The sequence below is a fragment of the Sciurus vulgaris genome, assembly GCF_902686455.1.
Source record: "Sciurus vulgaris genome assembly, chromosome: 2".
Classification (NCBI taxonomy): Eukaryota; Metazoa; Chordata; class Mammalia; order Rodentia; family Sciuridae; genus Sciurus; species Sciurus vulgaris.
Window position 1 is genome coordinate 48469939 of NC_136462.1, and position 72089 is coordinate 48542027.

Sequence of the window (72089 nt, forward strand, 5' to 3'; positions counted from 1 at the left end):
TACACATTGGAAGATTGTTAAACCTGATGGACCTGAGGGCTGGGGCTGTAGCTCAGTGGTACAATGCTTGCCTATCAAGGCACTGGGTTTGATTCTCAGCACCATATATAAATAAATAAATAAAATAAAGGTCCATTAACAACTAAAAACCTATTAAAAAAAATCCAACCTAACAGCTACAAATTCCAACAGACTAACAATTTCCTGAGGTCTGGGTCAAGGAAACCAAGCAGTCTTGATACACATTGGTCTTATCAGTCCCCTTCTACCTATGTCCCCTTTCTCACTATATACCCTTTCTTGCTATATACTTTCTCAACTCAAAAGAGGGAACCTTTCATCTCACTTGGCTCCCAGCTGTAGAATCCAAAAAGTCTGCCAGGCATTCTGCTTCCCTATTAGTGGGAAGAGCTAAAAATTTCAATAATTTTTCTAGATTATTTGGGTTCTTAAAAATATTACTGATATGCCAGCCTCCTGAATATTGATAAGATTTATCTCTCACCCTCTGAAGGATATGTGCCATACCAAGTCCTCCAACATATTTGTCATTTCAAGATCATCCAATCCAATCAACATGATGTCAATAGTATCAAAGATAAATTTGATCTTGATTTATCTTGATTGAAATTAATACATATTTCAGGTATGAATACACCTTTTCTGGCCAGATGACCTCATCCAGCTCCATCATTTCATGGCTTACTGAGTGTGTGATGGATAAACATGGAATCTGGCCTAACATATTAAACCAAGGGCCAAATTTATACCAAAGGAAGTAGGACAGTGGCAATAAGGCTGTCATGATCCACTGGTCCCATCACATATCACCCAGAAGGTGCTGATCAGACAGAGGCACAAAACCATCTTTTGAAGGTGTAGTTGAGGTGCTAGATTTGGGATGATGCCTTACAAGGGTGAGGTATCACCTTCTAGGATGCAGCATATATCCTAAGTCAATGATCACTAGATGGTACTGTGCTCTTAATAGGTGTGATACACGGGTCCAGGAACGTTGGGATGGTCTCACAAACCATCATCCATTGCCTCTTAGAGAATCTGTACTTTCAATTCCCACAATTCTGGATGCCTTTTTCTAGAGGGTGGGGGATGCTTCTACAAAAGTCCACAGGAACAATACAATTAACTTAAATTATCGTTGTTGCCTGGTCACTACTACTAGAAACAATCAGTCAAAGAAAGGCATCACCAATAGCAGGGCTAATGACCCTAGTCTTTAGGTGGAATAGGTGCAGGAAAAAATACCTTTGGACCCTATGAGTTGTCTATTGGTAGTCCCTTGACCAATTTTGTTAGTTGGTGCATAAATTAAACCATCATGGCCTGGAAGGGCATGGGGACTAGGTCTCTAGGAATGAGGATAGGACTCCCACCCACGCAAGTAAAATACTCAGTCTTCAGAGATGCTACAAGTGAGGGGGATCTAAACTGGGAAATAAAGGAGGACAACAATGAATTTCAATTAACTAGCTGCAATAGATAGGGTTGTTTGTCTTATTAACCTACAGATTGCAAGTTTCCACAGGAAAATAAAGGAGTTATTCCACAGACTGGGGATGTGGCTCTGTAGTAGAGCACTTGCCTGGCATATGTGAGACCCCTGGGTTTGATTCTCAGCATGGTCAAAATAACAAATAAATAAATAAAAGGGAGTAGGAGAGAAGGAGTGACCCCAGATGGAGAGTGAATCTGAGGTAGCACAAGGATACATAGAAAATGCTCTATATGCTGCCCATTCCAACATCCACCTGAAGATTTAGGCATTCATTTGCCCAGTTGGTCCAGTCACTGTCAATAGCACAACGAAGCATTGCCCTCAGCTGTTCAGAACTGCCTTTCAGACTACACTCCTCCCTGGGGCACCCTGCACTCAACGGCTTGGAGAACAGGGGTACAAAATCACGGCTTCTGGTCTCAATTTAGGACAGCTCTGAAGGGTCACCAAAGTTTCAGAACTCCCTATGGAATCTGTTGATCAACCCCCGCCAACCCTGAACCTACTCTTCTTTCCTCACTCCTCATAACTGTTGTTTCTGAGAGCATTCCGTATGACTCCTGCTACTAAGAGAATTAAATCTCCATCTGAGAGACTCTTTCCCAAGGGAACCCAATTTGAGACGATGATCATGGGAAAGACAGGAAATCACAGATAAAAGAAGAAAAGCTTCCATCATCTTATCACCCATTTATTATTACCTTGAGTCCCTTTCCTATGAATATGTTTTGTCTTGCATACTGTTTTTATCTTACTGTTGAAATTTTAATATATTGTGAATATCATAGGTCGTTCTTTTTTAACATCACTCTTAGTTGCTGCATAATTTGTAGTATGAACATACCAATATGTTATTGTGTGGTTTCTATTTTTTTTTTAACTATTATAAACAAGGCTGTAATGGCCTATATGAGTGGGCTTCACTTTACTATAACAAAATATAAAGGGAAACTTAATAAGTTCTTTATAAAGAGAAAAGGTTTATTTCCACTCAAGGTTCTGGAGGTTCCAATCTAAGATCAGTCTGGTTCTATTGCTTTGGGTCTCTGACAAGGCCATAATGGCGGGAGTACATGGCAGAGCAAACCACTTACACCATGAGCCTAGGGATGTGCTGGGTCCCATGGTCCCCTTCAAGGGCATGCCCCCATTGATCTAAGGATCTCCCATTAGTCCCCACCTCTTAAAGGCCCATAGCATCTCTCAATACTGCCACACTGGTGACCAAGACTTTTCCACTTGGGCCTTTGGGAGATATTCAATATCAAAACTACAGTGGTCATCTTTGTAGCTGAACCTTGGTCTGTCTGTGGTTTGTCTTTATTTTAAAATGTAGAAGTTAATCAAAAGCTATACGGATGTACCTACCTATAGCTATATTGATGCATAAGCCACAGCCATACCTATATCGAGTATATAGCTACAGATATACTTAAAATAAAAACTACATTCCAAATAGTTTTCATGTTTGATTCTTGAAAATATGCTATGTCTTGATTTTTCAGCCCTTTGGTACCAGTGTGTATTGTGTTGACAAAGATGATTTTACCACAAGATTGATTTATACTTTCTAATGTTTCACAGATTATGGAGACATCATTTAAAAGACTTGTTTCATATAGGGGATTTTATTCCCAATATTTTATCTACCACAGAGGAATAAAAAGGCATTTAGATTTCTTCCCATTTTTTAATTATTTGCTTCAATCAGGAGATGAGCTGATAGAATTCAAGACCCTATCTCTTTGTGTTATATATACATATGTATATGTAGAGTCCTAGTCCTCATCGATATCCTTCATCTCTATATTTAAATAATTTCTAAATTTAAAAAGAGTGCCTGGAACTCCACTACTGTTCCCCAGAAGGGACAATTGTAAGACATGAAAGAGTAGAGGGACACATTCAGCCAGAGGCAGGGCCCTCATTACAATTAATGGACTTCTTGGAGAAGAGCATGAGTAATTGGTTTTGAGGTTATTTCCACTGCCTTTGAAGGACAACTGAAGTGCTCATCAAGATGTGCCAAATGTTTATAGAGTGCCTCTTTGGATAAGTATCTGTTTTAAATAAGTGAATTTAAAGGGGCCTGTAACTCACTTAAATTACACCAAGATGGGAGACTGGAGACAGGATATAGCTTCCAGTTGAAATTCCTTGATCTCTGGTTTAGTCTTAATTTTATAGATAACAAAAGCCATCATTTGAAGAACTTTAACCAGTTGTGTTCAAATGGTATTCAGATGGGACACAGGCTGCAGGCTTTCCCCATGCCTGTTGGTTCAGATCCATTTTCTTTTTAATGCAAAGACTTGGCATTTGTTAGTCCAATGAGCATATGTAGTTTGTGGCTTGAAAAGTCTCTTGAGCTCCTCTCTGGCCAGAAGAAAAGCAGGGATAAGAGAAGGCAATGTCATTATCACCAGTACCTGAAAATATGGTGCTGTCTGATTAGGAAACCAGTGGCAGTATTTCTGTGAGACGATCCTCTTTCCTTCCTTCCAGGTGAACCTAATTCATACTTCCCTGGCACTGGCTTCTTGACTTAGCCTCATGCAGAGTCTGAAGTTTAAATAAAGTACACATTTGACTGAGGCACTGGATGCTGAGTTGCTCAGACATAACAAGGGAACTTTGTTATAGAAGATAACTAAAGGAACAGGGCTCAGAATTAAGAGAAAGGAAGGCCTGGACATGCAACGAGGGGAAAGAGACCAGCCTGAAATTTCACTGCACCCTGCCAGTAAATGAGGAAGGAAAGAGTAGCGGATGAAGACTGGGGAGAACTATCATAGACTTGCATCTGCCACTAATGGGGTGTGTGATCATGGACAAATCAGCCGATTTTCTAGGGCGCTGATTTTCAAATGTTGTCAAATAAAGGATTCAGACAAGGAGTCATTAAGATCACTTTCACTTTAAGTTCCCAAATTCCCTGATTTTATTTCTAAGAATATGTTCAAACTATATCTATTCTTTTTTTTGTCTTAAAGATTTTGGGTACTTTTTATATTTGAACTGTGGACCTGTGTTTTCTTCTGTGTCTTAATATCAGCCTGCTTGTAAGTTACTGCTAACGTCTGCACTCTTCTTCCCTTACCCTGAACACGCACTGTAGGATGACCCACCACCTACACAAGCCCTTTATGCTGCCCCAGGGTTCTATGGCGCCTGTTCTCTTCAACTACTGTTCCACTTCTTCACTTATGTATTTTCTTGTTTGCTTGCTTGCTTGTTTTTAAATAAGCCACAAGCCAGTTATTCCTTTAGTAACTTTTCTGACACCTCCTGCTTAAAGCTCAAAAGTTCAAAAGGATAGAAAGATCCCGATTTCTCCCTATTTATACTGAAAATCAAGGCCAGCAGTGCTTTGACTCTTCTGCTCTAAGGGAAGCATCTGCTGCACGCCACTTCTCTGTTGTTATATGTAGCAAACTCCTCAAAAAGGTTGTCTCTACTCACTGTTTCCAATGTGCTCCTCCTACTGTTTTTAAAATCTATTCCAACGATTTCCCTATAGCAAAATCCAACAGTTAGTTGATAGTCCCAAAGTTGGCTGACTTGTCACAGCATTTGCTTCCATCGACTACTCTTTCTTTTTTGAAATGTTGGTAGTTTTTCTTTCTTCCCTCCCCTGGGTTCTGAGACACCTTTGGTTCTCATCCTACATTGTTTACTGTTCCTTCTCATCCTCCTTTGCTGGTTCCTCCTTCTCTCTTCAACCTCTAACCATCAGATGGCTCAGGGATTTCATCCTGAGACCTCTTCTCTTCTGAACGAACCCATTTCTTAGATGGTCTCATCCAGCTTCATGAATTTAATTTCATCTATACTCTGATGAACACCTAATTCATGTCTTCAGCCCAGAAATTTCCCCTTGCCCTCAGACTTGCTAAGTCTGTTCTACGTGGGTATCTGGTAGCATCTCAAAGGTAGAATGTCTATGACTACCCTGCTGATTCCTCCCCCTTTTCTAAATCTGTGCTTTCCTTTGTCTACATCAAAGTTCCTGTCAACTCCACTTCTTCAATTGCCAGGACAATACTATAGGAGACATTTATGAGAACTTTTGCTTACAACCCATTCTGTGAGTGTCTGTATGGTCAAAATATATCCAGAATTCAACCACTTTGTACCATCCCCACTGCTATATGCATGGTCTCCCTGGTGTCTTTCTTGCTTCTGTTTTTACCACCAGTTCTGTTCTCAACATAACAGACAGAACAGTCTTGAAAACTTTGAGCCAGATTATGGGTCTCTTTTGCTCACAACCAACCTCTCAGTGATTTTTTTAAAAAAGTCTGGCTTGGAATAAAACAAAATTCTCACAGTGGTCTCCAAATGCTCTAAATTTTCGCCATCACCTTGCCCCCCTCCAATACTTATCCTACCTCATCTTCTATCACACTGTCCCCCAATCCTTCTACTCCAGCTCACCGGGCCTTGGAGCCATTCTTGGCTTCTGTGCCTTTGCATATGCTGTTCCCTTGGCCTGGCATGCTCTTCCCACAGAGAATTACATGACTCATTATTTCACCATAATGAAAGAGCCATCTACTCTGAACATCTATCCTTTATATTCCATGTAACCATTCTCCATAACATCTATCACCATCTGACATAAAAGTAAGTATTTTAAATTTTTTCTATTGTCTCTCTTCTCCCAGCAGAGCAGAAATTTTACAAGAATAGAGGCTTGTCATGGTCTGTTCATTGCTGAATTCCCCATGTCCACATCTGAGTTTGGCACATAGTGAGTGCCCAGTACTTATTTGTTGAATAAATATGCAAATAAATGAGAAAGTTTAGGACAGTCCCATGGGTTTTAGAAAAATTGGATTGGGACAATTAAGGGGTTTGATTTAGCTGGGATCCATGTTACCCACATGTCATCTGTGAATGTGCTTAGTTATGAGACAAGAAAATGCTGAAACTCAGGAAGGTAAATTCTCACGCCGTTGCCTTATTGGGGTAAGGCAGTGATGTTCTGGGCTTGTATCAGGTGGAATAGAAGACTTTTCTACTTTAGTTAGGCAATTTGCTTCCTATAGGCCATACCCTTAATTATAATCATAATTCAATAATGCACATTTGCTCAAAGATTGCTATATTAAGATGCTTCTCGACTTAGTCGTGTGTGTGTCTGTACATGCACATGTTTCCAATAGCATACTAGATGAAATTCAGAAACCACCATTCCTGTTGAAATCTGTGCTCCATTCAACATAATATTCCCTTGCCCACAGCAGTCCAAGGAAATTAGGTCAAAGTAGATATGGATACTTGATAGCATATCATCATTTGTAAGACTGAAACTTCAACTTCAACTAGCTTAAACAAACAAGCAAAAGGAATTTATGGGCCCAAATATCTTGGAAGTTTAATGGATATTTTTAGGTATGGCTGGATCCAGGAATGCAAATGAAATAATACCTTTGTGTCTCTCAGATTCTTCTTTCCTGACTTGGCTTCATTCTAACATAGGCTTTCTACCCAAGATAGCAAAGATAGCTTGAGGCAGTTCCAAGCTTCTGTGGTCTCAAGCCCTATCACTATTCCATTGTGGGAAAGGTGGAAAGAGAAAGGTCATAAAAGGAACTGAAGCAGGGGAAATCAAAAAGTAATACTGCCACACTTCTAATGGCCATTTGTGAAGTTGATTTAGTAAAAAAAATGTAATGTGTTTTTATTTCCTTGAAGTCTATGACATAGATTTGTCTTTTTAAATTCAGCTGGCTTTTATTACCATGTTTCTTAGAACCCCATAATGTTTTATTTCCTCTGCAACTCTTTCATAATGTCATTGTTCCTAATAGCATTGATGAGGCTTTGGAAACTTTAGACCAAACACAATTGAAATGTTGGTTAGTCCCTGTGGTGTCACTCATGACTTGATGAAAATTATACAGACTGGGATCTGATGCAAGCAGCGGGGACCTTTCCACTGAAACAGGCCTCACACCATCCATTGGCCAAAGGCAAAAATTAGCTGAATTCTCCATCAGAGTGCAATGCAGCTTGAGAACAAACTCATAACTTAGTAAAGGATCTGCGGGCGTTTCGGTAATGAGGTTTGGGACTGGTTAGTGTGAATCCTTTAACATGGCTTGAGCCACTGTTCTCTCAATCTACTTGATTCAGGGAATAGGATGGGAATCTTTACCTTGTCCTTAAAGCAAATGGGTCTTTCCTGTCAGAAGGTTATAGTTCTGTTCATCCCTAGTGAACACTCGGTGGAGACTAGTTGTAAGCAGTAAAACAAATTCTACCAATTTATGTTGGAAAAGATTTTATAATAAAGATAGTAGCTGTCCCACATGATCACTGAGGTGAATGGAGATCCGGGTCCAGAAAATCACCAGGGATATGCATGTTAAGAGATGAATTGTGACCTCTGCAACCCACACCAAAATATGCTGAAGTTCTAATCCTTGATAATTATTAAGGTGACCTTATTCAGAAAATGGGTCTTTGCAAATGTAATCAAGTTAAAATGTGAGGCTATGCCGGGCACAATGGTTGCATGCCTATAATCCCAGTGGCTTGGGATTGGCTGAGAGAAGAGGATCATAATTTTAAGGCCAGCCTCATTAACTTAACAAGGCCCTAAGCAACTTAGCAAGACCCTGTCTCACAAAGAAAAATAAAAAGGGATGGGGATGTAGCTCAGTGTTAAATTGCCCCTGGGATTTTAAATCCTCAGTAGCCTCCCCAATAAAAAAAAATATGAGTTCATGTGAAGATGGAGACAGAGATTCAAGTTATGCCACCACAAACAAAGGGATGCCAAGGGTTGTCAGCAACCACCAGAAGCCAGAACAGGTTGAAGAGGATTCTTGGAACTTTCAGAGAGAACACATGTTAGCTGATATCTTGATTTCAGACTTCTAGCCTCTAGAATTGCAGGCAAATAAATTTCTATTGTTTTAAGCTATTCAGTTTGTGGTACTTCATTATGGAAACTAACATGATAAAGAAGTTAGGCAGGAATTGCATTGAATCTGTATAGCACTTTGGGTAGTATGGCCATTTTGACAATATTAATTCTGCCTATCCAAGAACATGGGAGATCTTTCCATCTTCTAAGGTGTTCTTTAATTTCTTTCTTTAGTGTTCTGTAGTTCTCATTGTAGAGGTCTTTCACCTCTTTTGTTAGCTTGATTCCCAAGTATTTTCTTTTTTTTTTGAGGCTATTGTGAATGGGGTAGTTTTCCTAACTTCTCTTTCTGAGGATTCATCACTTATGTATAAAAATGCATTAGATTTATGAGCATTGATCTTATAACCTGCTACTTTACTGAATTTACTTATGAGTTCTAAAAGTTTTCTGGTGGGATTTCTTGGTTCCTCTAAATACAGAATCATGTCATCAGCAAATAGGGATAGTTTGAGTTCTTCTTTTCCTATTTATATCCCTTTAATTTCTTAGGTCTGTCTAATTGCTCTGGCTAGAGTTTCAAGGACGATGTTGAATAGAAGGGGTGAAAGAGGGCATCCCTGTCTTGTTCCAGTTTTTAGGGGGAATGCTTTCAGTTTTTCACCATTTAGAATGATACTGGCCATGGGTTTAGTGTAGATGGCCTTTACAATGTTAAGGAATGTTTCCACTATCCTTGTGACGTACCTCACAGAAATAGATCAAGCAATCATGAAATTCATCTGGAAGAATAAGAAACCCAGAAGAGCTAAAGCAATCTTAGCAGAAGGAGTGAAGCAGGAGGTATTGCAATACCAGAACTTCAACTATACTACAAAGCAATTGTAACAAAAATGGCACGGTATTGGCACCAAAATAGACAGGTAGATCGATGGTACAGAATAGAGGACACAGACACAAACCCAAATAAATACAATTTTCTCATACTAGACAAAGGTGCCAAAAACATGCAATGGAGAAAGGATAGCCTGTTCAACAAATGTTGCTGGGAAAACTGGAAATCCATACAACAGAATGAAACTAAACCCCTATCTCTCACCCTGCACAAAATTCAACTCAAAATGGATCAAGACCTTGGAATCAGACCAGAGACCCTGCATCTTATAGAAGAAAAAGTAGGTCCAAATCTTCAACATTTCAGCTTAGGATCAGACTTCCTTAACAGGACTCCCATAGCACAAGAAATAAAAGCAAGAATCAACAACTGGGATAGATTCAAACTAAAAAGCTTCCTGTCAGCAAAGGAAACTATCAGCAATGTGAAGAGAGAGCCTACAGAGTGTGAGAAAATCTTTGCCACTCATACTTCAGATAGAGCACTAATATCCAGAATATATAAAGAACTCAAAAAACTCTACTCCAAGAATACAAATAACCCAATCAGCAAATGTGCTAAGGATATGAACTGGCACTTCGCAGAAGATCTACAAGCAATCAACAGGTATATGAAAAAATGTTCAACATCTCTAGTAATAAGAGAAATGCAAATCAAAACTACCCTAAGATTTCATCTCACCCCAATTAGAATGGCGATTATCAAGAATACAAGCAACAATAGGTATTGGTGAGGATGTGGGGAAAAAGGTACACTCATACATTGCTGGTGGGGTTGCAAATTAGTGCAGCCACTCTGGAAAGCAGTATGGAGATTCCTAGAAAGCTTGGAATGGAACCACCATTTGACCCAGCTATCCCACTCCTTGGCCTATACCCAAAGGACTTAAAAATCAGCATACTACAGTGATGCAGCCACATCAATGTTCATAGCTGCTCAATTCACAATAGCCAGATTGTGGAACCAACCTAGATGTCCTTCAATTGATGAGTGGATAAAGAAACTGTGGTATAAATATACAATGGAATATTATTCAGCCATAAAGAATGATAAATTATGGCATTTGAATGATAAATTATGGCATTTGCAGGCAAATGGATGAAATTGGAGAATATCATGCTAAGTGTGATAAGCCAATCTCAAAAAATCCAAAGGACGAACGATTTTGCTGATAAGCGGATGATGATACATAATGGGAAGTGGGAGGGAGGCAAGAATGGAGGAAGGAGGGACTGTATAGAGGGAAAAGAAGGGTGGGAAGGGTGGGGGGAAGGAAAAATAACAGAATGAATCAAACACCATTACCCTATGTAAATGTATTATTACACAAATGGCATGCCTCTACTTCATGTACAAATAGAGAAACAAGTTGTACCCCACTTGTTTACAGTAAAAAAAAAAAAAAAAAGTTAGGCAGAAGGCCTCAGCCAAACTCCTGCCAGCAATATTCAGTAGAAGCAATACTACAGCTACCTCTCATAACTGATGCTGTTCTTACTCTCCTCAGGATGAATACTCCACTCACTTCATTTCTTGGTATTCAAGTTTTAGACAGGAATACTGTCTGGCTCAAGTGTAGGTCACATATCTAACCTAGATAGGCTGACAAGAGGAGAGGGAAAGCAAGAATCTAGTCTTTGGGAAGCTACATAATGGGTCCTTCCCAAATGTACAAGTCAGCTTTGGATACTAGGCAAAGAAAAAAAAAAAGGAGGAAAAAAATCATCATAACATGTATATTCAAGAAAGTAGAATTTTCTTTATTACATTGTGCTATAATGAACCCATTTTAAAAAAGAAAAAATTTGAGTCTTAAAAAAAGAAAAAAATTTAGTCAAAAAAAGTGTGTCTGCCAGAATTTTTTTAAGACTAATTTTTTTTCTTTTTTATAAGACTAAATTATTTTCTTTTTTTTAATTGGTGCATTATAGTTGGATGTAATGATGAGATCTGGTGTTACATATTTGTACAAGCACACAATATAATGATATAATTTGGCCAATATCACTCCCTAGCACTTGCCCCCTCCCTCCCTGTTTCCACCTCTTGGTCCCTTTCCTCTGCTGATGTCCCTTTGATTTTCATGAGAGCCTCACCACCTTTCTTTTTCTTTTCTCTCTTAGCTTCTGCATGAGAGAAAACATGTCCTTTGACCTTCCGAGCTTAGCTTATTTCGCTTAACATAATGTTCTCAAGTTCCATCCATTTTCCTGCAAATGACAATTTAATTTTTTTATGGGTGAATAAAGCTCCATTGTGTATTTATAGCATTATTTTCTTAATCCATCAGTTGATGTACATTTAGGCTAGTTCCATAGTTTGGCTATTGTGGATTGCGATGACTTTAATTCTTCAGGATAAATACTGAGGAGTAGTATAGCTGGGCCATATGGTGGTTCCATGCCTAATCTTTTGTGGAACCTCCACACTGATTTCTATAGTGTTTGTACTAATTTACAATGCCACCGACAGTGTGAACGTTTTCCTTCTTCTCCACATCCTCTCCAGTGTTTATTATTGTTTGTATTCTTGATGACAGCTGTTCTGACTGGTATTAGATGAATCTCTATGTAGTTTTGACTTGCATTTCCCTAATTGCTAATGATGTTGGACACTTTTTCATATATTTGTTGGTCATTTGTATTTCTCCTTTTGAGAAGGGCCTGTTTAATTCCTTTGCCAATTTATGAGTTGGGTTATTTTATTTTTTGGTGTAAAGTTTTTTTGAGCTCTTTATATATTCTAGATATTAATCCTCTGTCAGAAGAGTAGCTAGCAAAGATTTTCTGCAATTGTAGATTCTCTCTTCACATTCCTAATTGTTCCCTTTGCTGTGCAGAAGTTTTATAATTTTATACCATCCCATTTATTAACTCTTGACATTATTTCCTGAGCTTTAGGGGTCCCACTGAGAAAGTCCTTGCCTGTGCCTAAAAACTGGAGTGCAGATCCTATATTTTCTTCTAGGAGTTGCACAGTATGTGGTCTAATTCCAAGATCTTTGATCCTTTTTGAGTTGATTTTCATGCCAGGTAAAAGATAAGGGTCTTGTTTCATTTTTCTACATATATATATAAACAGTTTTCCCAGAATCACTTGTCAAAAAGGCTATCTTTTCTCCAATGCATGTTTTTTGGCACCTTTGTTAAGGATCAGATGACTCTTATCTGTGTGGATTTGTTTCTGTGTGTTCTATTCTGTACCATTGGTCTATGTGTCTATTTTTATGCTAGTACCATGCAGTTTTTGTTACTATAACTCTGTAGTCCAATTTGAAGTCAGGTATTGCGATGCCTCCAACATTGCTTTTTTGACTTAGAATTGCTTTGACTATTCTGGGTCTTTTATTTAGGACTGTTTTTTCTAATTCTGTGGGGAATCTCTTTGGTGTTTTGATGGGGATTGCATTGAACCTTATATTGCTTTTGATTCTATGATCATCTAACAATATTAATTCAGCCTATACATGAGCATAAGAGATCTTTCCATCTTTTGAGGTTTTCTTCAGTTTCTGTTTTTCAATGTTCTATAGTTGTTGTAGAGGTTTTTTACCTCCTTGGTTAGATTTATTCCTACTTTTTTTTTAGGCTATTGTGAATGGAATTATTTTCTTGATTTTTTTAGCAGATTCATTGTTGGTATACAAGAAAGTTATTGATTTTTGAATGTTGTTTTTGTAACCTGCTACTTTGCCAAATTGGTTTGTTAATTCTAGGAGTATTCTGGTGGAGTTTTTTGGATCTTCTAGGTAAAGGATCATATCATTGGAATATAGTGATAATTTGACTTCTTCCTTTCCTATTTTTACCTTTTATTTCCTTCTCTTATCTAATTGCTCTGGCTAGAATTTCTAGCACTATATTAAATAGGAGTGGTGAGAGTAGACATCCCTATCTTGTCCCAGATTTTAAAGGAAATGAGAAAGCAGAAATTTTAAAATGTGTTAGGTTGCAAGTAATATTAATCATGCTGAAGTTTGCAAATGATTTGCTTTTTGACATAAACTAAAGGGATCACAAGCTTATCCTTTTAGGTCTCTGCTAGAAGGCTAGGAATCTTATCCTGTTTCTCCTGGGTGTACATAAGAATGTTGCAGTTTGTCAACCATCTCTGCAAAAACAAGATAGGTATATGTTAATGTAGTGGTTGTGCCTCCGTAAGTCTGGCAGACTCTGAAGAAGCCAGAACTGAAGCAGAGAACAGATAGAGTGCAGGCTCTGTGGCAGGCCCTGGGGCCTGATCTCTAGCTTTGCTACTTACAAATTATGTGAACTGACCATGTTTCTAATCTTGAAGCTTCAGTTTCCCTTTTTTGCAAAATGGAGATAATACCAACATTTTGGGGTTGTTGTGAAGATTAACTGTGTTAAGCCACAAAAAGCATTAAAATAGTGCCTGGTTGTACCTAGCACTCAAACAATGTTAGCTATACCCCTTACCAAGTTGTGAGCTTTGAGGATGTTGTCCTCGTCTTTTTTGGAGAAGCGTTTCTGAGCACGAAATTCATTAAAAACCAAAAAACTGTATTTAAAAAGCAAAACTTGTAGTATTTTCCATTTTCCATCTGCAAGGGTTTAGATATAGTTTAAGTGTGTTCCCCAAGAGTTCATGTGTTGGTAGCTTGGTCCTGAGTGCAATGGTAAGAGCTGATGGGACTTGTAAGAGGTAGGGCCTAGTGGGAGGTCTTCAGGGCATGGGGGGATTTCTTCAGAAGGGATTGACGTAGTTCTTGTGGGACACCCCAGTTAGCCTCTGATCTAAGGTGCTCTGGTTTCCTATCTTGACTTGTGATTTCTTTTCAGTATGCACTCCCACCAGGATGCCATCTGCCACAATATGATTCAGTTAGGTAGGCCCTTGTAAAAACCATTGCCTCCAAAACTGTGAGCTAAATAAACTCCTTTTTAAATGTTTTCTAACCTCAGGTATTTTGTTATAATAACAGAAAACAGACTAATACATCAGCTATATGAGAGAGATTGAGACTCTGGGTGCATTGTCCTTCAAATAGAGAACAGAGAAACACAGGTGTTACCTGCACTCTAGGGATAGATCTTCAATGAATGCTTTGCACATATTAGATGTTTAATAAATATTTTGAGTGTATTTGAAAAGTCAAGCAACGTGCTTACAATTACCCTCTCCTGGGAAGTTTCAGATTGCCTGCCATATCCTCATAAGCTATACATATGAAGCTCTCAGAAATAACATAATATAAGCTATATATGTTGTAAGCTAGTATAAATCAAATCCTAATCAAGGGGAGCCAATTTATAACTTCACTTTGGTCTACCACTTTGGTATAAATGCAGATTCTTACTGGGATTGCGTAGAGTGGATTTGAATCAATCAAATTTACTTCTGAGGAAAGTCAACTTGAACTAGAAGAGAGAGTTAGCAGTTGGTATCAGGGACAGAGGTGAAAAGCTTACAGAGAGAAGTCACCAGTTAGCTGAATCCATAAGCAGACATGGATAGAGAATTAATAAGCTGTTTCTGTGTTGACAGTAAGGGCAGAAATAAAGACAGGCATGTGTAATGGCAGTCCTCCGTCCAGAGCTGAGCATGATCATTCATTTAATCTGCATGATATCACAATGAAATCGTTGACATTATTATCCTCATTTCAGACCCAAGGACACTAAAGTTTAGAGAAGCGAGTAACATGCTAAGACCCTGAAGTGAGAGGTGGTTGAGTCGGGGCTCCCACCTATTCCAGCCTAGCAGCAGAGGCAGAGCAGCCGAATCAGCCCAAGGAACACCTGTGGCTGAGGGGCAGCTACTCTCCTCAGGCCACCACAGCTGTCTCAAGCATCTCCCAGGCCTGTTCTGCTGGGAGGCCCGTTTGTGACTTCACCATCACTGACTGTGTATTATTGTAATAAATGCTCCATTAAGAAAGGAAACCTGAATGACTCTTGTTCCCCGAAGTCTCACTATTCACAGTGAGGTCCAGGAACAGCCAATTCAGCATTACCTTGCAACTCATTAGAAATGCCACACCTCAGAGCTCCCCCCGGACCTCTTGAATGAGACTGAGATCTTTTAACAAGATCTCCACTTAACTGATGTGCCCATTAAAGTTTGAGATGCATTTCCCTAAAACACTGATTGTCAAACTTAACTGCACATTGGGAATTTTTAAAAATATGGTTACCTGGGTCCCCACCTTTAGGTCCTATTGAGGCCTGGACTTTAACAAGCACCCAGGTGATTTTAATGTTCAGCTGGAGTTTAGAAACACTGCTCAAAAACTCTAGCCAGTGTGTGAGCAAAGGATAAACGGGACTGCAATGCGATTTGAGTGAAGATTCTGAGATCATAAATGTCAGTGGATAAGGGGAGTACAGATTTGTTCACAAAACTCAGACTCTGAAAGCACTTGAAGCTTAGAGAGAGTAAGCAAAAATTGTGATGAAATTAAAATTACTATGGGTGACTATTTCTAACCTTTCTCTTCTGCCTGCTACAGAGGACCTTACTTGCTGATTTTTTTTTTTTTTCCTTTCACTGACCCTAGATGAAGGTTGTGTCTCTTGTGCTTCCATGATATAGACTCATGAGGAAAAGTAGGCAAGGAAGAAGACACAGGTAGTGGCCAGGGAGGGATATTAAGAAGGTTGTGAGTGGGACTGGAGGAGAGATGTTCATAAGTGTGGGTTTTGAAAAAAATTAGGAATAGGATTTTTAAAAATACTTGGTAAGAATGAGACTATTCTGGATTAGAGTCTTATTAATGTCCTTTTAACAGATACATGAAAAGCACTGAATTTAAAAAATCATGGAAAAATATATGTTACACAAAATTTCCCATCTTAACCTTATTAAAGTGTACATTTCAATGACATTCAGTTCATTCACATCATTGTGCAACCGTTGCCATTATCCATTTCCAGAACATTTTCATCATCCCAAACTGATATTCTGTACTTGCTAAGCAATAACACTGTGCTCCCCTTCCTCAACCCCTGGTAACCATTATTCCACTTTCTGCCTCTGTGGACTTGACTATTGTAGGTATCTTCACAAGAGTGGAATCATCCAATATTTGTCCTTTGGTGCTTGGCTTATTTCACTTAGCACATGAATATCTATTATAAATATTGTTGTCTTCTTAGATTGTCCTTTTAAAAATACTACTATCTGAGGACTGAACCATGTGTGTATTGGCTTTAGATCTGGAATGTTCCCCAAAAACTCATGTGCTGAATGCAATGCAGTGATGTCCAGTGGTGGTGCTTTTAGGAAATGATTGGATCATGAGGGCTCTAAGCTCATCTGTAGATGAATCCATTTAAAGGATTAATAATTTGGATGAACTACTGGATAGTCATTGTAGGCAGGTGGGCATGGTTAGAGAAAGTAGGTCACTGGGGGTGTGACTTTGGGGACTATTTCTTGTCCCTAGCCCTTTCCTCTTTATTTCTCTCTCTGCTTCCAAGCTGTCATAAGCTGAGCAGCTTTCCTCTACCACATCCTTCTATCATGATGTTCCGCCTCACCTTAGGTCCAAAGCAATAGCGCACTGACCATGAACTGAAACCTCTGAAACCATGAGCCAAAATAAATCTTTCCTCCTTTAAGTTGCTCGTGTCAGGTACTTTGGTCACAGTTGAGCAAAAGCTAACACAGGTTGCCTGAGTAGAGTGTAGCTTTTCTTGATGAGAACTGAACTTAGGAGGTGATTATTCTGGGAGTTAGGCCAGGCCAAAATAAAAATAGGCTGAGAAGAGGTTGAAATAACCTTGTTGCTGAAAGAGCACACAGAATTTTCAAGGAGCACGATTGTCTGAGCCTGACAGCTGGTAAAGCTGTGCATAATTGCCCCAGCCAGTTCCCTAACAAAGGCACTTTGGTATTTCTTTAAGTTGGTTAGGTGCTGTTTACCTGCTTCAATTTTTAGCTGCTTCTAAAGCTAAAATACCATTTGGACAACATTGCTCCCTCTTTTTGGCTATGAGAGGTTAATTTGTTTTTGATAATTAACAAAGTTCATGTAGCTGAAACTAGTTTTTCTTTTTTAAAGAAACCTGCTTTAGATCTCATAGGTAAGCTTTAAGACATGTCAGTTGTTTCTGAAGTGAGCACTTAACACTTTATCTCACAAGTACTGAAGAACAGGAAGTGAAAGAGATGTTGCCATTTTCTGTCAAAGTACTTTGTGATATTTATGATCAACCTGTGAGACCTCTCAGGAAGCGCTCAAAATAGTGATGAACTGGTTATCTGACTCTGGGTAAGTTATTCAACATGTTGAGTCTTAATGTTTTTCATTTTGGAAGTGTGAATGATAATGCTTATCTAAGAAGATTGTGAAAAGAATTCAAGGTGAATAGTGTCTATCAAAAAGACCCTCAATACACTTGTCATTTATCTGTATTGATTCTGTTACAGTGATGATATATCCTTTGTAGTCATCAACATATTTGATAAAATTTAAAATTCTCTGGCAATGAAATTCATGGGTATTGTTAGGTAATATTTCTGTTCAGGTTAGTAGCACATCATTGTCTTAGGTTGAATTTATAAGAAGCAGAACATGAGAGAGGAATTCTGCTGCTTTCCAAGAAAAACACATAAGGTAACAAGAGGAATAAAATAGGGGAGGGGAAGGAACCAAGGAAGGATGCAGTTTCAGAGAAAGCCTAATCAAGGGCAAGGGTGGGGAGTTTGGGGGTATAAATCCTACTACGGTGTCATCCTAGGTAGCAATTCAGGCTTTCCTTCTCTACAGGACCATTTCAGTACTCTAAACTTTTGTGGAAGTTTATGGAAGCATGAAAAATATCCAATTTCTGTGATACCTATGTCCTCTAACTTAAAAATGGCTTACACAATAGATTCTCTTTAACCATCTCTTAGTAACAGTTCAACCAAAATTGCCCCACAATTGAAGGCAAATTTCTTTGTTCATGAATTTCACTTCTATTTTTAAAACATCTGTTAAGTGATCAGAACTGTATTAGGTATTAAAATCATGGCAAAATCAAAACTTTCAGTGACTGTTTTTGAACTACTAAAAAGTAATCAGTTGAAAGCAAGATAGCAGTGATCATATTTTTTTAGGATTTTTTATAAAAAGTAACTAGGCTACTAAATATTAAATTAAAAAAAAAAACAACCCTGGCATTTAAGCTATATTTTTTAAAAGAGATGGTGCTAGGACTTGTTTAGATATGCTCTTTACATAGTTAGTTGAAACTATAAGTTACATATGATCTTATTTTTGTTTCAAGCTATTCTTGATTGGACATGAAGATAAGGGGAAATCTGTGGAATTGAGGAAGGACTTTGAAAATTGGTAAATTGAAAATGTACTCTTTGAAAATAATCTAGAAACAAGTGGTTTCTTGACATAAATACATGTAACTCTAATATACATTGAACAATGGATACAATAATAAAGGGTTATTATAGGGGAATGCAAATAACTGACATTTCTTATTTTAGCTCCTCAAGCTCCTGCCCTGAGTGTACTTGGTGAGATCAACCAGAAACAAAAGTAGAAAAAAAAATCCATAAACTTCCACTAACCTTCTTATTACCAAGCCCGTATTTGGGGATAATAATTGGTGTGTTCCATGGGGGCTAGCTGGGAAATGTGTGTCTGTCATGGTTCTTGGTTTAAAAACAGGAGAAATGAACTTTGGATAACTCAAGCAGAGGGAGAGTTTATTGGGAGGACACATGATAGGTTTTAGAATAAAAGGGAAAGATAGGGCACCTGGCTTGGAAAGGACAAAAACCATGAGAGAAGAATCCCAGGATCCAGGAACCAGGAACCAAAAATGTATAGTTTCTTATTAGGCATTTCTGCCAGATGGAATCTGTTTCTGGCAATTTTTAGTCTATGTTTTACTTAAGAGCCAACTCTCAGGAGAAAATTGTCCCCTTGTCTTAACCAGGGGAGAGCTGGAAAATTCATTTATTCAATAAGTATATCCATTGATCTCTACCACTGCATGCCAAGACCTGGATACACAACCTGATGGACAGCCCAGCACAATGCTTTCAGTGGATAGAAAAGTGTTTCTCCATCCAAAATCAAAGTTCTGTGAGAAGAATGGGAGTTGTTGCTGGGCATTCAAGACAGACAGTAAGGCTCATCTGATGGTTTCCCTTAGGAGCACGGATGTCTATATTCTTGCTCTTTCTTGAGAAATTTTGACTCCTGTCCTTGAACTTTCTCTCGCTGTTCTCCAAATATCCCAACCCATTGGGCCAGAGAATATTAAATCCTCCCATGTAAACATCACCCCAGAGCCAAGCGGAACCTAGTGTGGATGTTCACCTGGTACTGCCAGCCTCTCGCCCACATCTTGGCTTCCTCCTGCATCCATGGCAAGGGGGTGACCCCAGGGACCTGATGCGTTTTGACTCACTTTCCTTTTTCTCTGCCAAGATGAAGTTGAGATTCTGCCCTTCCCAGCCTTTGTTTTCTTTTCCTTATCATTACCACTTTTTGCTTAGTTCTCCTCATAAGCACAGTTCCTCTCAAGGTTCCATTGGATTGGGAAACTCTTACAATTTTCGTATTTTAAAGGGCTCACTTTCCGTTTTCACCTACCTGATGGGAAGGCCAGCCGATAAGAGTGCCGGACTGCCATGTGTCCTTTAAGGGGTTTATTATTATTATTATTTATTTTTAGTTGGAGAGGAACACCAGAACTTTACTTTTATGTGGCGCTGAGGATCAAACCCAGTGGCTCACACCTGCTGGGCCAGTGCTCTACCGCTGAGCCACCACCCCACCCTCTCTTCAGGGACTTTTTCCCTCCTTTTCACTGTTTTGTATTCCCAGACTTAAGACTGGCTCCAATAGAAAGTTGTTCGAATTTGAAGCAAATATGGGGAAATGACTATTTTCTAAGCACAGCTCAGCAAAAGCTCAAGTAGAAGTAACATGTTTTCTTTTTGCTTCTTCTTAAATTGTGCTGGTAGTCTCCATTATCAGAGCATTACTCAGATTTACCTTATTCATTCATTCATTTTTATTTATTATAAAACCATTATTAGACACCTGTATTTGCCATGAACTATCCTTTCTCTGAATGGAGTTTTTTGGCTTTCAAATGAACTTTGAAAGAAGTGTAAAACAAAAGTTTCAGTGTGATTAGCACAAGGTGGCCAGAGAGGACTAGAAAGGACTGTGTGTTTGCAGTTTTGAGGGGAGCCTCACCCTGACCTGGGCCATTGACGAGGTCTAAAATTCCAAGTCCTGAAGCCAGACTTCAAATAGCCCCATTCTTCAGCAGCAGAAACAACCTACCCTCCAGTGCCACAGCTTTCCCACCTTCTGGTTCCCTGGCAAGGAAGGGGCTTCATGTACAGAAGCTCAAGTGTTCCTCAAGAGCATGACAACTCCAAGCCTGGAAGGAGGGCCTCGAAAGTCTGATAAGATGCAGCCACATCAATCCAACAATTGGTCTTTTTAATCGAATTGACTGTATTACAATTCTGTGAGTTGATCCAAATCTTCTGGGACTTCTGGCATTTTTAAAAATTTCGTTTTGCTTTTTAATGTTTTTAGTAGTATACTATAGTTATACACAACAATGGGGTTCATTTTAACAAATATAGATGGAATATAAGGCATGGAATATAATGTGGTACATTTTAGTTCTCAGTGCTTCCTCTTTCCCTTCCCTCCTCCCTCCACTTACCCCCTTCTTTTCCATTGGTTTTCCATCTATTTATTTATTTTTTTAATTGATGCTTTATAAGTATACACAAAGATGGAATTCACTATGATATATTCACATATGTACAAAGTGCAATTTTGTCAATTTAATTTCACATTTATGGTGATCCAAGATGGTGGACTAGAGGGTGACTGTATCTCCAGTCGCTCCAGAACCCAGGATTCAAAAAGGGGAGGCACTGAGAGATTCGGACTAAAACAGAGCCAGAGGGTGAGTCTCCCCCACCCGGTGAAGCACTACCCAGGTGGCAGGCCCGGATTCGGGTGGCTTATTAGAGTAGGGCAGAGCAGCTAGAGTCTTCCTCAGGCAGCTCTGCGCACTCCAGCGGTGGGCTCCTCCCACAGGGCCAGATTCTCCAGCATCTCGGAGCAGGCCCCCCAGTGAGAGCCTTTCTGCACAGAACCAAGCTTCAAGTCCCTGAACCAGGGCGGCAAGTTCCTGCCCGCAGGTTGCTTCAGGGACCAGGACAAGGCAGCCAGGGACTTCCCCAAGCAGCCCGCAGCCCGGCCCCCTCCAGCGGGAAGCGCCTTTCTAGGCTAGCTTCTTGGAGCAGGCCCCCCAGTGAGAGCCTTTCCACACAGAGTCAGCTCCAAGTCCTGGAACCAGTAGCGGCCTAGGAGCAGCTTTCCTTGGAAGTGCTGCATTATCAAGTTACTCCAAGATTTCAGGCTACTGAAGGAAGGAAGGTGATACACTGGAAATCTACAGGGACACTATAAACCAATAGAAGAATTCTGCAATATCACAGAGTCCCACTGACATCTGACCAATATGAGAAAACAAGGGAAGAAAATGCCTGAAACAAACCTAGATACTATATCAATAAAACCAAATGATAGCACAGCAGAAGAAATGTCAGAAAGGGAGTTCAGAATGTACATAATTAAAACAATCAGGGAAGCAAACGAGGAGATGAAAGAGCAAATGCAGGCATTAAATGATTGCACCAATCAACAGTTAAAGGAGCAAATACGGGAAGCAAGAGATCATTTCAATAAAGAGTTAGAGATATTGAAGAAAAACCAAACAGAAATCCTTGAAATGAAGGAAACAAAAAACCAAGTTAAAAATTCCATAGAAAGCATAACCAATAGGATAGAACACCTGGAAGACAGAACCTCAGATATTGAAGACAAAATATTTAATCTTGAAAACAGTTGACCAAACACAAAAGATGGTAAGAAATCATGAACAGAATCTACAAGAATTATGGGATATCATGAAAAGGCCAAATTTAAGAATTATTGGGATTGAGGAAGGCTTAGAAAAACAAACCAAAGGAATGAACAATCTATTCAATGAAATAATATCAGAAAATTTCCCAAATCTGAAGAATGAAATGGAAAACCAAGTACAAGAGGCTTATAGGACTCCAAATATACAAAATTACAACAGATCTGCACCAAGGCACATTATTATGAAAATACCTAACATACAAAATAAAGACAGAATTTTAAAGGCTGTGAGAGAAAAGAATCAAATTACATTCAGGGGGAAACCAATAAGAATATCAGCAGATTTTTCAATCCAGACCCTAAAAGCTAGAAGGGCCTGGAACAACATTTGCCAAGCCCTGAAAGAAAAGGGATGCCAACCAAGAATCTTATACCCAGCAAGACTTACTTTCAGATTTGACAATGAAATAAGATCCTTCTATGATAAACAAAAGCTAAAGGAATTTACAAAAAGAAAGCCAGCATTACAGAACATTCTCAGCAAAATATTCCATGAGGAAGAGATGAAAAACAATGATGCAAATCAGCAATGGGAGGAACTAGCCTAAAGAAATAGCCAAATAAAGGAGAAACCATATCATGTCAAAAAACAAAAATGAGTCCAATGACTGGGAATACAAATCATATCTCAATAATAACCCTGAATGTTAATGGCCTGAATTCATCAATCAAAAGACATAGACTGGCAGAATGGATTAAAAAGAAAAATCCAACAATATGCTGCCTGCAAGAGACTCATCTCATAGAAAGAGATACCCACAGACTAAAGGTGAAAGGATGGGAAAAAACATACCATGCACACAGACACAGCAAAAAAGATGGAGTATCCATCCTCATTTCAGATAATGTGGACTTCAAGCCAAAACTAGTCAGAAGGGATAAAGAAGGACATTACATACTGCTTAAGGGAAGCATAAATCAGCAAGACATAACAATCATAAACATCTATGCCCCCAACATTGGCTCATCCATGTACGTCAAACAAATCCTTCTCAATTCCAGAAATCAAACAGACCACAACACAATAACACTAGGCGATTCTAACACACCTCTCTCACCGCTGGATAGGTCGTCCAAACAAAAATTGAATAAAGAAACCATAGATCTCAATAACACAATCAACAATTTAGACTTAACTGACTTATGTAGAATACACCATCCAACAAAGAACGAATACACTTTCTTCTTAGCAGCACATGGATCTTTCTCTAAAATAGACCATATCTTATGCCACAAAGCTACTGTTAGCAAATACAAGAAGATAGGGATACTACCTTGTCCTCTATCAGATCATAATGGACTGAAATTAGAAATAAATGACAGAATAAAAAACAGAAACTTCTCCAATACCTGGAGATTAAATAATACACTATTATATGATGAATGGATAACAGAAGACATCGGGAGGGAAATAAAAAAATTCTTAGAAGTAATGAGAACAAGACACATCATATCAAAATCTCTATGAAAGGACACTATGAAAGCATGACTTAGAGGAAGATTTATTTCATGGGGCGCATTCAACAAAAGAAGTAGAAATCAACAAATAAACGACTTAACACTACAGCTCAAAGCCCTAGAAAAAGAAGAGCAGACCAACACCAAAAGTAGTAGAAGACAGGAAATAGTTAAAATCAGAGCTGAAATGAACGAAATTGAAACAAAAGAAACAATCGGAAAAATTAACAAAATAAAGAGTTGGTTCTTTGAAAAAATAAACAAAATTGATAAACCCTTAGCCACACTAACAAAGAGAAAGAGGGAGAAAACTCAAATTACTAAAATTTGGAATGAACAAGGAAATATCACAACCGACCTGAGTGAAATACAAAACATAATTAGAAGCTATTTTGAAAATCTATACTCCAACAAAACAGAAAACCTCAAAGATATCAACAAGTTTCTAGAGACATATGAATTACCTAAACTGAACGAGAAGGACATACACAACTTAAATAAATCAATTTCAAGCAATGAAATAGAAGAGGTCATCAAAAGCCTACCAACAAAAAAAGTCTGGGACCAGATGGGTTCTCAGCTGAGTTCTACAACACCTTTAAAGAAGAGCTCATTCCAATACTCCTCAAAGTATTCCATAAAATAGAAGAGGAGGGAACCCTCCCAAACTCATTCTATGAAGCCAATGTCACCCTGATACCTAAACCAGACAGAGACACATCAAGGAAAGAAAATTTCAGACCAATATCCTTAATGAACATCGATGCAAAAATTCTCAAAAAAATTTTAGCATACAAAAATATATTTAAAAGATAGTGCACCACGATCAAGTGGGATTTATCCCAGGGATGCAAGGTTGATTCAACATCCAGAAATCAATAAATGTCATTCACCATATCAACAGACTAAAAGTTAAGAATCACATGATTATTTCAATAGATAAGAAAAAGCATTCGATAAAATACAGCATCCCTTCATGCTCAAAACACTAGAAAAAATTGGGGTAGTGGGAACATTCCTTAACATTGTGAAGGCCATCTACGCTAAGCCCATGGCCAATATCATTCTAAATGGTGAAAAACTGAAAGCATTCCCCCTAAAAACTGGAAAAAGGCAGGGATGCCCTCTTCCACCACTTCTATTCAACATCGTTCTTGAAACTCTAGCCAGAGCAATTAGACAAACCAAAGAAATTAAAGGGATAAGAATTAGAAAAGAGGAACTCAAACTATCCCTGTTCGCTGATGACATGATTATATATTTAGAGGAACCTGGAAATTCCACCAAAAAACTTTTAGAACTCATAAGTGAATTCAGTAAAGTAGCAGGTTACAAGATCAATGCTCATAAATCTAATGCATTCTTATACATAGGTGATGAATCTTCAGAAAGAGAAATTAGAAAAACTACCCCATTCACAATAGCCTCGAAAAAAATAAAATACTTGGGAATCAATCTAACAAAAGAGGTGAAAGACCTCTACAATGAGAACTACAGAACACTAAAGAGAGAAATTAAAGAAAACCTTAGGAGATGGAAAGATCTCCCATGTTCATGGATAGGCAGAATTAATATTGTCAAAATGGCCATACTACCAAAAGTGCAATACAGATTCAATGCAATTCCAATTAAAATCCCAATGATGTACCTTACAGAAATAGAGCAAGCAATTATGAAATTCACCTGGAAGAATGAGAAACCCAGAATAGCTAAAGTAATCCTCAGTAGAAAGAGCAAAGCAGGGGGTATCGCAATACCAGATCTTCAACTCTATTACAAAGCAATAGTAACAAAAATGGCATGGTATTGGTACCAAAATAGACAGGTAGATCAATGGTACAGAATAGAGGACATGGACACAAACCCAAATAAATACAATTTTCTCATACTAGACAAAGGTGCCAAAAATATGCAATGGAGAAAAGATAGCCTCTTCAACAAATAGTGCTGGGAAAACTGGAAAACCATATACAACAGAATGAAACTAAACCCCTATCTCTCAACCTGCACAAAACTCAACTCAAAATGGATCAAGGATCTCAGAATCAGACCAGAACCCTGCATCATATAGAAGAAAAAGTAGGTCCAAACCTTCAACTTGTTGGCTTAGGATCAGACGTCCTTAACAGGACTCCCATAGCCCAAGAAATAAAAGCAAGAATCAACAACTGGGATAGATTCAAACTCAAAAGCTTTCTCTCAGCAAAGGAAACTATCAGTAATGTGAAGAGAGAGCCTACAGACTGGGAGAATATCTTTGCCAATCATACTTCAGATAGAGCACTAATTTCCAGAATCTATAAAGAATTAAAAAAACTCTACACCAAGAAAACAAACAATCCAATCAACAATGGGCTAAAGAAATGAACAGACACTTCACAGAAGAAGATGTACAAGCAATCAACAGATATATGAAAAAATGTTCAACATCTCTAGTAATAAGAGAATGCAAATCAAAACTACCCTAAGATTTCATCTCACCCCAATTAGAATGGCGATTATCAAGAATACAAGCAACAATAGGTGTTGGTGAGGATGTGGGGAGAAAGGTACACTCATACATTGCTGATGGGGTTGCAAATTAGTGCAGCCACTCTGGAAAGCAGTATGGAGATTCCTCAGAAAGCTTGGAATGGAACCACCATTTGACCCAGCTATCCCACTCCTTGGCCTATACCCAAAGGACTTAAAATCAGCATACTACAGAGATACAGCCACATCAATGTTCATAGCTGCTCAATTCACTATAGCCAGATTGTGGAACCAACCTAGATGCCCTTCAGTTGATGAATAAAGAAACTGTGGCATATATATACAATGGAATATTATTCTGCCGTGAAGAGTGATAAAATCATGGCATTTGCAGGCAAATGGATGAAATTGATTTATTTAAGTTGTGTATGTCCTTCTCGTTCAGTTTAGGTAATTCATATGTCTCTAGAAACTTGTTGATGTCTTTGAGGTTTTCTGTTTTGTTGGAGTATAGATTTTCAAAATAGCTTCTAATTATGTTTTGTATTTCACTCGTGTCTGTTGTGATATTTCCTTGTTCATTCTGAATTTTAGTGATTTGAGTTTTCTCCCTCTTTCTCTTTGTTATTGTGGCTAAGGGTTTATCAATTTTGTTTATTTTTTCAAAGAACCAACTCTTTATTTTGTTAATTTTTCCGATTGTTTCTTTCGTTTCAATTTCGTTGATTTCGGCTCTGATTTTAACTATTTCCTGTCTTCTACTACTTTTGGTGTTGGTCTGCTCTTTTCCTAGGGCTTTGAGCTGTAATGTTAAGTCATTTATTTGTTGATTTCTACTTCTTTTGTTGAATGCGCCCCATGAAATAAATCTTCCTCTAAGTCCTGCTTTCATAGTGTCCCAGAGATTTTGATATGATGTGTCTTTGTTCTCATTTACTTCTAAGAATTTTTTTATTTCCCTCCCGATGTCTTCTGTTATCCATTCATCATATAATAGTGTATTATTTAATCTCCAGGTATTGGAGAAGTTTCTGTTTTTTATTCTGTCATTTATTTCTAATTTCAGTCCATTATGATCTGATAGAGTGCAAGGTAGTATCTCTATCTTCTTGTATTTGCTAACAGTAGCTTTGTGGCATAAGACATGGTCTATTTTAGAGAAAGATCCATGTGTTGCTGAGAAGAAAGTGTATTCGTTCTTTGTTGGATGGTATATTCTACATAAGTCGGTTAAGTCTAAATTGTTGATTGTGTTATTGAGATCTATGGTTTCTTTATTCAATTTTTGTTTGGACAATCTATCCAGCGGTGAGAGAGGTGTGTTAAAATCACCTAGTATTATTGTGTTGTGGTCTATTTGATTTCTGGAATTGAGAAGGATTTGTTTGATGTACATGGATGAGCCAATGTTGGGGGCATAGATATTTATGATTGTTATGTCTTGCTGATTTATGCTTCCCTTAAGCAGTATGTAATGTCCTTCTTTATCCCTTCTGACTAGTTTTGGCTTGAAGTCCACATTATCTGAAATGAGGATGGATACTCCATCTTTTTTGCTGTGTCTGTGTGCATGGTATGTTTTTTCCCCATCCTTTCACCTTTAGTCTGTGGGTATCTCTTTCTATGAGATGAGTCTCTTGCAGGCAGCATATTGTTGGATTTTTCTTTTTAATCCATTCTGCCAGTCTATGTCTTTTGATTGATGAGTTTAGGCCATTAACATTCACGGTTATTATTGTGATAGGATTTGTATTCTTAGTCATTGGACTCATTTTTGTTTTTTGACATGATTTGGTTTCTCCTTTATTTGGCTATTCCTTTAGGCTAGTTCCTCCCGTTGCTGATTTACATCGTTGTTTTTCATCTCTTCCTCATGGAATATTTTGCTGAGAATGTTCTGGAATGCTGGCTTTCTTTTTGTAAATTCCTTTAGCTTTTGTTTATCATGGAAGGATCTTATTTCATTGTCAAATCTGAAAGTAAGTTTTGCTGGGTATAAGATTCTTGGTTGGCATCCATTTTCTTTCAGGGCTTGGCAAATGTTCCAGGCCCTTCTAGCTTTTAGGGTCTGGATTGAAAAATCTGCTGATATTCTTATTGGTTTCCCCCTGAATGTAATTTGATTCTTTTCTCTCGCGGCCTTTAAAATTTTGTCTTTATTTTGTATGTTAGGTGTTTTCATAATAATGTGCCTTGGTGTAGGTCTGTTGTAATTTTGTATATTTGGAGTCCTATAAGCCTCTTGTACTTGGATTTCCATTTCATCCTTCAGATTTGGAAAATTTTCTGGTATTATTTCATTGAATAGATTGTTCATTCCTTTGGTTTGTTTTTCTAAGCCTTCCTCAATCCCAATAATTCTTAAATTTGGCCTCTTCATGATATCCCATAGTTCTTGTAGATTCTGTTCATGATTTCTTACCATCTTTTGTGTTTGGTCAACCTTGTTTTCAAGATTAAATATTTTGTCTTCAGTATCTGAGGTTCTGTCTTCCAGGTGATCTATTCTATTGGTTATGCTTTATATGGAGTTTTTAACTTGGTTTATTGTTTCCTTCATTTCAAGGATTTCTGTTTTTTTTTTTTTATTTTTCAGTATCTCTAACTCTTTATTGAAATGCTCTTTTGCTTCTCTTATTTGCTCTTTTAACTGTTGATTGGTGCGTTCATTTAATGCCTGCATTTGTTCTTTCATCTCCTCGTTTGCTTCCCTGATTGTTTTAATTATGTACATTCTGAACTCCCTTTCTGACATTTCTTCTGCTGTGCTGACATTGAGTTTTATTAATATAGTATCTAGGTTTGTTTCGGACATTTTCTTCCCTTGTTTTCTCATATTGGTCAGATGTCAGTGGGACTCTGTGATATTGTAGATTTCCTCTATTGGTTTATAGTGTCCCTTTAGATTTCCAGTGTATCACCTACCAGCCTTCAGTAGCCTGAAGTCTTGGATTAACTTGATAATGTAGTGCTTCTGAAGATCGCTGCCCCTAGCCCGCTACTGGTTCCAGGGAGAGAGACCTGGAAAGGTCTCTTGCTGCCCAGCCCTGGTCCCAGAGGCTGCTTGCAGGTCGGAGGTCTCCACTGGCTTATGTACTTGTGGCTGGCTCTGTGTAGACAGGCTCTCACTGGGCGGTCTGCCCCGAGAAGCTAGCCTAGAGAGGCGCTTCCCGCCGGAGGGGGCTGGGCTGCTTGGGGAAGTCCCTGGAGCCCTGTGCTGGTCTCTGAAGCAACCTGTGGGTGCGCTGGAGCTGACAGCGGGGTGGGCCGGAGCTGGCTGGGGCGGGCTGGAGCTGGCCGTGCTGCTTCTGTGCAGAAAGGCTCTCACTGGGGGGCCTGCTCCACGAGGCTGGAGAATCTGTCCCTGTGGGCGGAGCCCACCGCCAGAGTGCACAGAGCTGCCTGGGGGGAGACCCTATCTGCCCTGTCCTACTCTAATAAGCCGCTCAAATCCGGGCCTGCCGCCCAGCTGAGCTTCACTGGGTGGGGGAGACTCACCCCGTGGTTCTATTTTAGTCCAAGTCTCTCAATGCCTCCCCTTCTTGAATCCTGGGTTCTGGAGTGACTGGAGATGCAGTCACCCTCTAGTCCACCATCTTGGATCCGACCCCTTATTTCTTTTCTTGCTCAGATTTAGACATTCTTATTCATGTGAAATACCAGGTAAATGAGGCTTCATGCAGCTTACCCATATCCAGTCACATTGCAGCCACTAAATCTTATGTAGACATTCTGGAACCACTGTTGTGTGTAGGTGGATGGATGTACTTAGATATCCATAGGTTTTAGCACACACAAAAAGGGATAACAGAGGCTACCTTGAGAGAAGGAGACTAGAGGGAGAGGGGTTTGAGAAAAGTTTATTAACACAGTTGTGTGGTGCTGGGGATTGAATGCGGGGTCTTGAGCATTCTAAGCAAGTGCTCTATTCACTGAGCTACATCCCCAGACCAAGAAAAATTTAATGTTAACTTCTACCATATTTGAACTTCTAAAAAGAAGTAGGTATAATAGATAATTTAAGGGGAAAAAAGCTTGTTATCTTGCTGAACAATATCAGCAAAGCCAGAAGAATTTGAAACAATTTTGTTTTCACATTCATTGAACTTCTATGCTCCATTTGAAAACTTTCTAAGCAGCCACTCTACACAAGCTAAGTAGTAGTGTTTGGTGATCATTAGTTTGGGTCTATTTTTTTAATTTTATTTTTACAGGCAGCATTTTGATTCATTGTACACATTGGGGTACAACTTTTCATTTCTATCATTGTATACAATGTACATTCACACCATTCATGTAATCATATATGTACATAGGGGAATACTGTCTGTCCCGGTCTACTATCTTTCTTTCCCCCACCTCCTCCTGCCGCATTTTCCTCTACACCATCCAATGTTCCTTCATTTTCTTCCTCCCCACCCCACCACCCTCCACCACCCACCTCCATTATGTATCTTCATCCACTAGTTTGGGTCTATTTTTGAAGGCAGGCTTCAGATACAGGGCTGCAAATTCTAAACCCTGATTTTCAGTTCTCAGAATGTGATTTCCGTTGCATATGTTAGCGCAGCGCAGCGCTGCTTCAGCCCTAACCATTCTGTGAAGTTTGAAGGCAGTTAAAGACGGCATATGAGATTGGTTATTAGAGCTCTCATTTCAGCTGTTTCTCCAAAAATTACCTGCATGTGTTTAAGTGAGCTGATTTGGCCCATTATGGTACTTTGTAATCTAAATAATTACTGAGGTGCCTGACATTGAGTAGCTCTTCTATTCACATTTTGGACAACTTAAAAAAAAAAATTCTACAAATCCACACACAATAGATCCTAAAATTTCTTCTTCTCTTAAAATAAACCAATGCATTTAAAACACTGGACCCCACTGTGGCAAGGAATCATCTCTGTGAACCCTGCAAAGCTGTAGGTGCTTTGGCTTAGCACTGAGCAGTTCATAACACACAACCTGGAGAGCAATTTCATAGGCCCACTCATAAGCAGCCTTGTATAATTATTTCCCCATTAAGACTGCATGCAGACCACACTGAGCTCAACCATAGTCATCCTTTGAAAAAATAAAATAAATAAATAAAGTGGCCTTATTATAAACACGGAAAAGCTGGATATTTTTGAGGGGCTTTTCCATTTTGGATCCTTGTGGTTTTCTTCATCTATTTGATAATCATTAACATGCTCTACAGTTAACCTTCCAGCAATGTGAAACTTTATATCAGAGCTTTGCAATGTCTTGCAATGCAGACTGAGGTTTGCTGAGGCTGTTTTTATAATCACTAGTGGTAAAGTCAGGAAGATGCAAAATGGGCGTGTATTGAAATGCTGTTCATCCAACATTCTAGACCTTAAATTAGAGTGATGAGCATAAACACTGCAAACAGAGTTTTTTTGCAACCAAATTGCAATTATATTTTAAATTACCTACAATTACCAGAAACCATCTCAAAGCTAGAAATTAACTTCTTAGGCACAGGTCCCAGCAGATCAGCTGTTAAACGGACCATCCTGTGTAGCTGACCTCCCACTCTAGTTTCACTGGGATGCCGCTTCACTCAAACCAAGTGCAGCAGCAGGGCGGAGCCCAGAGTTCATGGTCACGTGACAGGCGTTGGCCCACAGAATTGTGAAGCCATATTTTTACAACTTCCCAAATGACAGTTTCATTCAGTTCGTGACATTTTCCTGAAATACAGTGCTTGTTTTCTTTTCGAGAGCAAATGGTCATTTTATTTTCAATTTTAATGGAACTATTTCTGTGTATCAGGTTTTTGTCATCTAGTATTTAGGGCCTGGGATTTGGTCCAGGAGTCACCTGGCTGGCCATGTGTGGTCTTGGTAAAGGACCTTAGCTTCTAGGCTTCAGATTCATTGTCAATAAGGAATGAGCAGTTGAGAAAGTTCCAGGCGTCCTCCTGAAGAGCACCAGAGGCCAATGGCATAGACACAAAATTGGGTTCCACGCCATCATGGAGCTGGGCCCTTCCATGGTCTTTTCTGTCATCTCACAGGCTCACCTCCCTGTTAACAGATGTTGGAGTAGGTGAGGTGAGCTTTTTCTTGCATTGCCTGGCTGATACTGCAACTCAATATATTGTTGACTTGAAGTCAACATACAGAGTAATTTGAAATGTTGAAATCTGTACTTACAACATTTGGGAATGAATTAGCTACTTTAAAACTTCATGGCAGTTTACAGAAGAAGATATACAGGAAATTCATAAATATATGAAAAAGTGCTCATCATCCCTAGTAATTAGAGAAATGCAAATTAAAACAACACTAAGATTTCCTCTTACTCCAATTAGAATGGTTATTATCAAGAACACAAACAATAATAGATGTTAGCATGGATGTGGGGAAAAAGGCACACTTTTACATTGCTGGTGGAGTTGCAAATTGGTGCAGCCACTCTGGAAAGCAGTGTGGAGAATCCTCAGAAAACTTGGAATGGACCCACCATTTGACCCAGTTATCCCACTCCTCAGTTTATACCCAAAGGACTTAAAATTAGCGTACCACAGTAATACAGCCATATCAATGTTCATAGCAGCTCAATTCACAATACCTAGATTGTGGAACCAACCTAGATGCCCTTCAACAGAGGAATGGATAAAGAAACTGGTATATATACACAATGTGGTATATATACTCAGCCATAAAGAAGAATAAATTGATGGCATTTGCAGGTAAATGGATGGAGTTGAAGAATATCATGCTAAGTGAGATAAGCCAATCCCAATAAACCAAAGACTGAAAGTTTTCCCTGATCAGTATATAATGATATATAATGGGGATGAGGAGTGGGGTGAGAGAGAATGGAGGAACTTTAGATTACATAAAGGGAAATGAGAGGGAGGGGGTTATGAAAAATGGTGGACTGAGACACACATCATTACCCTATGTTCATAAATGATTACATGAATGGTATGAATCTATATCATGTACAACCATAGAAATGATGTACCCCATTTGTGTACAATGAATCAAAATGCAGTCTGTAAAAATAAAAAATAAAAACATAAAAAAGAGGAAATACAACCTCATGGCCTATTGTTTTTTGAGGAACTCATAATGAGTATCCCTTTCTTGAATCCAGTTTTGTGTCTTTAATCCACCTTTTGAAGTGATTTTTTTGAAACATAAAGCAGTGTCAATTTCCTTCTTAAAGTCCTTCAGTATTCCCCACTGCCAGCAGCCACTCTGTTATGATTTCTGCCAACTTCTCTGCTCCCTGCTCCCTGCTGCTGCAGCACTAAAATATTTGTTTCCCCTCCCAGCATATCATTCTTTGTTCACCTTAGTCAACTCGTTTCAGCTGTCGGTCCTTTGTAACTTGCTCCCCTTAGTTGTGCACTACTAGGCTAAATCATGACATTTAAGGCTCTGTTTAGATCACATGCTCCGAAAAAGCCTCTCCGGATGGCCCTACATTATGAAAGATACTCCTTTTAAATTTATTATTGAATTTTAATTATTGTTCCCATTAATCCCTCTGCACACTTCTAAAAATGGGGGAAGAAATGAAGGGGGTCCAAAGTGGAGAAATTTTATTTTCTGGAGCCCACGAAAGGGGTGACCATATGGGTGACCTTTCTAACCTGTTTGGAAGAACCCATGCCCTTCTCAGAGTTGAGAAGATGAGGTAGAACAAATGACCTCGACCATGGACACATAAAATTAAAACATACAACTCAAGCCTGGATAGAAGATGGTCTTGAACATTTTTTTCGAGTCCATGTATGTATTAAACAAATAGTAAGTTTGGTTAATAATGACCTGTACCACTGAGTTATATTAAAATAGTTATTATGATTAAAGAATAATGATAAAAAAACATTTATTTTGATTATTTTGTGCTCTATAATTCATTTCAATTATTTGATTAAATAGTGATTTATTTTTTAAATGTATTCTTTTTAGTTATACGTGACAGAAGAATGTATTTTGACGTATCATACGTACGTAAAGTTAATGATTTTTTTAACCAAACTTCTTGGGGGGGGGGGGCGTTCTGAGGGATAAACAGGTATGTGATTAAAAGGCAAAATATAGCTATGCTAAAATATCTGCCATCACATTGTATCAATAGGATTGCTTTCAACATCAATAGACAACCTGATTAAAAGTGATTTGAACTCTTTTAATCTCATAGCAAACATTCCAGAGGTAAATAGCTATTTGCAGTTAAGAGCTCAGAAGTACCAGGGCCAGTGTTTCTCCAATTCTTGGCCCTCTGTTGTGGGTGTGATATGGTGGCCTTGACTCCAGACACTAGTCTATATCCCAGGCAAGAAGAAGGGGCAGCTGAGGGAACAGTGCCATGACATCTGTCCTTATATTAGGAAAACAAAACTTTGCCAGAAACCCCTACAGACTTTATTTATAGCTCATGGGGGAACCAAACTGTTTCTTGTAGCCATCCCTAGCAGAAGAGGAAAAAAGCAAATATTTGACTTTTATGCCTCTCTAATAGAGGATGTCAAAGAAGGTGGATTTGAGAATGGAATTTAAACAACCAATGGCATCTGCTACCATGTCATCTAATTCTCTCAGAAATTATTTATACTGTTTATCAGTGTCTCCCTCTTTGGAACTCTTAAATTAAAACCTAGCCAAAATATGAAGTTGTGCATTGTTTATAAATTTCACCAATTATCACAGCAATATGACAGTGTTGTCTCCAACAGGTTATTGTGTGCCTGGGGAAGAAAAATTTGCCTGTGGTGTCAGGAAAAGCTTTGAGTTCTATTGTTTGGATAGATTTGAAAACAGTACAAATAGAAACGTCTGTCCTTGGTTTAACTGTTCACTCTTGTTTATTCATGGGTGCTTCTAAGAGCTTTTGCAAGGAAATCTTCCAAATCTTAAATTAAGTGTGGTAGGCAAACTATCTCCAAGTTTATGGTTGACACACTGATCAAGAAGAATAAACAATCCGTTAATTCTGATGAGGTGACCTCGATAAAGAGGGCATGTGGAATAAACAAGGGGAATTCTAGCAAGTTTGAAATCTTAATGCTATACCATCTTCTCTCTGTGGTAGCATATTCTCAAACACCTCTCTGCTGTAATGATACTATGTAGTTAGTTGAAAACAGAACAGAGTAAGTTATGGAGTCAGGCTGTCTAAGCTCATGTCCTGCTTTTACAGCTCTCTGTTGTGTGACCCAGGACAAGTTACTTGAATTCTCTGTGCCTCCAATTGGGTCAATAATAGTACTCAGCTAACATGCAAATATGTGAAAAGCACAGAAAAACTTCCATCACAATATACACAATAATTGATAACTTATCTCCTGTTATTATATAACGACATTACATAATGGCAATACCCACAAAGGCAATTGGATACTTTGCTTCTCTAGCTTTTCCTCCCTGCTGGTGTGTACCCTTTCAGACATTTCCCTGCCACAGAGGCAGCCCTCATAGATACTTGTTAATGCTTAAGTGTTTAAGGCTATAGTACTTAATCACTGCATGTGCACTCTGTCTTGTAATATTATTATTATCATAATTTCACAGAAAGAAAATAAATTGAACAGCAAGGTGAAAACTTGTTCAAGCCACACAATTAGTAAACTTGCAGAAGTTAGGTGTTTTGGACTTCAAAACCTGACCTTATTCCCATGGTGGTATTACTGAATTGCTATAACGCTTAAATTATCTTTTTATATGCACATGTATCTCTCTATATAGTTTTCTTGTGCTCTGGTAACATCTGCATAACTCACACTCATCTTTTTTCTCTGATAACTGTTTCAGGGTCCTGATAAGGAAGGGTAAACCTCGGCATCTATCTTAAGATAACACTTTAAAAGAATCCACTGAACTTTAGTTGCTACAGTAGTGTTATTATATGAACCCACTTTCTCTGGCTAAGGTAGAATACCCCGACAGTGGACAGCCAGCCCACTCTGGACCAGTTGAGTTCTCTTTGAAGAATTTGAAGTTCAGATCCAGAGATAGTTCAGTAGTCCCAGCTTGTCAGTGTGACCGAGTTGACAGAAATTTAAAAGCAGTGAAATACCCATTATACCACAAGCGATGGAAAAGGCATGAAATGCTGACCTACAACAAAGAGAAAGGGGAGATGACAGGAAGCCAAACAGAAGCAGGAGGTCGAGAGGTGGAGCAGGTGCTGCCAGGAAAACTTGTGACTTTTCAGTTCTTAGTTCTGGAAACATTTGAAATTTTTGCCCTCAAGTGTCTATGAGAAACCCCTTATCCTTATAATACTTTACATATCTTGTTTTGTTTATTAAGTTAACTTAAGTTGGATTTGATTTTTGTTACTGGCAACCAAAATAGTCACAAGGATGAATATTGTGGTTACTGATTGGAATAAGTGTTTTAGATTATCTGGGGATTTTATTTATCAATTCCTCTCCTTCTCCCATAGAGGAAGAGTTAATCATATAAAATGCCATGAATTGAATTCAGGTACCTTACAACAAATGTAAGTAAATTACTTTTCTTTGTCAATTGCTAAATTTCCATCAGTTAAGAATACACAACAGCAGATCTAGATCTGGTAAGTACATCTGTGTAAAATACCTGGGGCTATACTTTATTTGGAGGAAGTATGTTTGGCCAGAAATTTCTGAATACTTCGTTTGAATGTGCTCAGTCTTGCTTCTGCTACACTGAGCAGGCAGAATCATTTGGTGACTCCTAGGCCATAGAAAAGTCCAGACAGAGAATCCATCCTATAGTCACTGAATCATATCTCTGTGTGACCTCCAAGGCCAAATATTCTGAAACAGGTAACACAAGTAAAGTCTTGGAATTGTCATCAAAATCTCAGAAACCACCAGCTTTCAGTACCACTGATGAGATGACATACAAAGAGATTTAAAGGGATATGACCCATAGAACTTAGGTCATTTTGGTGTGAATTCTTACTCTAAGAGGTCTCTTGATAAATAGGAAAAGTCTTAGAATATTCTGAAGTCACCAAAGGAGGTACATCCTATGCAAATATGGGTAGATCTAATGCAGATGTGGGAAGGAGGCCAAGATAATCAAGTAGCCAATTATAGAACAGAATATAAATAAAAGAGAGATACACATATACTCATGGGTCTATGCCTCTCTATGATATAGATGTATAGATATAGAGACAGAAAGATAAAGAGATACATTTATAAGCATAGAAAACTTTTGACAGAATATAGTAACTGTCAATAGATTATCTCAAGAGAGTAAGAATAGCATATTGGTCCAAAGAACTTATAAAAACAACTCAAATTCAATTGTAAAATTTTTTTTTCAAACCGTATAGAAATTTATATAAGATAAAAGAAAATTTTCCCTCTCCCCACCTGCCATTCAATTCCTTAGTTGGAAAGGGACTTTTACTTATCCCTCTATCCTGTTTGGTTTTGTTTGTTTTTACCATAAGCATGTGTTATTTTCATGTATAATAATCATAATTCACTTTTCTAGGCTTTTCCTAAGATCTGTGGAATCAAAAAGTTTGGGGCCAGTGGCTAGGCTTATGTATTCAAAAATAACTGCCTAAGTGCTTTTTATGTACATTACTACTTAAGAATCTCTGCTGGCTAGGATCAGTTTCTGCTAGCTAGGATCAATGCCAACATGACTTCAAATAGAATTTAAACTTTTCAGTCATGGAGGGGATCTCCATCTCTTAGGATCTGGGAAGTTATATAAACTTGAATAAATAAAAGTTTCCCAAAGAAAGGCCTATGGTCAGGATATCCTGAACGCTCAGTGGTTGACCTAACTGTACCAAGTAGGAACTGAATCATGATTTCTTCCTAAACATGGAGAGCAACTATATTGTTTGCATACTTCTATATTTCACCCCAATGTCCATTGCAGACATTGCTAAACAATTTTCACACTTTCTTAGTGAGCTTTTAGAATAATTTTTTCACAACTCATTTTTTCCCAGATAACCACCATCTATCATTGACTTGACATTTCAAGTAAAATCTATTATTGTGGCCTTCCATTTGTGATTTTTCTAGCATCCTTCCTGCCTTTTTCACAGTGCAAAAATCCCTCTTTTCTATGAATAACCCATCCTATCTGGGTTTGATATGACTGAGTACACTCCTACATCTGGCTAAAGGAGTAGAAATATCACCTAGGCTATGAGGTTCCATTGATTGGTGCATGTGAACAAGTCAGACCAATATATATATATTTTATTCCTGGGATTTTCTCCTGGATATATTTGGGAACCAAAATAAAACAAAATGTGTTTTTCTCTCCTGGGATTATTAGACTTACATCAAATTTGAGTCTTCAGGTTCTAATAACCATCTTGGTGATTTGTAGGGAACCTGTTGAAGAAGTAGGGAGAGAGACAGAGCCCTGATATTGTTATTTATATGCCTTTATTCAGACATGCCTAATTAATCAGATGAATTGTCTGAACCTTTTACTTATGAGAATTGATAAATTCCCTCTATTTGCTCTGGGCTCATGCATGGTAGGTGGGTTCTCTACTACTGAGCTACACCCCTAGCTCTTTCCTACATTTTGTGAGTTAGTTTAATGCCATTAATGCAATCAAGAATCTTCACTAATTCATCTTTCTCATCCTTGGATACAAAATTCAGTTCCTGAACTTCTTTTCTAATTCTTCTGTCCTATTTGTGAGATTTATGTTACTGGGATTGTTTCTGTATTGAGCCAAAGTAGGTAGGGGATGACTGCTTTCTTGTTATTTTCATTATCAAGGTGAAACAAGAAGGGTCACCTGTAAACACATCCTATCAGAATTAGAACTTTTTATTGTTCTCTTTAGTTATATATAACATTAGAATTCATTTCGACATAATTATAAAAGCATGAAATGTAATTGGCTCTAATTTAGTCCCTCGAAGTTCTGCTTTCCCACCTCTCCTCCCTTCCACTGTTCCCTTCTCTAATTTACTGATCTTTCTGCTTTTTACTTAAAAAATTTTAAATTAGTGTCTTGTGGGTATATGATGGTGATTTCACTGTGGTACATTCATATATATGCATAGGAATGTTAGGTTAGATTCATTCCACTGTTCTTCCCTTATCTTGTCACTCTGCCCCCCCCCACCCCAATTCCCTTCATCCAGTCTACCAACAGTTCTTCTATTTTGATGGACTACCACCCCTCCCCCATCCTCTTTCTTTCTCTCTTTCCCCTTATTTTGGACTAGCTTCTGCCTATCAGAGAAAACATTTGACCTTTGACTTTTTGGGTCTGGCTTATTTCACTTAGCATGATAGTCTCCAGTTCTGTCCATTTACCATAAAATGTCATAAAGTCATTCTTTATGACTGAGTAATATTCCATCATGTGCACATATACCACATTTTCTTTATCCATTCATCTGTTGAAGGACACTCAAGTTGGTTCCATAGCTTAGATGTTGTTGATTGAGCTCCTATAGACATTGATGTGGTGTGTCACTGTAGTATGCTGACTTTTACTCCTTTTGATGTATACTGAGGAATGGGATAGCTGGGTCATATGGTGGTTCCAATCCTAATTATTTGAGGACTGTCCATACTGCTTTCCAGAGTGGTTGCACTAACTTGCAGTTCCACCAACAATGTAGGAGTGTACCTTTTCCCCCACATCCTTACCAACATTTAATATTATTTGTACTCTTGATAATTGCCGTTCTATTGGAGCAAGATGAAATCTCAATGTAGTTTTGATTTGCATTTCCCTAATTGCTAGAGATGTTGAATGTTTTTTCATATATTTGTTGACTATTTATATTTCTTATTTTGAAAAGTGTCTGTTTCATTCTTTTGCCCATTTATTAATTGGGTTGTTTGTTTTTTTGGTGTTAAAGGTTTTTTGAGTTCTTCATATATTCTGATATTAATGCCCTATCTGAGGAGAAGGTGGCAAAGATCTCCCATTCTGTAGGTTGTTAATTGTTTCCTTTGCTGAGGAGAGGCTTATTATTTTGATGCTCATCCTACTTACTGATTTTTGGTTTTGTTTAGGAAGTCAGTTTCTGTGCCAACATATTGGAGTGTTGGGCTTACAATTTCTTCTGGCAGTTGCAGTGTCTGGTCTAACAGAATTAGAATTTTGTAGACAATGAAGAGAACTATTGACTATCCTGCATGGAACCATAGAATCTTAAGAGGAAGAAATCAAAGCAAATTTACTATTTTTACTTTATAAAAAAGGAAACTGAGACCAAGAAGTTTAGTCCATTTGTCCAAGGTCACAGAATCAAACCTGGAATTCACATCTCTGGCTTTATCTGGTATTCTCACTGATCTGTGCTACTTTACTCAAACTAGTTCTAAAACAGTAGGACTGTATCATAAAATAACTAGATATAATGTTCAAAATTTACTAGCATGATGGAGAAGAGGGAAATTGATGAATGAGCAATTTTATTAAAATTCAGCATTTAGAACAATTGCATTATATTTTAGTGAGAAGAAAAATCAGTAGAACATGATAGACATAATCTCATAAACTAAACTGAGGTTTATCCAAGTTATTTGAAGTCCAGAGTTCTCCATCTTTCAAACTTGTTCTTACTTTGTTCAATTTTGAAGAAAAATTATGAAAGTTTTCTCTCAGTTGCTGCTATGCTGAACACATACAGACAGTTATTTCTTCTTAAATTGAAGCTCTTCTAGGAAAGAATTACACAAATAAACTGTGTTATATTTGCAGATAAATAATAGATTATTGGCAGTCTGCAAAGAGTCCATATATATATTTTGAGATCTTTTTTTGTTAATACCTTATGTTCTTCAGAGATATATAACCTGTAGTACAATGAATAATTTCATTCCAAATTCATAGAGCTGTGGAATTCAGTGTGAGAGGTTATTTAGAAACTAATTATTTCAACATTTATTGATAAACCCAAGACTCAGAAACATTGTATGTAACTGTGGGCAAGGATCTAATATGAATCTTTCCAATGTTTCTTGAAATTAATTTATTCTTGTAAGTCTGACTTTTAAATTTTAAGCTTGATGGCAAATAAGAAAGTATTCCAGGCTGGAGCAGTGAAGGCGGAAAACTGGGAGCATCAGAGAGGAGGCCGTTCAGCACAGCGCTGGGACTCTGAGCAACCCACCGGGGCTTTGGGAGGCTGCCCAAAGGAGGGAGTGTGCGGTGAGCTGTTTGGACTGAAAGCGACCACTCCTGAACACCGGGGGCTGCCCAGAGGAGAAGGAGAAGCACGGGCTCGGCACGTCGCTTGGACTTGGAGCAGCTGCACCAGGGCTCTGGGCGGCTATCCGGAGGAGCAGCGTGGTGAGTGGTTTGGACTCAGAGCATCCACTCCTGAACACAGGGGGGTTGCCTGGAGGAGGAGGAGGAGCGCGGCAGGGTGCTTGGGCTTGGAGTGACTGCACCAGGGCTACGGGTGGCAGTCGGGACGAGGAGGTGCACAGTGAGTTCCTGGGACTTGTGACAAACACACCAGATCTCTGGGTGACTGCCTGGAGGAGAAGGAGGTACGCGGTGGGTCACTTGGACTTAGAGCGACCGCACGGAACACCAGGCAGCTGCCGGAGGAAGAGGTGTGTGGTGGGTCACTGGGACTCGGAGTGACTGTAAGGGGCTCCAGGTGGCTGCTCAGAGGAGGGGCTTCATAGCCAGGCGATTAGGTGCAGAGCAGGGTCCCAGGACCTAGGTGGCTTCTTGGTGGAAGAGCCGCACAGACAAACTGAGGGGCGGAGCGAAGGCTCCAGGACTGCAGGCAGCTTCTCTGAGGAGAGGTAGCCTAAGGAGATTCATCTGCGAAGGGCGAGGCTTCCAGGCCCAGGAGGTAGGTCCGGGTCCCTGGGAACATTGCAGAAGAAGGCTGCCCAGCCCAGGCGGTAGTTGTGAATTGAACGGAACCTCTAGGAGGGGAACTAACCAGCGAGACCTCCCCACTGGGTGAGTCTTCCCTGCCGGGTGAGGTTCTCCCACAAAGACTGTAAAACGAGAGACACAGGCCCAAACTGGCCTTGCATCAGCCCACATCCTACTTCCCCTTTGGATGACTATTCGTCAGCAAGTGAAGGTACCTCTGCCCACTGGCAGGGAATGTACCCCACTGGAAGGCCACCACCCCTACAGAGGGAGCTTCCTTGTGGAGCACCGCATTATCAACTTCCTCCAAGACTTCAGGCTACTGAAGGCTAAGAGGGGATATACTAGAAATCTTCAGGGACATTATAAGTCAATAGAGGAAATCTGCAATATCTCAGCGGTACACTGATACCTGAACAATATGAGAAAACAAGGAAAGAAAATGCTGCAAACAAATCTAGATGTTACATCAATAAAACCCAACAATAGCATGGCAGAAGAAATGACAGAAAGGGAGTTCAGAATGTACATAATTAAAATGATCAGGGAAGCAAATGACGAATGCAAGAGCAAATGCAGACACTGAATGATCGCACCAATCGACAGTTAAAAGAGCAAATACAGGAAGCAAAAGATCATTTCAATAAAGAGTTAGAGATATTGAAGAAAAACCAAACAGAAATCCTTGAAATGAAGGAAACAATAAACCAAATTAAGAACTCCATAGAAAGCATATCCAGTAGGATAGAACACCTGGAAGACAGAACCTCAGACATTGAAGACAAAATATTTAACATTGAAAACAAAGTTGAACAAACACAGAAGATGGTAAGAAATCATGAACAGAATCTACAAGAACTATGGGATATCATGAAAAGGCCAAATTTAAGAATTATTGGGATTGAGGAAGGCTTAGAGAAACAGACCAAAGGAATGAACAATCTATTCAATGAAATACTATCAAAAAATTTCCCAAATCTGAAGAATGAAAAGGAAGATCAAGTACAAGAGGCTTATAGGACTCCAAATATACAAAATTACAAGAGACCCACACCAAGGCACATTATAATGAAAATACCTAACATACAAAATAAAGACAGAATTTTAAAGGCTGCAAGAGAAAAGAATCAAATTACATTCAGGGGAAACCAATACGGATATCAGCAGATTTTTCAATCCAGACCCTAAAAGCTAGAAGGGCCTGGAACAACATTTTTCAAGCCCTGAAAGAAAATGGATGCCAACCAAGAATCTTATACCCAGCAAAACTTACCTTCAAATTTGACGATGACATAAGATCCTTCCATGATAAACAAAAGCTAAAAGAATTTACAAAAAGAAAGCCAGCATTACAGAACATTCTCAGCAAAATATTCCATGAGGAAGAGATGAAAAACAAAGAAGCAAATCAGCAAAGGGAGGAATTATCCTAAAGGAATTGTCAAATAAAGGAGAACCAAGTCGTCTCAAAATAAATAAATAAATAAATAAATAAATAAAATGAGCCAAATGACCAGGAATACAAATCATATCTCAATAATAACCCTGAATATTAATGGCCTGAACTCATCAATCAAAAGACATAGACTGGCAGATTGGAAGAAAAAGGAAGATCCAACAATATGTTGCCTGCAAGAGACTCACCTCATAGAAAGAGATACCCATAGACTAAAGGTGAAAGGATGGGGAAAAACATACCATGCACACGGACACAGCAAAAAAGCTGGGGTATCCATCCTCATTTCAGATAATGTGCACTTCAAATCAAAGTTAGTCAGAAAGGACAAAGAAGGACATTACATATTGCTTAAGGGAACCATAAATCAGCAAGACATAACAATCATAAACATCTATGCCCCAAACAGTGGCTCATCCATGTATGTCAAACAAATCCTTCTCAATTTCAGAAACCAAATAGACCGTAACACAATAATACTAGGTGATTTTAACACACCTCTCTCACCACTGGACAGATCTTCCAAACAAAAATTGAATAAAGAAACCATAGACCTCAATAACACAATCAATAATTTAGACTTAATGGACATTTATAGAATATACCATCCAACCAAGAGCGAATACACTTTCTTCTCAGCAGCACATGGATCCTTCTCTAAAATAGATCATATATTATGCCACAAAGGTAATGTAAGCAAATACAAGAAGATAGAGACACTACCTTGTATTCTATCAGATCATAATGGATTGAAATTAGAAATAAATGAAAGAGTAAAAAACAGAAGCTACTCCAACACCTGGAGATTAAACAATATGCTATTACATGATGAATGCATAACAGAAGATATTAGGAAGGAAATTAAAAAATTCTAAGAGGTAAATGAGAACAAAGACACGTCATATCAAAATCTTTGGGACACTATGAAAGCAGTACTTAGAGGAAAATTTATTTCATGGAGCGCATTCAATAAAAGAAGTAAAAATCAACAAATAAACGACCTAACACTACAGCTCAAAGCCCTAGAAAAAGAAGAACAGACCAACACCAAAAGTAGTAGAAGACAGGAAATAGTTAAACTCAGAGCTGAAATCAACGAAATTGAAACAAAAGAAACAATACAAAAAATTGACAAAATAAACAGTTGGTTCTTTGAAAAAATAAACAAAATTGATAAACCCTTAGCCACCCTAACAAAGAGAAGACGAGAGAAAACCCAAATCACTAAAATTTGGAATGAACAAGGAAATATCACAACAGACAGGATTGAAATACAAAACATAATTAGAAGTTATTTTGAAAATCTATATTCCAACAAAATAGAAAATTTCGAAGACATCAACAGGTTTCTAGAGACATATGAATTGCCTAAACTGAACGAGAAGGACATACACAATTTAAATAGACCGATTTCAAGTAATGAAGTAGAAGAGGTCATCAAAAGCCTACCAACAAAGAAAAGTCCAGGACCAGATGGGTTCTCAGCCGAGTTCTACAAAACCTTTAAAGAAGAGCTCATTCCAATACTTCTCAAAGTATTCCATAAAATAGAAGAGGAGGGAACCCTCCCAAACTCATTCTATGAAGCCAATATCACCCTGATACCCAAACCAGACAGAGACACATCAAGGAAAGAAAATTTCAGACCAATATCATTAATGAACATTGACACAAAAATTCTGAACAAAACTTTAGCAAATCGCATACAAAAATATATTAAAAAGATAGTGCACCATGATCAAGTGGGTTTCATCCCAGGGATGCAAGGTTGGTTCAACATCAGGAAATCAATAAATGTCATTCACCATATCAATAGACTTAAAGTCAAGAATCACATGATTATTTCAATAGATGCAGAAAAAGCATTTGATAAAATACAGCACCCCTTCATGCTCAAAACACTAGAAAAAATAGGGATAGTGGGAACATTCCTTAACATTATAAAGGCCATCTATGCTAAGCCCATGGCTAATATCATTCTAAATGGTGAAAAACTGAAAGCATTCCCCCTAAACCTGGAACAAGGCAGGGATGCCTTCTTTCACCACTTCTATTCAACATCGTACTTGAAACACTAGCCAGAGCAATTAGACAGACCAAAGAAATTAAAGGAGTACGAATAGGAAAAGAAGAACTCAAACTATCCCTGTTTGCTGATGATATGATTATATACTTAGAGGAACCAGGAAATTCCACCAGAAAACTCGTAGAACTCATAAGTGAATTCAGTAAAGTAGCAGGTTACAAGATCAATGCTCATAAATCCAATGCATTTTTATACATAAGTGATGAATCCTCAGAAAGAGAAATTATGAAAACTACTCCATTCACGATAGCATCGAAAAAAATAAAATACTTGGGAATCAATCTCACAAAAGAGGTGAAAGACCTCTACAATGAGAACTACAGAACACTAAATAAAGAAATTAAAGAAAACCTTAGAAGATGGAAAGATCTCCCATGTTCTTGGATAGGCAGAATTAATATTGTCAAAATGGCCATACTACCAAAAGTGCAATACAGATTCAATGCAATTTCAATTAAAATACCAACGATGTACCTTACAGAAATAGAGCAAGCAATTATGAAATTCATCTGGAAGAATAAGAAACCCAGAATAGCTAAAGCAATCCTTAGCAGGAAAAATGAAGCAGGGGGTATCGCAATACCCGAACTTCAACTTTATTACAAAGCAATAGTAACAAAGACGGCATGGTATTGGTACCAAAACAGACAGGTAGATCAATGGTAGAGAATAGAGGATATGGACACAAACCCAAATAAATACAACTTTCTAATACTAGACAAAGGTGCCAAAAATATGCAACGGAGAAAAGATAGCCTCTTCAACAAATGATGCTGGGTAGAATTGGAAATCCATATGCAACAGAATGAAACTAAACCCATATCTCTCACCCTGCACTCAACTCAAAATGGATAAAGGACCTTGGAATCAGACCAGAGACCCTGCATCTTATAGAAGAAAAAGTAGGTCCAGATCTTCAACATGTCGGCCTAGGACCAGACTTTCTCAACAGGACTCCCATAGCACAAGAAATAAAAGCAAGAATCAATAACTGGGATAGATTCAAACTAAAAAGCTTTCTCTCAGCAAAGGAAACTATCAGCAATGCGAAGAAAGAGCCTACAGAGTGGGAGAATATCTTTGCCACTCATACTTCAGATAGAGCACTCATCTCCAGAATCTATAAAGAACTCAAAATACTCTACACCAGGAATACAAATAATCCAATCAACAAATGGGCTAAGGAAATGAACAGACACTTCACAGAAGAAGATGTACAAGCAATCAACAAACATATGAAAAAATGTTCAACATCTCTAGTAGTAAGAGAAATGCAAATCAAAACCACCCTAAGATTCCATCTCACCCCAATTAGAATGGCGATTATCAAAAATACAAGCAACAGGTGTTGGCGAGGATGTGGGGAGAAAGGTACACTCATACATTGCTGGTGGGGCTGCAAATTAGTGCAGCCACTCTGGAAAGCAGTGGGGAGATTCCTTAGAAAACTTGGAATGGAACCACCATTTGACCCAGCTATCCCACTCCTTGGCCTATACCCAAAGGACTTAAAATCAGCATACTACAGAGATACAGCCACATCAATGTTCATAGCTGCTCAATTCACAATAGCCAGATTGTGGAACCAACCTAGATGTTCTTCAATTGATGAGTGGATAAAGAAACTGTGGTATATATATACAATGGAATATTACTCTGCCATAAAGAACGATAAAATGATGGCATTTGCAGGCGAATGGATGAAATTGGAGACCATCATGCTAAGTGAGATAAGCCAATCTCAAAAAACTAAAGGACGAATGATCTCGCTGATAAGTGGATGATGACACATAAGGGGGAGGGTGGGAGGAGTTAGTGTTAGGGTTAGGGTTAGGGTTAGGGAGGGGGGCAAGAATGGAGGAAGAAAGGACTGTTTAGAGGGAAAAGAAGGGTGGGAGGGGTGGGGGGGAAGGGAAAAAATAATAGAATGAATCAAACAACATTACCATATGTAAATTTATGATTATACAAATGGTATACCTTTAACCCATGTACAAACAGACAAACAACATGTATCCCCTTTGCTTACAATAAAAAAAAAATTATTATGAAATGCACTTTAAGAAAAAAAAAAGAACGTATTCCAAAGTATAATTTTATGCATTAATCTGAATTTTATTTTATTTTTCTTAATTATTATGTATTTATTCATTTTTGGCACCAGGGATTGAACACAGGGACACTTAACCACTGAGACACATCCCCAGTCCTTCTTATTTTTTTATTTTGAGACAAAGTCTTGCTAAGTTGCATAGGGCCTTGCTAAGTTGCTAGGGCTTTGAACTTGAGATCCTCCTGCCTGGGATTAATCCCCATACATACATCCCCATGCCCAGTTAATGTTAATATTAATGTAAACTTCTAAGTAAAATGAAACTACTATTTGAGTGCTTAAATGAGCTAAAATATGTTTTCTGTCTTTCTACTTAACTTCCCAATTGCTTTCCAAAAAACAGCAACAATAATTATTACAAAAAAGTTTTTTTCCCTATTTAATCTTTAATAATCTAATGTTTAAGGAATGCCATTAACATACATCACATAAGATATTTTTGTTTAATATGCACTTAACTTTAAAATGTTATGTATGTGTTATAAGGAACCTATTCTAATTGTCCTCCATATTGATATATGCAGAATTCCAGAACAGCCTACATACCACTTTATTTCTATTTCAGATTAGTTGTGTTCCAATTAATGAAATTAAGCATGTCAGACATATGAAAGACTTGCTGTAAAAATCACCCTAGGATGTGACAAACACTCTGGGTGACCAATCCCCAAAAACAAATATTTAAAGAAGACCTCTCCTTGTTGCACTTCAAAGGAGAGAAAGCTTCTCTTTAATAAGAGGAAAACAATTAGAATATATGGAAGGTATCTTACTTCATTTTCTGTTTCTATAACAAGATATCTGAAGTTAGGTTCTTTATACAAAAAAAAAAAAGACTTCTTTTGCTCATAGTTCTGGAGGTGTAAGACTCCTTGGCTTCTGCTTGGCTCTGAATGAAGGCTTTGTGGCTATGTGATTACATGGCAGATGCCATCATGGCAGGAGTATATGTGAAAGGATAGGTCATATGGCAAGACAGGGAGCCAAAGAGATTCGGGAGCTGCATTTGCTGGTTTTATTACAACTTGCTCTCCCAAAACTAACTGGGACCCTTGAGAACCACATTAACTCCTTCCAAAGGTAGTGCTTCCGGTGGCCTGACCACCTTGTGCGAGGCCCTACCTGTTACAGATCCATCACTTCAACACCACCATACTGGGGACCAAGCTTCCAGCACATGAACCTTTGAGATAAATCCCCCAAACCATAGCAGTATTTTAAGCCCCAAAGACTCAAATAGAGGAAACAGATATCCCTTACCTAGTTAAGCATTTTCTATTCTCCCCGATGTAAAAGAAAGTCAGACTCGTGGGCAACTGCAAGCCTTATGTGTCCCAAATTATGTGTTTCCCACTTCCCTACTTGAGATCATATCTTCATCCACAGAGAGGGCAGTCCCAGACCCAAGACTCAAGATTTCTCTCAGTATCTTCTAGATGTTGCAATTCTATGTCTGGAAATTTTTACCCCCAAATTTTAATCCACATTTTTTAGACTTCAGAAAATTTATGTAAGAACTCAGAAATCTTATAAAAACCAGAAAGCCTTTTCTGTGAATAATACCAATTCATTGCAATGTTTATGTCATGAATTTTCTAGGTGTGAATGCTACAAAAATTAAATACAACATAATTTTGGAATTTTTTATAATGATAAATAGATGAGTACAATAATAATGATAGGTGGATGTGCACTGTAGCATTTATTCTAATAGTACAATGTGGATACCACAACCTGAATGACTATCAATATGGAATTTGTCAAATAAATTGTTGTGTGTACACAGAAAGAATTGTGTATCCATTTTTAAAAAGCATCCTGTGAAAATTTGTTGTTTCTATTTTCATTTTCAATTGGATGAGATGGCATAGGTCAGAAGCTCCAAAATATGTGCTTGCAGGAAGTAGTTTTAAAAGGAATTAATTGTAAAATGCTTTATTTCTTTTTTATCTTAACTCCTTCCAGGTAAAGAAGTTTTATGCTACAAAAAGTCCAGCTGGGGTTCCCAAATAAGAGATTGTTTCTCCAGTGTTGGTAGGACTGATCAATCCTACAAACATGTGGGTTCATGTGCCCACATAATTATTCTATGTGGGCATCTGCCAGGGTATCTTGCTAGTGACTTTATCTTATGGGATAGTTAATTCAGGGCACTAAAAACAACAGGCAGTGGTTTGAAAACAAAGTGCTATTTTATATATATATATATATATATATATATATATATATATATACTTTTTAATTTATATAACATATATATGTAACTTTTATTATATTCATATATATATGGATATATATATATATATATATATGTTAGAAGTTATCTTTGCCTACATGTCAATTATTGTAATAGGCACAAAGCAAGTGGGGTCTTCTTAAATCATCAGTAATTTATAATTAATAAGGTAGTCAAGTCTTAGATATCAAGAGAAATGAAGTTGTTCTTCAAATTCTGGCTTATTTTTCCTATTTCTAACATTTGCTGTCTGTTTGTTAGATTAACCTTGCTTCTCATTTTTTGGCACAGAAATTCTCACATCCTCTCTGTGCTTTCTCAAGAAGCAATTGCTACAGAACAAGGATTTTGTACTCAGCTATAGAAAAGTACGTGCTGCTGCTACCATGATTTTGCCATTCTCTTTACTTCACTTATGAAGGTTATGATAATTCTTCGTTCATTCACTTGTTCTTCAGATTTTTTCTGGAGCATCTATTTTGTGACAAGTCCTAGTGTAAAAAGAATAAGATTTGGTTTGTGTCTTTTGGCACTTTATATTCCAGCAGGATAAGCAAAAATCTATACTACTAATTTTAAAGAAAGTAGGATAAAGACATGCCTAGAGTGTACCTGGAATGTAGAAGAGGATCAATTAATCAGAACAGAGAAAGAGAGGCCTGGATGGCATCCTAAAGGCTGAGGATGAGTAATCTAAGAGAGAGGAGATTCAAACAAATATTAAACTGTAATAAATGAAATGGATCCTGATGAAACTGGTGGGGGGACAGGTACTGACATCTGCAACTGTAAAATGCATTAAGAAATATGATGGGTTGGTCGATAGGTAGAAAAATTAAATGAAAACATATATAATAAAGTATACATAATAAAATGTTAACTACAGAATATATGAATATATGAATGGGTGTATCATTCATAGAATTCTTTTTTAAAAATTCTTGTCATAACAATGTCTCAGACTGTTCTTTGTGTAAGATGAATACCATATTAGACAGCACAGAAGAAATATAGAGTGAACTTGCACATGGTGTGCGGAAACCAAAGTAAATGAAAGAAGGGCTGAAAGACAAAAATCAAAGCATCAGAAAAACATAGATAATATCAAGAATTCTTGACTGGGAGCAGAGGCACATGCTACAGTCTCACAACGGGGGAGACTAAGGCAGGAGGATTACACATGTGAGGCCACGCTGGGCAACTTAGCAAGACTCTGTCTCAAAATAAAAAGGACTGGGTATGTGGGTGTGGAGCTCATGGTAGAGCATCCCTAGGTTCCAGCCCTAGTATCTCAAAAAAAAAAAAAAAAAAAGTCTAAGATATATGCAATTAGTGTTTTAGAAAAATGGAAGGGAGACAATGAGGCAGAAGAAATAATCCTTGACATTTTTCAATATTAATAAACCCTAAGATGAGAAATAGAAAGAAAGCCATGCCTGTACACATCATAGTCAAATTGTTGAAAACCAAAAACTACACAGAAAATCCCAAGGAGAGAGGAAAACACAACACATGAGAGGGACTATAAACAGGAATACTGAATAATAATAATTGACACAAAAGAAGGTATGAAAAGAGAGACAAAGTAACAAAGAAAAATGGCACAAATGACAAGAAAAGAGAAATCAAGTCGTTAAATGAAACCCAAGCATTAATAATTGCTTTACATATAAATGCACTAAAAACTTTGATTAAAATGAAGAAATTAGAAGAGTGGATTCAAAACAGATCTCAGACATATACCATTTAAAAGAGATACACCTTAGATATAAAGACAGATATATTAAAATTAAGATGTTGATTTTTCATGTGTTTATGTACAGAGGCAGAGAAAGAGTGTCACAACCAAATTTATGTTTTAAAAAATCCAGACAAACAAGTTCACTACATTTCCTGAACACATTAAAGAGCAAAGGACCAGCTGGACCAAAGTCTAAGGACAGACAAGGATAACTGATATGATCATCAATTTACTGGGTCAAGATGTTGCTAGGTATCAGGAAGATAAGTCCGACTAGGGCAACTGATGTCCTGGTGGGGAATGAGTGCAGGTGGTTGGATGCACACTATGAGAGAAGGTGAAGGCCCTGGCGAGCTATGACGTAGTGAAGAGCCCATTGGGTACTCATAGGAAAGACTGGGGGAAAATCTCCTGTGGTGCAGAAGTGAGGAAGGAAACTAGCAACCACTGTGAGAAGGCCACTAAAGACTACCAGGATCCTTCTTTACTTCTTTCTTGGATCAGAAGCCTTGTTCTGTGGTAGGAAGAACAACAAAGCCTATTTCCTTTAGAGTATTTGTGAAAAATCCAATGCAGCTTTGGGAAGAGAACAGGAAAAAACAAACAAGCATGAATGAAAACAAAAACTTACCTCTGTGTGATAGACAGAAATATCAAGTTTGGCTGCAAATTACAGAAAAGGTCGCTCCTCTGAGATCCAGGAATATGTTTCTGAGACACAGATTTAGTCACACTGGTAGGGTTAATCATAATGCCTGAGAATGCCCCATCCCCCTCTGCTAAACTAACTGCATTAAGTAAGAAGTAACTTACAAGAGATGCACCTTCTTGGAGGCATAGAATAAAGGTTAGTGCAAAACCCTGAGGGTGGGGCAGATCTTGAAATCAACCATATGGTAAACCAGCGAAATATCATCACTAGAGTATTTTGAAATGTGGGGCACTAAGGGTAACAAAGTAACAATAAACCTCAAGTTCAGCCTAATTCCTAATTAAATGGATTCTACCCATCTCAGCCCTGCAAGTTCTGAAAGATGGAAAGTTATGCCCATTTCCAGGGATAAGAACTGTTGACTCCACTGTCCTATACAAGGTGTTGGTTTTCGACAAAATGTGAAGTACAGAAAAAGTCAGGAAAAAAGAGCAAATTCCCAAGAGACAAAACAATCACTAAAACCAGGTACAGACATTACAAGATATATGGGAATTATGTTATAGGAAATTTAAAAATAGCTATGATAATTTATTAAGGGTTATATAATAGAACATGCAATGCCAAATGGAAAATTCAGCAGAGAGATAAAAACTCTGAGAAAGGATTAAATAGAAATGCTAGAAAGAAAAACTAATGGACTAGACATAAAGAAAGCATATAATCTGTACATCCAATTGTCATGAAAAAGATGAATAATCTTGAAGATAGATCATAGAAATTACTTAACCAAAAGGGAACAAAAGAGGAAGGGTATTGCCAGAATGGATCATCAGAGAGCTGTAGGACATTGTTTTAGTCAGCTTTTGCTGTAGGAACCAGGACTGACAAAACAGAGGTGGAACAGTTTATTTGGGGGTTCAAGATTTCAGAGGTCTCAGTCCATAGATGACTGACTTTATTGCTCTGGACCAGAGAGGAGGCAGAAATATGTAGTGGAGGAAAGCGACTGGAAACATTGTACCAGGATTCAGAGAGAGAGAGAGAGAGACTCCTCTCCCTGTGGACAAAATATATACCCAAAGGCACACCCCCAATGACCCACCTCCTTCAGTCACACCCTACATACCTACAGTCATGACTCAGAACTCAGTTAATCCATATCAGGGGATGAATATACCGATTAAGTTAAGGTTGTCATAACCCAATCATTTCATCTCTTAAACACTTCTTACACATGCGCTTTTGGAGGACACGTCATATCAAAATCGTAACAAATATTATACAGTGTAATATATGTACTCAAAATTCTAAAGAATGTGTTTCTAATAATCAAGTTTTAAAATACATAAAGCAAAATTTGACAGACTTAAAAGGGAAAATAAGAAAATCAGTATTTATAGTCAGAGATCTCAAAAGTCCTCAATAATTGATGAAAAACAGACAAAATTCACTAAGGATACAGAAGACTTGACAGTAATATCAACCAACTTGATTCAGTTGATGCATATAGAATTCTTCACACAAGAGCAAATAAATAAATAAATACATAAATGCTAAGAAACATTTTCTAAGACAGTCCACAAAGGTGGGCCATGGAATAAACCTTATAAATTTCAGAGACTTGAAATTATTAGAATATGTTCTCTGAAAATAAGAGTAAATGAGTAGTGAATAGCAAAAAACTATCTAGAATAGACTTTCCATTTTAATACACACCATTGAAAATCTGCTTATATTAAATAGTCTATTGCTCATTTGGAAAAATAAACCAGTGGACAATAAAAAAATGTCTAGAAAATCCTCACATACTTGGGAATTAAACAATATACTTTTAATAACTTACAGATCAAATAAAACATTGCAATGGAAATTAGAATATATTTTGAGCTAAAAGAGTAAAAATATTTCAAATTTCTAGGAAACAGTTAAAGCAGGACATAGAGGGAAATTTATACTTTCAAATGTTTGTATTAGAAAGAAAGACTTCAAATCAATGATCTGTACTTCTATCTTAAGATGAAAAAAAATTGAGGGCGGTGACCGAGGCGACAGCGGTGACCCAGTGAGAGGAAGGCGGGGACGACAGCAGGGCTTGGGTTGGAGCTGGAAATTTAAAATAGTTTGGAGTCAACACTGATTCCAACCATGGGTTTGTCAGCCTCTACTCCTGTTGTTCCAGTTCAGACCTCAAAAGCTTCAGATCATCAGGCAGCATCACCACCTTCAGGATGCCCAATGCATGAAGGGAAAATGAAAGGCTGTCCAATGAGTGCGGAACCCTCTGCTCAAACCTGTGAGAGCAAAACACACTCTGTGCCTGCCCACCAAGATCGTGCATATGAGTATGTGGAGTGTCCTATTACAGGCGCTGCTGCTAAGAATAAGGAGAACCTGGATCCTTCAAATCTGATGCCACCACCTAATCAAACACCAGCTCCAGATCAGCCCTTTCCTTTGTCTACCGTCAGAGAGGAGTCATCCATTCCACGAGCAGATTCAGAGAAAAAGTGGGTTTATCCTTCTGAACAGATGTTCTGGAATGCAATGTTGAGGAAAGGGTGGAAGTGGAAGGATGAGGATATTAGTCAGAAAGATATGTATAATATCATTAGAATTCACAATCAGAACAACAAACAGGCTTGGAAGGAGATTTTGAAGTGGGAAGCTCTTCATGCTGCGGAGTGTCCCTGTGGTCCATCATTGATCCGATTTGGAGGGAAAGCAAAAGAGTATTCACCAAGGGCAAGAATTCGTTCCTGGATGGGGTATGAGTTGCCCTTTGACAGGCATGATTGGATCATCAACCACTGTGGCACGGAAGTTAGATATGTGATAGATTACTACGATGGTGGCGAAGTCAACAAGGACTACCAGTTCACCATCCTGGATGTCCGCCCTGCCTTGGATTGGCTCTCAGCAGTATGGGGCAGAATGAAAGTTGCTTGGTGGGGCTGGACATCATAACCACTGTTTTGTTTGTGATGCAAAGTATAAACTATTTTTTTCTGAGAGATACATTAAACTATTTTCCCCAAACTGAATTGCACTCACAATGTAATGGGACCTTCAAGTGGGTAATCACACTTCATCCTCCACTTAGCAAAGGACCCTTGCTCCATTCAGTTTTGAGCTGCATTTTGCCTTGCAGTTTTTACAGATCGTTCTAAGTTTTCTTCTCATTTGGTTTAAGTGGGAAGCAGTCCCTCAGTTTGTCCCTTAGCTGTAATATTGCCTGTGTATTTCATCTAGAAAAGTCTGAAAAAGAGTTCTTAGAAAGTGAGGAAAGCTGCTTTTTTCTTACTGTTTTCTCAGGAATATTTGAGAGGTAAAACCTGAAAGTCAGTGCACTGCTCATGAATTTTTACCTGGTCAAACCTTTTAACTAAAATCATTTATTATAGATAAGCAATATCTTTTTTATAAAAGACTATTATTTCTGAAGTCCCTACAATTTAGTCGAGACCCTGAACAAAATGCAAAGCCATAGCCTTGCACTCAGCAAGACTAAGGCATGTCTTGGCTCTCTAAATTCTCATTTATATGCATTTTTCAGATTGGGCCTTGTTAAAGAAGTTTCAACTCACCATGAGGTGCTGATGCAAATACTTTGAAACATATATTTTAATTTTTAAAATACTTTCCTATTGTTCTGATATGTAACTCTGCTCCCCCAAAATAGGTCTCTTCATTGTCCCTAGAATTTCAAATATTCCAACTTTGAGTCCCATCCCTTCCTCCATTGGAAGCCTTCCCCCTGGTTGAGCTAATCCAGATTTAAAAATCTGGCTCAAGTCACAGTGCCAGTGATTATACTTAGCTGAGTATTAACATTCATAAGAAGAGTATTTTTCTCACATGTAGTATGTTTGCATCAATTCATTGTCTCAATTTTTATGTTTTCAGAAAGCTTTAAGCTTGCTGTTGAAATTTCTTGTATCAATAACCCAAAAACTGTTCTAATTATAGCAGCATGTTACAAGTGACTGTTTTTAAAAGTGTTAATATTAAATTCTTTATTTTATCTTGAATACTGTATTGTTAAATTAGTGGATGGAATTAGCAGTCTATGAGTGATTAATTTGGTATGGATTTCTTGGGTGTGCCAGTTTTGTGTGGAGTTTCAAGAATCCATCAAGCTTAAGTTCTACATGTCAGAATATTTGTACATTTTTAAATAAAGCTGATAGTTAACAAAAAAAAAATGAAACAAAATTAAAAAGAAGAATTAAAATTATAGAGAAGACCTACCTGTCTATTTTGGTACCAATACCATGCCATTTTTGTTACTATTGCTTTGTAGTAGAGTTGAAGATCTGGTATTGCGATACCCCCTGCTTTGCTCTTTCTGCTAAGGATTGCTTTAGCTATTCTGGGTTTCTTATTCTTCCAGATGAATTTCATAATTGCTTGCTCTATTTCTGTAAGGTACGTCATTAGGATTTTAATTGGAATTGCATTGAATCTGTATAGCACTTTTGGTAGTATGGCCATTTTGACAATATTAATTCTACCTATCCAAGAACACGAGAGATCTTTCCACCTTCTAAGATTTTCTTTAATTTCTTTCTTTAGTGTTCTGTAGTTCTCATTGTAGAGGTCTTTCACCTCTTTTGTTAGCTTGATTCTCAAGTATTTTATTTTTTTCAAGGCTATTGTGAATGGGGTAGTTTTCCTAACTTCTTTTTCTGAAGATTCATCACTTATGTATAAAAATGCATTGGATTTATGAGCATTGATCTTGTAACCTGCTACTTTACTGAATTCACTTATGAGTTCTAAAAGTTTTCTGGTGGAATTTCTGGGTTCCTCTAAATATATAATTATGTCATCAGTGAACAGGGATAGTTTGAGTCCTTCTTTTCCTATTCGTATCCCTTTAATTTCTTTGGTTTGTCTAATTGCTCTGGCTAGAGTTTCAAGAACGATGTTGAATAGAAGTGGTGAAAGAGAGCATCCCTGCCTTGTTCCAGTTTTTAGGGGGAATGCTTTCAGTTTTTCACCATTTAGAATGATATTGGCCATGGGCTTAGCGTAGATGGCCTTTACAATGTTAAGGAATGTTCCCACTATCCCTATTTTTTCTAGTGTTTTGAGCATGAAGGGATGCTGTATTTTATCAAATGCTTTTTCTGCATCTATTGAAATAATCATGTGATTCTTGACTTTAAGTCTATTAATATGGTGAATTACATTTATTGATTTCCAGGTATTGAACCAACCTTGCATCCCTGGGATAAAACCCACTTGATCATGGTGCACTATCTTTTTAATATATTTTTGTATGTCATTTGCTAAAATTTTATTGAGAATTTTTGTGTCAATGTCCATTAAGGATATTGGTCTGAAGTTTTCTTTCCTTGATGGAAAATCTTTGCCACTCATACTTCAGATAGAGCACTAATATCCAGAGTATATAAAGAACTCAAAAAAAAACTCTACACCAAGAATACAAATAACCCAGTCAACAAATGGGCTAAGGAAATGAACAGACACTTCACAGAAGAAAGATCTACAAGCAATCAACAGGTATATGAAAAAAATGTTCAACATCTCTAGTAAAAAGAGAAATGCAAATCAAAACTACCCTAAGATTCCATCTCACTCCAATTAGAATGGTGATTATCAAGAACACAGCAACAATAGTTGTTGGCGAGGATGTGGGGAGAAAGGTACACTCATACATTGCTGGTGGGGTTGCAAATTAGGGCAGCTACTCTGGATAGCAGTATGGAGATTCCTCAGAAAGCTTGGAATGGAACCACCATTTGATCCAGCTATCCCACTCCTCAGCCTATTCCCAAAGAACTTAAAATCAGCATACTACAGAGATACAGCCACATCAATGTTCATAACTGCTCAATTCACAATAGCTAGATTGTGGAACCAACCTAGATGTCCTTCAATTGATGAATGGATAAAGAAACTGTGGTATATATATATACAATGTAATATTACTCAGCCATAAAGAAGAATAAAATTATGGCATTTGCAGGCAAGTGGATAAAATTGGAGAATATCTTGCTAAGTGAGATAAGCCAATCTCAAAAAAACCAAAGGATGAATGATCTCGCTGATAAGCGGATGATGACATATAATGGGGGGTGGGAGGGGTTAGGGTTTAGGGTTAGGGTTAGCGAGAGGGGCAAGAATGGAGGAAGGAAGGACTGTATCGAGGGAAAAGAGGGGTGGGAGGGGTGGGGGGAGGGAAAAATAACAGAATGAATCAGACAACATTACCCTACGTAAATTTATGATTACACAAATGGTATGCCTTTACTCCATGTACAGAGAAACAACATGTATCCCATTTGTTTACAATAAATATATATATTAAAATCATTTACAAGATAAAAAAATTATAGAGAAGAAATGAAAATCATTATATAGAAAATGGACAACGAAGGAAAGTAACAAAGTCAAAAGTTAATTCTTTGAAAATATTTAATAAAATTGATAGAAATGTATTACAGTACGAGACAATGAAAAAAGCAAAAAGAAAGTACTAATCGCTGTTGCCAAGAATGAAAGTGAAGTCTTCACTATATATCCTAGAAGCATTAAATGAACTCTAGGGATATTACAAACATTTTATACAGTAACTTCAAAAACATGGTTTAAAAGTAGATCAAGCAGCGAGCAGTGGTACAAACCTGTAATCCTAGCAGCTGGAGATGCTGAGGCAGGAGGATCTCGAGTTCAATGCCAGCCTCCACAAAAGTGTGGTACTGAGCAATTCAGTGAGACCCTGTCTCTAAATAAAATGCCAAATAGAACTGGGGATGTGTCTCAGTGGTTGAGTGCCTCTTGAGTTCAATTCCTGGTAACTGTCCCCACCCCCCCACCCCCAGAAAAAAAAAAAAAAGTAAATCAAACCACCCCTGCAGAGATTATTAACATATCAAACACTTTATAGATACAGAAATGCTGAATCTTCCCAACCCCTTAAAGCTGTTGTATTTGTCCTGAGAGAATGTCAATGGATTATTGTAAAATTAGGTAGAATTCCAATCAGCTGCAATCCTACACGTGGGCACTAACTTAGTTAGCTACAGATTGCTTGTCATGAATTGGGTGTTACTTTCCACAGCAATTCATAAATCTGGTTGTGCCCAGCAGCACTTCTGAGTATGTGGGTTATACGGGACCGAGCTTGAACAGGCTCAAAATGTACCAATATGCCATGAGCAAGTGACTCAAATCCTCAGTGTTTCTACTCGTGCTGCATAGACTCATCTCTCTCAACCTACTTAAAGAGCTTCAGGAGTGGGAGGAATACCCCATGACCAGTTGATGAGGGAAACAAAACATTAAACTTGATTTGTGGATGATTCTGTGCTATATATATAGACCTTTGAATTTATTAACCTCAAATTACATATGACGATAAGGACATGATGAAGAGAAATCCTTCCTGTAGGTGGAATTACAAGTGGTACATCTTTTTGTTCATATTCCTGGAAAGATGTACTGCATTATGAGTCTAAAATGATTCATAGTCATTGACTCATGGTTGTCTGAACGATAATAGACTAGAATAGAATAATACTGGAAGATTAACAATAAGAAGGTCTAGGGCCAGGGTAGGTGATGGAAATCTCTGTCATATCAAAGATGGGTAGTAGGAGCGCTTAGCCTCGGGCAAGCATTTTTTTTAGAACTTAGATCAACAAAAGATTTTTTTGAGGAGTACTGTATTAACTGACCTTGTTTAGAATTGTCAGTACATGGTGGTAATTAAAAGAAGACTAATTCGTTGTTGTTTTTTAAATTATTTTTAATTTTTCTGTGAACATGCACTTCTTATTACTGAATGTGTTGAATGGCTATCATTGCCTTGCCTTTGGTCCAGAGCATAACAATATCTGTACTTCGTGAATGCTGGTCAAGAGCCCTCACAGCTAAGGTCTTTCTCAATTAGATGCTAAATAACAGACCAGGTGATCATTTTCATGGATATCTGTCAACAGCCTTGGTCACTCCAATGACTGCTCAATTGGCTCTTGAAAGCACGTGGTAAGGATGGAAGTTGAGTATGGGACATGGCCTCCTTCCACTGCTGAGTGCCCCCATTGCCAACATCAGAGCTCAACACTAAGTCCTGCATGTCACCAGACCTCTGTGTCATTTGCCAGCCTCCTGGTGACTGAATAATAATTTTGGACCCTATTGTTGTAGGGACAGGAGTTAACTTATTTGTAATAAATATATGATGTAATCTTCCTTAAATGTTCAGCTGATGAAACTGGAAAAGATAAAGGCACAAATAAATGAAATTGAAGAAAGTCACAATAAAGATGGAAACAAATATTTTTAAATTAGAACAACCACAGAAAGTCTCTAACAATAAAATCAAAAGACCATAAATTGAAAAGACCCCATGAAACAGACAAAAACTTTTGCTGTTTTACTGTAAATGAATGGGGGTGTGACGGGGGGGGGGGGGTTGGAGAGAGAACATACCAAATAAATATTCAGAATAAGAAAGGCAACAAAATTTCAGAAAGAAAAAAATTATTTAAGAATTCTGTCTGTGGATTAATATCAACTTGAAAATATTGATGAAATGTGTAATGTTTTAGGTAACTGTCAATTACCAAAATTTACCAAAGGAGGTAAAAAAAACATGAATTAGACTAATAGAAGGAATAAAAATTTTAAAATGTAGTAAAAGAGCTATCACGGTGAAAAAAGGCATCAGGTACAGACAGCCTGACATGTAAATTCTACCGCATTCTCAATATTATATGTTTCCTAGGTTCCATAAAGTAAATAAAATATGCTAGGTGACTGGCAAACTCTGATATTGAAACAAGTCAAGGAACTTTTAGTTTCTGGTCTACCATATCAGGAACTTCGAAGTCACCACTCTGTTCTATGATCAATTAAAACACTGAACAAAATGGAAAAATCAACAACTCTCTTAGATCCATCATAGAAGTGAGGTCACAGAACAAACTGCTGCCCTGCCCCCCAAAATAGAGAGACTGATAAATGGATGCAGAGAATCACAACTTATTAGAGCAGAAACTCATGAAAAGAAAGCTCCCTAAGAGTCAGTGCCAGGGTAGGAAACTGGCTGCAAACACCAAATGACAAGTTGTCAGAGGCTCAATGTGGACGACTCTGAGAGTTAGACTTCAGGGGGGTCTAGTCATAAGAAGATCCCACACTTTTGTGAGTTTTAATTCCATTAAGTCTACAAGGTCCTCACACTGAATATTGGAGAAAAATTCCCTTATGTGTCCGTGTGGGGCACAGAACCACTTTGAATATACCAGAGCATTCTGTTATAAGGTCTTCCCTCAGTGGGAGCTATTTTACCAGGGCCTAGCCTTCTGGGATTTTATCAGAGCCTCACTAACCTGGAGGAATGGAAACACCCAGCTCTAGCCTTACTCCTGAAGGAACGTAAATGTCCAACTCCATCCCCCTCCAGCTTCCTATCCAACTTATGTGGGGAAAATAACAAAACTGAGAGGCACTGGTGAAATTCACAAAGGGTACAGACTGAGACCTAGTTGTATTAAGATCATAGCATGTTACCCCCACATCTTGCCTCTATAATACTAAAGACCAATCTGCTGCAGTTCCCTTTGCCAATACAGTATCTCCACCTTTCAAAAAAAAAAAAAAAAAAAAAAGTTACAAGACATATGAAAAGGAAAAACAACAAAAATTCACAGTTTGAAGAAACTGAGCAAACATCAGAGTCAGAGTAGCTTAGAGTAGAAACATTGGAGTTAACAGACCAGGAACTTAAAAAAAAAAAAAAAAATATATATATATATATAAATATGCATATGATACATATATATACATATAGATCACATATGATATATATGATTACTATGCTAAGGATTTTGATGAAAAAAGTAGACAATATGCAAAAATACAAAATATGAGCAGAGGTATGGAAATTCTAAGAAAGAATTAAAAATAAATATCAGAGATCAAAATACTGTTGACAAAGAATGCCTTTGTTGGGCTCATTAGTAACCTGATGAAAGAATCTCTGAGCTTGAGGAAATGACAATACAAACTGAAAAGCAATGGGGAAAAAGACTTAAATAGAACAAAATATCCAAGCAACTACAAAAGTTTCTAGCAACGTGTAATGTAAATACCAGAGAAGAAACGGAAATAATTGTTGAAGCAGTAATGACCAAGAGTTTCCCCCAGTTAATGTTAGGCACTAAACCCAGATCCAGGAAGTGTAAAGAATATCAAACAGGGTAAGTACCACCACCCCCACAAAAAAGCTACACATAGACATATCATATTCAAACTTCATAAAATCTGAGATAAAGACTTGAAAGAAGCCAGAGGAAATAAACACCTTACCCATAGAAGAGCAAAGATAAAAATTACATACAAGATCCTTATCACTTACTCTGTACAAAAATCAACTCAAAACAGATCAAAGACCTTAATGTAAGACCTGAAACTTTAAAACTACTAGAGGAAAACTTAGAGGAAACCCTTTAAGAATAGGCACAGGCAAAAGATTTCCTGACTAGGATTCTAATAGCTGAGGAAATAAAAATAATAATTGATAAACAGTATTATGTCAAATTTAAAAGTTTCCACACAGCAAAGGAAACAGTCAATGGAGTAAAAAGACAACCCACAGAATAGTAGAAAATCTTTGCCAACTATTCATCTGATGGAGGATTAATATATGGAATATATAAACGTTTTGAAGAACATAAAAAGTTAACAACAAAACAACAAGTAATTCAATCAATACCTAGGCTATAGATCTGAAAGACACTTCTCAAGAAGAAATACCAATGGCCAATAAATATATGAAATAATGTGCAACATCCTTCATCATCATGGAAATGCAAATCAAAACTACATTGAGATTCCATCTCAGTGCAGTCAGAATGGCTATTACAAAACAAAAAAAAGTCCCCAAAACCACAACGAATATAATAACAAGTGCTGGCAAGGATATGGAAAAAAAAAACCCTAAAAATCTAACTACCATATGATCCATCTATACCACTACTGGGCATATATTTTGAAGTCAATGATGTTAGCATATAAAATATAAACCTACAATCCCATTTTAATCACAGTCCTACTCACAATAGCCAAGATATGGAATCAGTGTAGGTATCTATCAACAAATGAATGGATAAAGAAAATATGGAATATATACACGATGGAGTATTACTTAGCCATAAAGTAAAATGAAGTCATATCATTTGCAGGGTAATGGATGTATCCAGAGGTCATTATGTCAAGCAAAATAAGACCAGTATCATGTTTTCTTTCATATGTGGAAAGTTTAAAAAAAAATCAGGGGTGGGGAGAAGAAATGATGTCCTGAAAATACAAGAGGGACTAATAGGGAAGGAGTTAGAAGGAGGGTGGAGGGAAAAGTAGAATATTAAGGAGGGTGGATTGGAACAAGCCTCAATATATGCAAATGCATGAAATGTAACAGAGAAACCCATTAATCTATGCAATTAATGAGTTAATAATTATAAATTGAAAAATTAAAAATAATTATATCAACTTTTCCTCAGAAATCTTACAAGATTCTGTAAGAGAGTAGAAGAAGAGAGTAGAGTGGAATATTTAAAGTGCTAAGAAGAAAAATTCTACTAACTTAGAGTTCTGTAACCTGTGAAATTAACTTTCAAAAGTAGAGAAGAAATAATGGACTTCTAAAACAAAAATTACAGGAATTTAGTTGCCAGTTTACCTGACTTACAAAAAAAGTTAAAAGCAATTCTTCAGAGGAAAAGAAAACAATACACATCAGAAATGCAAGTCTACATAAAGAAAGAAAAGAGCATCAGAGAAGGAGTAAGTAAAATAAAAAAGCTATTATGTTTCTTAATTGATCTAACAGATCAATTTGTTTAAAATAATAATAGCAGCAAAGTGTTCAATTTTATATGCAGATATATATTCATGTATGTACATGTTTACACATAAGTATATATGTATATATACACAAGCATATGCTTTTATAAGTGGAATGAATAACAGAAATAATACAAGGGATGGAAGGAAAAATTAGACAATACCAAATGTTGCTCAGAATGTGGAGCAACAGGAACTCTCATTCATTGCTAGTGGGAGTGCAAAATGGTACAGTCACTTTTGGAAGAAAATTTGGTATTTACCCAAATGAGTTGAAAACTTATGTCCAGACAAAAACCCTGCATCAGATGTTTATAAGAGTAAACCCACACACACGTTATTGCTTATAGTAGTAAACATTTATTCATAATTGCCAAAACTTAGAATCAGCCATAATAAATGTCTTTCAGTAGGTGAATGGATAAATGATGGCACATCTAGACAACAGAATATTATTGAGCACTAAAAAGGAAGAGTTATTGTTATGATTTGGATCTTAAAAGTCACCCAGAGGATCATGTGTTGAAGGCTTGGTTGAAAGCTGTGGAGTTATAGGAAAATGGAGGAACTGTTAGGATGTAAGGAAATTAGGTCATTGTGGGTGTGCCTGCCAAGGGAATGTTGGGGAACTGGTGCCCCATCTCTCTTTTTGCTTCTCAGCTGCTCTGAGGAGAACAGCATTACTCTGCTATATCCTTCTCACCATGATGTTCTATTTCCCATAGGCCCAAAGCAATGGAGCCAGCTGAGACCTCTAAAACTGTAAGTCAAAATAAACTTTTCCTCCTAGTAAATTGTTTATCTCAACTCTTTTGTCACAATGATTTGAAAGCTGACTAATGCAGCTATAAGCCTTGAAAAACTTAAATGCATACTTCTAAATGAAAGAAAACAATATGGAAAGGTTACCTACTGTGTAATTCAACTATATGACATTCTGGAAAAGGCAAGTCTGTGGAGATAGTAAAAAGATTACTGATTGCTCTGAATTAGGAGGGACAGAGGAATGCATAGGCAGAGCACAGGGGATTTTTAGGGCAATAAAACTATACTGTGTGGTACTTTGGCTGTAGATACATGTATTATACATTTTTCCAGAGCCCATAGAATGTACAAACCAAGGGTGAAGGCTAATGTAAACTATGGACTCTGGTGACAATGATATGTCAATGTTGGTTTGCTGATTGTAACAAATGTACCATGCGGTGTAGGATGTCAATAAATGGCTGGGGTGTTGCATGCGTAGGGACAGAGAGCACATAGGAACTTTCTGTATTTTCTGCTCAATTTTGCTATGAACCTTAACCTGTTCTAAATAATAAAGTTTATTTAAAGTGAAAGAGAAAAAAAATAGACAAAAATGTATAAATTATACATTAATGATCATAATGTGTTTTATCTATGATAAACCAATTTGATTTATGAAGGTATCTTTAACATTTTTTACCAAGTAAAATCCAATAGTAGTTTAATATATATAATGACCAAATAGGATTTATAATAGTAATGCAAGAAAATTCCAGTATCAGAAAGTATATTAATGTAATTCTCTACATTAACAGGTGAAAATAAAAAGCTTGGTCTCCTCAATAGAAACTGAAAGAAGTGATAAAATTTAATGTTCATTTATGATTAAAAAGCTTTTAAGCTAGGAATATAAGGAAATGTCTTCAATGAAGTTAAACCTACTTCAAGAACTGACAGCAAGCCTCAGACTTCACAGTGAACTATTATAATGATCAGAAAACAACATGGATAACCACCATCACTACTAAGGTTTTAGACAATGTATAAACAAGAAGGAATTCGAGACATACATCCAGGGAAAGAGATGGCAAAACTCACTATTTCAGAGAAATAATCCCCTACCTAGCAAATCAGAGGAAATAATCAGCATGAATTTAGTGATGGCCACAAGCAACTTTTATGCACAGGAAAACAATCTATTTGAAAATTAATATTAACTTATAAAGACAACACTTCAATTGTCATTAACTTCAATTTACAAATCTTGTTTTACTTTGTTTTTTAAAATATCTGTGTAAAGTTTTATAGACTAAACTCTTCAGAAAGTAGCCCTTATTTAGAATAGAGTTACTTTATATTAGGTAGAGGGGAGTGAAGGGAGGGGACGAGGTATGGTGGTAGGAATGATAGTAGAGTGAAAGAGACATTATTACCTCATGTACATATATGACTGCATGACCATTGTGATCCTACAATATATATAAACAGAAAAATGAGAGATCGCACTCCACTTATGTGTGATCTTTCAAAATGTATAAATGCATTCTGTTGTGTACAGCAAATTACAACAAATAAAAGAGATTTTAAAAATACAATTCATTCTCTTTATAAAACAAACAAACAAACACAATTTTATTACTGGACACTGAACCCAGGATCTCAAGCATGCTAGGCAAGCCCTCTACTGCTAAACTATATCCCCAGCCCTCACGTTCTCTTAAAAGATATAAAATGCATTTATAAATTTTATAAATTTAAGTTTTCCTAAAGCCTTAAATAATGCTTATCGTTATAAGCAAAACCTTTCCATTACTTACATAACTCTTATAAATCCAATAAATTAAAACTGTAAGTAGAGTGTAGCTCGCTTTATTTAAACATTCCAATATTATTGGTTTACAGATTTGATCAAATTCTCTTATGCATTTCAAAAAAAGCCCTAATTCTAAAATAAATTATTAATATATATAGTTGCTGTTAAAATGAGGACTTTAAGTAAAACCCTTGAGGTTCACTTCTCCTGGGTTCAAGTTACAAGTTTCCCAGTTCTTCATCTGATTTAAGTCTACAGCCTTCCAGTGAAGTTGCTGATAGCTCTATTCAACTAATCTCTTAACTGCTTAACTAATCTCTTAACTGAATTCTGTTTTCTTTATTCTTTTTCCCCAGTTGTACCTAAAATCTCATAGATATTTAAAGGACATCTGCCTATCTATCCTACCTCTGACTCTGAGTCAAAATATCAAAGTCACACAAATGAGTGTCTACCTAGAGAAGCAGAAAGAATCAACCAAAGGAGTGTTTAATAAAATGTCTGGATATAAGATATTTGTAGAATATGTACACCAGCCATTAAGAAATATAAAAGCAAAGGAATTGAAAACCATAAAATACCAGGAATAAATCTGTCAAGAAATGTGCAAAACCTATACAAAGAATGCTTGGGAACGCTACTTAAGGGTATAAGGTAGGGAGATTTAACACTGTAAAGCTGTCACATGATTCCCAAGACATTTTTATGAAATTTGAGAAATCAATTCTCAAACATGAGAATTTTTCAAACAAGTAAAAAAATAAAAATAAAAAATAAAGTGGAACTTAACTTATCCAATATGTTATCATACTATGGTAATTAATGTGTTATAAGCTCCTTAGGAGATCAGCTGAACAGAATAGAAACTCTCCAAACTAGTAAGTTAATGGATATTTATTTTATAATAAAATTGGCATTTCTAACCAGAGAAAAAAGTGTGAACTATCCAATAAATAGTTTTGGGAAAATATAGACATCTTCTTACACCACAATTAACTCCAAATGAATTTAAAACTTCAACTTGAAAAAAAAATTCCCAAGAGTATTAGAAGGAAAGATGAGGAATATATATCATTGGGGTGAGGTCTTTCTAAGAAACACAAAAAACCTAGAATACATAATGAAAAAATATTTTCCCATAAAAATCTAAATTTCTCAATAAAATACAGTATTTTAAAAGTTAAAAATATAACACAAATGATAGCCTTGGAAAAAATATTTGCCATGTATATAACTCATAATTTGTGTCCACAAAATAAAACATCCTATGCATGAATACAAAAAGATGAGCAATTCAGTGGAAAAATGGAAATAGTATGAACAGACTATTAACAATAGGGGGAAAAACGGTGTCCACAAACATGAAAAGATGGTCAGCCTGTCTTCTAATGAGGGAAAAACAAACCGAAACAATTAAGATCCATGTTTTACTCAGGATATTGGAAAAAACTTGTAACTTAACATTCCAGCATTACCAAGTCTGTGGGGAAATGAGTGACCTCAGACAGTCTAGGTAGGAATGTAAATTGAAAATATTTTTCTGGCAATTATCTGTCTAAATTTAAAATAGATCATTGACCCAAAGTTTTCAGTTTTAGGAACCTATGTTGAAGAAATATTTGAACATGTAATCAGAAGCATTAAAAATATTCTACTGCATCATACTGGTAAAAAATAAGATTTAAATGTCCATCATAGAAATGTAATTAGATAAATTATGAACTATTTTGGATTTATGTGTCCTTGAGAAAAAGCAAAACACATGTTCAATCAAAATATATTATTGAATAACGTATATATTGCAAACTCATAAAAATGTAAACAACCCTCAAAATATATGTCAATACATTTATCAATAGATGGATAAAGGGCTAGAAGGTTACAGATCAAACGATTGACTCTGGGTCTTATTTGGGAGGGAAGTTGGGTTGTAATATTAGATAAGAATATAATCTTTATAGTTATCTTGTTCCTTTACTTCCAAGTTTTTTAGCCATCATAGTTCTTGGCTAAATAATTAAGAAAATAAAATCCATACTTTTCTTCTGTTTTTAGCAGTTGTAACAGACAAGAGGGGAGATGCAATATTTCAAATGTGTTCCCACCTTAGACATTCTCAGTTTGAGGACCGTGCCTTGGTGTAGTCATTCGGAGGTCTGTCCTCCTTCTCTGCTGTAAGCAGTGTGTTAATTGAGCAGAGCAGGTAGAGTGTTGACATTGATTCATCAGAGCTAGCCCGACCACCCTCACACTCTGGATGAAAATCCCGGCAGGTCCATTACTTTACTGATCACAGTGTGTTGGGGATGAGATCCTGCATCATAATCATAGCCTCAGTCCAGTAATTAATTGTGCAGTCGTACATAATAATCAAACTTTGAACTTGTGCAATGATAAATCAAGTCTGTTCCCCTAGTTGAGTCCTGCTTCAGGCTGGCTCTTCAGAGTGGAGGAGAGATGACTGTCCCTCTTTACCTGCCTAGTGTTTCTCTTCCTGCCCCAGCTTACTCTCTAGGTCCCCAGCAGGAGGAACAAAGACATGGGGCTAGGAAAGTTCTTTTTTGACTCCTGCTGTCATAAGCTGACATGACCTTTTCTGGTGAGTTCTGGGTGGTTCAGATGTTCCCTTGGAGGGTCTCTTCAAGTTCACTGCCTTGATGTGGGCAGTTGTCACTTCTTTAACTGGCCACTGTGCAGCCCCCTCAGCTTCTGTGTCCATAGTGCCCCTCTCATCTTCTTCTGACCCTTGGTACCAACTTATTTAAACAGAGCAGGGTTCCCTTATAATCGACATTCTTCTGTGGGTTTCATGTAGTTCAGGGACTGTCACAGCACTGATCTGCTCTGGCAGGACACAAAGTCACTTCTCTGCTCTAGTGGCCATGTTGTCCAGTTCCTTAGCATTTTGCGTCTCACAACTCAGAGAAACACAAATCAAGCTCTCCAGGTTCCTCCTCTGGTCCCTGTATCACCAGAATTGGGGCTACTGCTGAAGACCTCCTCTGCTGGCTGAAGGGCTAGGAACTGGGAGTGACAGACCAAAGTGGACCCCAAGAAATACTCTCCCCAAGGTCCCCTCAGGGGGCTTTCAGGTGCTGGATCACAAATCCCAGTGAGTCTGACCCTCATGAAGGCATCGTCCTTACCCTTTCATAGCCCCATTGTGGGTGAACATGTTTAGGCGTGAGTTTCTAGTATTTTCTCATAAGTGTTTCTATCTTGGCCTATATCTTATTTTGGAATTTCCTTTCAACTGTATCTTGGTAATTCAGTAGAAACATCCAAAAACATTCTGTTCCATTTATTTGCTTATTGACTTTTAAATAACTTTTCAGCATCTCGTATATGCCAGACGTAGATAAAGAGCTGAATCGTTGAAGAGCCTTAACTTCCATAAGCAAGGGAGTGAACGAAATGAAAAGTGAGAATAGTTTATCTTCAGTCTGTGAATAGGGATCCAAGTTCAGGAGTACCTTTCTCTCTCCTTTCGCCTCATTGTTGTCTTTTTTTCTTGGCGCAGAAGCTATCATAGCGCTAGCTGAACTTGGATTAGCCTTGACCAAAACATTCACTCCTACACAGAGGAGGACCCGAGGAGCAGTATCTTCTTTGTAGCATATCCTAGGAATGGGGATCGTGAGGAAAAATTACACTGAGAAGCAATACCCAGAGTGTGAAATTTTAGAGTGTGATACACAAGGATTTGAATCCTAGTTTCATCATAAGGAAAGTTTCCTAATAGTTCTGATTTTTTTTTTTTTTTTTTTTTTTTACCCTAAATCTTTCCGAATTTTATCAGTAGAGTGGTGTGATGCTTAATTGTCTGTGTCAGTGTGACTGGGCCTTGGAGTGGCCAGACATTTGATCAGATGTTATTCTGGGTCTGTGGTATGTGCGTGTGTGTGTGTGTGTGTGTGTGTGTGTGTGTGTATAAGGGTGTTTCTGGATGAGATGAACATTTGAATAAGTAAACTGTGTAAAGCAGATTGTCTTCCCTAATGAGGGTGGGCTTCAACCATTCTTCCAAAGGCCTGAATAGAAAAAAGGCTGACCTCCCTTAGTAAGAGGAAATTCTTTGAGCCTCACTGCCTTTGAGCTGGGACATTGTCTTATTCTGTCTTTAGATCTGAATAGAAACAGGTTTTTCTATGTATAGCCTACCAGCCTTCAGACACACTATTGGCTCTCTGGGGTCTCCGTGTGTTGGCTCACCTTGCATATCTTGACACATGTTGACCTCCACAATCTCATGAATGAATTCCTTATTAAAAAATATCTTTGTAAAAATGAATTAAAAAAAAAAGAAAAAAAATCTTTGTGTGTGTGTGTATGTATGTATGTGTAAAGACAGGCAGATGTTCCTTGACTTATGATGGGAGTATGTCTGGATAAATCCATTGAAAATATTTAAGTTAAAAGTTGATTTAATACAACTAACCCACCAAACATCCTAACTCAGCAACACAGCTCATTGCTGAGTACTGGTTGTTTTTCCTCATGATCGTGTGGCTCGTTAGGAGCTGTGGCTCATTACTACTGCCCAGCATAATGAGAGGATATCATACTTCCCATCACTAGCCCAGGAAAAGATTAAAATTACACATATGCAGTATGGTTTCTACACTTATTGCTTTTGCACCAACCTAAATTTGAAAAATTTTAAGTAGAACCATTATAAGCTGGGGATTGTCTGAACATGTGTGTCTATGGTATGAATCTACATTGTATACAACCACAGAAACAAAATGATATACCTCATTTGTGTTCAATGAATCAAAATGCAGTCTGTAAAAAAATTTAAAAATAATTAAAAAAAACCTAATCATGTAACTATGGTATCACCCATAAAAAAAAAAAAAAAAAAAAAAAAAAAAAAAAATCCCATTGGTTTTGTTTTTCCAGAGAACCTTGACTAATACAAGTGAGAAATATACTTTCTACCTCATGATTTTGTTATGATGATTATATTGGACCATTTTTATTACTATAATGAAGTACCTGAAGCTGGATAGTTTTTAAAGAAAAGAGGTCCATTTTGGTTCACATTTCTGTAGATTCAAGGTCCAGGGCCTGCATCTGATAGTAGTCTTCTTGCTTGCAGAGTTCTGAAGTGGTGCGGGGCATCACATGACAAGAGACACAGGTATGTGTGTCTCTTCTGGTCTTTCTCTCTCTTCTTTCCTTCTTTCTATTTTGAAATAGGGTCTCACTAGGTTGCTTAGGACCTTGCTTAGTTGCTGAGGCTGGCTTTGAACTTTCAATCCTCCTGCCTCAGTCTCCTGAGTTGCTTGGATTACAGGTGTGCACCAAATGCCCAACTCTCTCCCTATTCTTATAAAACCATCAGTATTCAAACATGGGGACTCTGCCCAATGACCTTATTTTATCCTAATCACCTCCCAG

The 72089-nt window shown here is 37.5% G+C and overlaps 1 protein-coding gene across 1 annotated transcript; it reads left to right on the forward strand.

Moving 5' to 3' along the window:
• Positions 1-54394: 54394 nt before the first annotated feature.
• Positions 54395-55466, forward strand: LOC306655564 (holocytochrome c-type synthase-like; the record flags this gene model as incomplete). The annotated part of the gene is made up of 1 exon (XM_079130140.1): positions 54395-55466. The coding sequence occupies one exon, from the start codon at positions 54395-54397 to the stop codon at positions 55211-55213; it is 819 nt and encodes a 272-aa protein (XP_078986266.1). The 3' UTR covers positions 55214-55466.
• Positions 55467-72089: the final 16623 nt, after the last annotated feature.